This window comes from Sapajus apella, unplaced genomic scaffold (genome assembly GCF_009761245.1).
Source record: "Sapajus apella isolate SASKATOON/1434 unplaced genomic scaffold, GSC_monkey_1.0 scaffold69, whole genome shotgun sequence".
In the NCBI taxonomy this organism is placed as follows: Eukaryota; Metazoa; Chordata; class Mammalia; order Primates; family Cebidae; genus Sapajus; species Sapajus apella.
In genome coordinates, this window is record NW_022437009.1 from 9,111,036 (window position 1) to 9,183,124 (window position 72,089).

Consider the following 72,089-nt stretch of genomic DNA (forward strand, 5'->3'; position numbering starts at 1 on the left):
AAAATGCACCTAACCTCTCCTCCAGTGTTCCAATGGAAGGAGCTAGCTCTGTAGCACTCTTTAAGGTCAGTCCCTCCACCTGTCTCTCTGATTGCTATTTCCTAACTCCTTCTCATTGCGTATCCCTCTTTTTCCTTTATTACCAGTTTCTTCCCTTGACTAGCTCACATAAGTATTTACATATGTTCTGGTTTATCTGACCTTAAAAAAAGAAAGAAAAAGGAAAGATCCTTTGTTTGATTTCATTTATTCCTATAGCTACCTGCCAGTCTTTCTCTTCCTCTTGACAGTTGAAGTTTAAAAAGAGTTGTCTCCTTGATTTTTTTATATCCACTCCTCAGCAGCTTCTTTCCCCTGCCACACTGCTCTTATTAAAGTCATCAGTGACCTTCACAGCACGATTTCCAGTGTACCTTTTTAATCCTCATCCTATTTGGCATCTCAGAAACTTTTAGTAGAATTGCCCAATTTTGTTAAAATCCTCTCTTCTTTTGGCTCACATTGCACCAGAAGCAATGGTTTTCTTCCTGTAACTCAAGAATAATGGGAAGCCACTGCAATGTTTTAAGCAGGGAAAGATCAGTTTTAGTGTGCTGAGTAAATTGAAAGGTAGAAGATATGATTGAAGAAAAAAATCAGTCATTAAGCATTGTAGTATTCTAAGCCAGAGATGATGTTTGCTTCGAGTAGAGTGGTAAGTTGATTTGGAAGGAACCAAACAGATCAAAGGAAATATAGGAGACAGTATCAACAGGATTTTGTGATCATTGAATATAGGGAATAAGAAAGCAGGATTTACCTATTCTCACTTAAGGCATCTAAGGTAAATGAGGTGCTATTTAGCAAAGAAAACCCTGGAGAAGATGGAATTTGGGAGATTAGGATGGGCAGAGTTCTGCTCACTATGTTGAATTTTAGGAACATTTGAGATTCTGAATGAAAATGTTAAAAGGAAATTTGGATGTATAAGTGTAAATCTCACAAAAGCCACACATAGAAATATTTGAAATTGTTGATATGTAAGTGATAATTTAATTGAAGTTATGCATTGAGAACAAAGCAACTAAGGAAATAGAGTACAAAATAGGAAGAGAAGGATTCTTTCTAAGCTTTGGTAAACTCCCAACATTTGAAAGTTGATTCAAAAGTTTGAGTTGGCAAACAAGACTGAGGAGCCACTACAGAGGCTATTGTTACTCTTTTGATTTTTAAAAATCAATTAAAATGTAAGAATGCATAAAAACAGAGTGGACCAGATTAGGCCCAGAGGCTACAGTTTACTGACCCTTTTTTCCTAAGAGCCTGGTGCTTACATTATAACAGATACTTGGTAAATTTTTGTGTAATGAATTAATATTGAATATGTTCTTATCCAGGTCAAATGTGCTTTTCTTGAGGTGCAGGGAGGTAATAAAGGTGTATTTTTCCTCTTAAAGCAAGAATTCATCCTTTTCTTTGGAGCTATTCTCTTGAGAAGTTAACTCTTAATTTATTAAAAGTCACTGTATGATCAGCCTGGGCAACATAGCAAAACCTTACCTCTACAAAAAATAAAAAAAAATAGCTGGGTATGGTGGCATGCACCTGTAGTCCCAGATGCTTGGGAAGCTGAGGTAGAAGGATGGCTTGATCCCAGGAGGTGGAGGTTGCAGTGAACTGAAATTTGCACCGACACTCCAGGCTGGATCACAGAGCCAGGCCCTGTCTCAACAACAACAATAACAACAAAAGGTCAATTTAATATTTTGACCCACTCTCAAGTGTTCAAAAGACTGCTTTACATTTTTATAAGGATATAATAATGTTATTTGAACAGTAGAAAGGAAAACCTGAGTTCCAGCATTTCCATGGATACATAGAATTTTTGATATTGATTTTTATTAATACCTGACAGTTTTAAAAAGATACCTAATTATTATGATTATTTGCCCTTGAACTTTTTATTAATACCTGAGTTTTTTATTAATAAAATAATACCTGAGATATTTATTAATATCTGAGTTTTAAAAACATACCTGCTTATTATCATTATTGTTATTTGCCCTTGAACTTTTTTCTTTATTTGACCTTAGTTATCTAAGACCATGCTAGGTCTGTAGGTTATGGACACTGCACTCATATTGTTAGAATTTAACATGAGAGACAGTCTGTAGATAAGCAAACATACTAATATGTGATAACAATCTATGATATATATCATCAAGGAAGCTAACAAGTCTAATGTTATAGATTAATTATAAAGGAAGGACAGATTAGAGTGGTCAGAAAATGTATCTCTTGAGAAATATCATTTATGCCAAGACTTGAGGTATGTGAAGAGTTGGGTTGGGGGTGGAGTACCTAGGTAGAGTGACTGTATGTGTGATGACCCTGAATCCCATGAAAGCTCAATGTTTCCAGGAGCTGAAAGATGTTTTAGATATAAATAAGGTAAGATATCTTTATTCAAGTCATCTCCAAATAACTAATTATGCAAACAGAGATTAGTATATATTGACTTTTCTTAAGATCAGACAATCTGTACTAAGAAATAATTCAAGGCATGGGGGTCAGAATTGATTCAGTTAAACAAAATTTATTTCAAGTCTGTTCCATGTTGATTGAAAACCATTCAGCTGAAATGACAGTGGTATTATATGTATGGATTGATAGGTGATTGACTGTTGACTACTATATATAATTGCTTTACCAAGGACTATTTAGCACTAAACCTCAAATGTGCTGAAACAGTAATCAGAAGAAAATGATTCCTATGTCAGCAGTTCAGTGAAGTCGGCAGTACAAAAATGTGGCAAACTAGGGTAACACCATGAGAGAGAGCTTAAGCAAAAGAAGAATGGCTGACAGAAGAACTTGTGAGTTATGATAGGAAGAAGACAGAATAGATTGGGGAGGGGGGGAAGACTGAGAGAAATGGAATAAGAGTAAGGGGAGAGGGAATGAGAATCTTCAGTTAGAGTAGAGGAGGAGGACAAGAGGAAAGATCTCAGGGAAAGGGGGAAGGGATGGTGCTAATAGTTTAAGAGGAGCCTACTTTAGTAGCATAATTTTATATAAGGTAAAACCTTAGATATATCTACTTTTAGTCTTAGGAATAAATGTTATTATCGCATAACCATTGCCTAATCATGTAAGAAGCTGACTATATCATTATCTCTTCTACTTCAAAATCTTTGTTTTGCAGTTTTTCACTTTGAAAACTCAAATGGAAAATTATATACTTTAATTATATTTTAATACTTTAAAATAATATTTACAAATACTTATTTTGAAATAAAATGTGTATACCATGTAGTATGTTGTATTTATTTACTCATAATGTTCTTTTAAGTGTTTCAGGCTGCATGTACCAAGTAGTTCAGACGATTGGCTCGGATGGAAAAAATCTTCTGCAATTACTTCCAATTCCTAACTCTTCTGGAAATCTTATACCACTAGTTCAATCTTCAGTCATGTCTGATGCTTTGAAAGGGAATACAGGAAAACCAGTTCAAGTTACTTTTCAGACTCAGATTCCCAGCTCTTCCACAAGTGCATCAGTTCAATTGCCCATTTTTCAGCCAGCCAGTTCTTCAAACTGTTTTCTTACAAGAACAGTAGATACATCAGAAAAAGGTAGAGTTACTTCTGTGGGAACTGAAAATTTTTCTTCATCAATGTCTAAAGTTCAGAGTCATGGTGTGAAAATTGATGGACTCACCATGCAGACATTTGCTGTTCCTCCCTCAACACAAAAAGACTCATCTTTTATTGTAGTTAATACCCAAAGTCTCCCAATGACTGTGAAGTCTCCAGTTTTGCCTTCTGGGCATCATTTACAGATTCCAGCCCATGCTGAAGTGAAATCTGTACCAGCGTCGTCATTGCCTCCTTCAGTGCAGCAAAAGATATTTGCAACTGCCACCACCAGTACCTCAGGAATGGTTGAGGCCTCTCAAATGCCAACTGTTATTTATGTATCTCCTGTAAATACAGTGAAAAATGTAGTCACCAAGAACTTTCAAAACATTTACCCAAAACCTGTTACAGAAATAGCAAAGCCAGTAATACTAAATACCACACAAATTCCAAAGAATGTTGCTACAGAGACACAGTTGAAAGGTGGTCAGCATTCTCAAGCTGCTCCAGTGAAATGGATTTTCCAAGATAAGCTGCAGCCTTGTACGCCATCTCTTGTTCCTGTTAAGTCTTCAAATAATGTGGCTTCAAAGATTTTAAAAACTTTTATAGATAGGAAAAATTTGGGAGATAATACTGTAACTATGCCACCATTGAATACCATCAATCCTAGTGGGACACAATCCAAAAATATGCCTATTAAAGAAAATGCTTTGGTTATGTTTAATGGGAAAGTCTATCTGTTGGCTAAAAAGGGGACAGATGTTCTGCCATCACAAATTGACCAACAGAAATCTGTTTCTCCTGATACTCCACTAAGAAAAGACACGTTACAGATAGTGAGTCCAAGTCCAGTCACAGAAATATCCAGAGAGGTGGTAAATATGGTTTTGGCTAAAAGTAAATCTTCCCAGATGGAGACAAAATCACTTTCCAATACCCAGCTTGCTTCCATGGCCAATCTAAGGGCAGAGAAGAATAAAGTGGAGAAACCATCTCCTACCACAAATCCACATATGAACCAATCCAGTAACTACTTAAAACAGAGTAAGACTTTATTAACAAATCCAATCTTTTCAGATGGATTTAGTACAGGACACAATGCCCCCAAAAAAGGAAGTATCCTCCAGAGCATAGAGAAAATAAGTTCCTCTGTTGATGCAACAACTGTTACTTCACAACAGTGTGTTTTCAGAGACCAAGAACCAAAGGTAATTTTCCCATGTCAGGGTGCTCTTTTTATGTATCTATATAGAAAAGTTTGTTTTCTTAATTCTCAAGGTTATCTTTGATATCTCTTTCCTCCCTGCCAACCCCGTCACACACAGACTATACACATATGACTATTTAATTAAGTCAAAACTTCCATCTGAGCAAATTTGAGAAGGAGTACAATTAATCTTTCTCTTGAATCACTTGGCATGCCAATTCTTTAAAACAATGTAAACAAAAATATCACAGAGTAACAAGGCTTAGGAGAGTTGGAGAAGGATAATGTGAATTCAAAATTTAGTAAAAATGTGTGAGTATATGTATATATACACATATATGTATGTTCATATTTAACTTAGCTTTTTTAGTATATGAAGAGATCAGCGTGCATGTAAAAGAGTTGGTTTTGGGGTTTTGTGTGCGTGTGTGTGTGTGTGTGGTGGTGGTATACCATGGAAAAGGTGAGATAGGGCTAATTGGTACTTTGAGTAATTTGTGGAAATAAGATTTTATCAGCATCTTTGATGGGTTGATTATTATTTTTTGGTAGACAAATTTCCTTTTCCTTTTTATTAGCTCTTTGTGACTCCTCAACTACTCAACATGTCCACATAGTTACCTTTATGTTTGACTTAAGGTTTGTGTGTCTGTGTGCTTACTAGATATTTGTACCCACCATTTTCTTGCTTACTTGGAGGTCTACTTAATAATGTCAGCATTTCTCCCTTTCAGTACAGAATTCATTGAACTCCAGAGATGTGAGGAGGTAAATTCTGATTGTTAAATACGAGACTGATAAAGGCATGTGTGATTTTTCCAGAAGACTACAATTCCTAAATAATGTCATATATGTTATGTTGTCATTAGTCTGTATTCTCATTTCAATTGTTTGAGAATTGACTACTCATTACCTTTCTAGTTCAATAAATTAAATGAGAAATTGCAGGGGTGGAGTATTTTAAGTTTGTACTTACATTCAGTTTTTTGAGTTTGGGTGGTAAGGCAAGGATAATATAAACCAATCCTTTAGGATTTTAAAGCGTGGTATGTTCTTTTATGTAAGATGAAATAATCACTTAGTTGCTTGTTTAATAAAGTAACTTGAATAATTAGCAGTATTGTTTGTATGTTTTCTTTTCCTAATTCCAGATCCATAATGAGATGGCATCAACATCAGAAAAAGTTACCCAAGGAAGAAATGACAAGAAAGATTCTCAAGGAAGAAGTAATAAGGCATCACATCTGAAGAGTGATGCTGAATTTAAAAAGACATTTGGCCTTACTAAAGATTTGAAAGTGTGCCTTACTCGAATTCCTGACCATTTGACCTCTGGAGAAGGTTTTGATTCCTTTAGCAGTTTGGTAAAGAGTGGTACTTACAAAGAGACAGAGTTTATGGTGAAGGAAGGAGAGAGAAAACAGGTAGGTAATACATTTCAGTGTATTCTTCATAAGTAGTACAAGTGATACATGAATATTACATTTCTTGATTTGGTTTTTAGCCTTGTGCATTAGTGTAAATGTTGATTGTTACTGGTTTTGCAAACATATATATTGTACCAAAACGATATTTAAAAGAACCGCATATGTACAGGTAAAAATGCATCCACAGTTAAAGATGTATTTTAATTGTTTTTATTCACCTGTTTTTTTTTCCTTTATGAGAAAATGGCCATAGCTTTTTAACTGGTCATCCTACCTTGAGGATTCTATCTAAAGGAAATAATTCAAATGTGGTGGAAGATATAAGCATGCATATGTTCTTATCTTTTAAGCAACTTATTTAGCTAATAATGATAAATGTCTATAACTTTGCCTACTGTCATTTCACTTACGAATGTCATTAAGACTAGTAAACCTTTCTAATGAAAATCCTCCACATGTGCCTGCTGTGTAAAGAAAACGAACAAACTAAATCAATTATATTTCTCAAGTGCTTCACAAGTGTTATAATATTTCTGTGGTAGATCAGTATGGCTTCTAAACTTGACTTGAGCAAGAAAATGTGAATTAGGCAACTTCTTCTTACTGAATATGATAAGAAATTTTGGTACCACACAGTTAGAAACGTTTCTCTCTGTAGTTGTCCTCTGTAAATTTTGTTAATTGTAATAGCTAAATATTTGTTTCTGCAGATGTTGTTAAATTTGATAGTATACCATGAATTTAGCAATAAAATTTTGTTTTTGTTTTGGAATGTCATTTAACATTGCAGCAGAATTTTGATAAGAAAAGAAAAGCAAAAACTGTTAAGAAGATGGATCACATAAAGAAGAGAAAAACAGAGAATGCTTATAACACAAACATAAATGGAGGAGCTAGTGTCACCATTTCTCCACCCCTAAGCAGTATTTTACCAACTTCAGATGTGTCACAACGTAACACTCTCACAAGTTGCAGCAAAACCAGACAAGAAAAGAGAACTGAGATAGAATACTATACCCATGAGAAGCAAGAGAAAGGCACATTGAATTCAAATGCAGCTTATGAACAAAGTTATTTCTTCAATAAAAACTATACTGAAGATATTTTCCCAGTGACACCACCAGAGTTAGAAGAAACCATTCGAGATGAAAAAATAAGAAGACTTAAGCAGGTGCTGAGGGAGAAGGAAGCAGCTCTTGAAGAAATGCGTAAGAAGATGCATCAAAAATAAAATCTCCTGTACTTAAAGACTTCAATAGAATAGCTGTTTTTAAAAATATACTTTTGCATTAATAAGTTAATTGTAGATGTGTTCTGAAAGTGTCTTTGAATATGAAACTTGTTTTTTCATCAGTTGATTATAGAACTTTAAGGAATACAGAAAAGATTGATTCACATATAACTTGTGAGTAATTTACATGGGGTATCTAAACCTTTGTCTTAGATACCTTTTTTTGGAAGGAGAAATTTTATATTTTTCTATTTTAACTAGAATTCTCCAAGTTTGAATATTTGGGCAGGGTTTTTGTTATTCTTTGTATCTTTACCTAAATTGCTCAGGCATTATTCCATCAGTAGATAATGACTGTGTATTACTGAAATGTTATAATCCAAGAAAGGAAATCAGCTCCAAACTTAGCTTTTCCAGTGGATTTGTGTATGTACTTGCTTGATCTCTTTACCCTTGTGTCACCATTGTTATTTTTTTTTTAATGTCATGAAATAATATGTATTATGGTAACATTACTTAAGCATTCAAACATTTCTCAAGAATGAGCAACATTTGTAACTTTACAATGTAATTTTATATAATCCGAAGTGTAGTTTAGAATTCAGGCTATTCGATGTTTTGTTTGCATATAGTGATGTATTGTTCCCAGGCAAATGCTTTTTTTTTTTTTTTTGAGTATGAACATATGTTACTGAGATTGTGTAAAAAGTAGATCTTGAACAGTTGTCATATTTAATATTTTTTAAACTTTAAAGTGTATTTTCTCTGTCTGGTTAATTTTTGATTTGGGAAAGTTTGGGAGGGGTGTAGGGATGGGGATTAAGAATGGGGAGTTAGCTGAGCACGGTGGTATGTGTTTAGTTCCTGCTACTCAGGAGTCTGAGTGGGAAGATTGCTTGATCCTAGGAGTTTGAGGCCAGCCTGGGCAACACAGTGCGACCCTGTCTAAGAAAGAGAGAGAAAGGAGGAGGTGAATAAGGTTATTAAAAAATGATCAGGCCAAGCGTGGGCTCATGCCTATAATCCCAGCATTTTGGGAAGCTGAGGCGGGCAGATCATCTGAGGTCAGGAGTTTGAGACCAGCCTGGCCAACATGGCAAAACCCTGTCTCTACTAAAAATACAAAAATTAGCCAGGCACAGTGGCAGGCACCTGTAATTCCAGCTACTCAGGAGGCCAAGGCAGGAGAATTGCTTGAACCTGGGAGGTGGAGGTTGCAGTGAACCGAGATCATGCCACTGCACTCCAGCCTGGGCAACAGAGCCAGACTCAGTCTCAATAAATAAACAAATAATCAGCAAATCTCTGGAAGTAAGAGAGGTTAAAGAAAAAAAAAAAATCTGTGCAATGAAAACAAAAGAGAATAGTAAATCAAAATATGAAAAGGAATAAAACAAATACATCAGCTAGACTTCGCTGCTTTTTCTTCTAGTAACAGCTGTTTTGTGATATTCATGTATTGTAAAATCCAGCTTTTTAAAGTATACAGTTCAGTAGTTTTTGTTATATTTACAGAGTTGTACAACTACTAACAAGTAGAGAGCCAGCCCCCATACCCCACCCTTGGGTACTCCGAGTTTGGTGGTGACAAAGGAATGAGAAAAAGATTAAGAATGAAAGTGGGACCAGGGGGTCATCACTTGTAATGGAGGCAGTGAAGGCCCTGAGCTTAGGTTCTCCACAGAGTGGAGTGGTTATGATCACTTTGATCTATAGGGTGGGCAGTGGAGTGATGGGGGGGAGAGGATGACAGGATGGTGGGGTGAATCAGCCAGAACCGAATCAATGAGCTGGAACTGGTGCATCATTCTAAAGATTGATAACAGTGGCAGTTTGGGAGTTTCACAAAACAAGGACGTGGTTATCTATAGATTGCATTCTAGGTGCAGCTGGAGGGAGTGAGTCTCACAAGGAGTAAGCCTACAAGTCTGGTCGCTTGTAATGGGGGGTTTTAAGTCCTTGAGCATTTTGTGTACTCTAAGAGTCAAGGTCACTCTGTACCTGGAACATGAAGGCTTAGGGAAATTTGCCTCCCCAGAGGCCTGACACAGTTTGCAGCAGTTTATTGTTCCCAGTACTTGTAACATTTTATGTAGGCACTCTGAAAGCCCTTCCACCATTTCCCCCAACACTAACACTATAATTTTAGAACATTTTCAAGATATTCAAAACATCCCCCAAACAAACTTTATACCCATTAGCAGTCATTCCCTGTTCCCTCTCCCTCTGCCATAGGCAACCACTAAAAAGTTTTCTGTCTTTATGGAATTGCCTGTTGTGAACACTTCATATATATGGAATCATTCAATAGATTTTCCTTTGTGATTGGTGTCTTTTACTTAGCCTAATGTTTTCAAGATTTATCCATGTTGTAGCATTTATCAATACTTCATTATTTATTGCTGAATAATATTCCATCATGGATATACCACACTTTACCCATTCGTTATGAACATTTGGGTTGTTTCCACTTTTGGCAACTACAAATAATGTTGCTGTGTATATTTGTGTATAAGTTTTTTAAATGAGTATATATTTTCAATTCTCTTGGGTATATACCTAGGCCTGTAATTGCTGGGTCATACAAAAACTGTGTTTTGAAAAGCTGCCAAACTATTCCAGTCAGGTTTTTCTCTCCCTACACTACTTAAACAGATATTGTCAGGGTCACCAGTGACTTCCATATTACTAGATTCAGTGGTCAACTGTCATCTTGATTTATCAGCAGAATGTAATTTCATGAATCATCACTTCCTTTGAAAAATATTTAAACATCATAGAACTGGTGCAAATGTAGAAAATTAGAAAATATAGGCCAGGCACGGTGGCTCACACCTATAATCCCAGCACTTTGAAAAGCTGAGGTGAGCAGATCACCTAAGGTAAGGAGTTTGAGACCAGCCTGGCCAACGTGGCAAAACCCTGTCTCTATCAGAAATACAAAAATTAGCTGAGCATAGTTGTGTGCACCTGTAATCTTGGCTGCTGGGAAGGCCGAGGCAGGACAATCGCTTGAACCTGGCAGATAAGAGGTTGTGAGCTGAGGTCATGCCATTGCACTCCAGCCTAGGCAGCAGAGTGAGACTGTCTCACATACAGAAAGGAAGAAAGGGAGAGCTAAGAGAAGGAAGAAAGAAAAGGAAGGAAGGGAGGGAAGGGCCCGTGAAATATTAAAAATTAAAAATACATCAAGGGAAATATTAAAAATTAGAAATTCATACTTGCATCCAGAGTTTACCACTAATACCTTATATATCCTTTGTTCATTCTGTGTGCCTCATATATACCTATATTTTTTACCAAAATGAGGTCCTTATTTACACTATTCTGAATCTTGGTTTTAAAGTCAAGAATTGACCTGGCATGACTCATACCTGTAATCCTAACACTTTGGAAGTCTGAGGCAAGAGGATCACTTGAGACCAGGAGTTCAAGACCAGGCTGGGCCATGGCAGGAGACCCCATCTCTGCAGAAACTTTAGTCAGTTGTGGTGGCACGTGCCTGTAGTCCCAGCTCCTTGGGAGGCTGAGGCAGGAGGGTCACTTGAGCCTAGGGGGTCAAGGCTGCAGTGGACTGTGGTCATGCTACTGTATTTCAGTCTGGCTGATAGAGTGAGACCCTATCTCAAAAAAAAAATTAAGACAGCAGCTTTTCCTTTCAGTGTTTTCATCTCTAATACTAAAGCTAAATTTACCAATTTGACCTCAAAATATCTTTTACCACTGGTTTTCTAAAGAGTGTTAAATCTAGGTGTATGTGTCTTACCTAGCTGTTAAACCCTGTAGCTTTTAAGTGAGCACAGTTTTGTTTGTAAAAGTTTTAATGATACTGATTTAGAGACCAGCTATTTGTTCTGACTCCTTTTTTCCTTGATACACTTACTTTCAGTTCACTTCTGAAAAACCACACTTCTGCCTCATTGACTACTCATTCTCAGTCTCCTTGCTGATCCCTTCTCTTCTCCCTAATCTCTGCACATTAAAACACCCTGGGCTCAGTCCACGGTTTGCCTCTTTGCTTATATTCACTCTCTTGGTGATCTCATCCAGTTTCATGGCATTAAGTACTATCAATGTGCTGACAACTTGCAGTTTTTTATATTTTATTCCCAGGCTGTCTTGAATTCCAGTTGCCTATTTAATATATCTATTGGATGTCCAAAATGGACATGTCAAACTTATGTTCAAGACAGAAATCTTGCTCTTCCTCAAACTAGCTTCATCCAAAGGTTTTCTCATTTTAGCTGATGACAACCCCATCCTACCAATTGCTCAGGCCAATATCTTAAAGTCATGCTTTATTCCTTGCTCTCACACCTCACACCCAATACAAATTTTGTTGGTTCTGCTTTCAAAATATCCCAAATATGACCATTTATCTCCAGTGCTGTCATCAGCCCTCAATTGGATTATTGGTAACCTCATAAATTATCTTTATTATTTTATTTTTATGCCCCTACTTTTCTCTCAGTTCAACAACCAATGTGGTCTTTTAAAACATAACTTAAGGCGTTCCACATTATCCTTCAATTTTTCTTCATTTCATGGAAAATAAAAACCACTATCTAAGGGCTAGAGATTCAAGGTGAGCAAACTGGATTAAGCACAGCTCTTTAAATTTCTATAATATGCTAAATTCAACTAATATCCTAATAAATATATTGCATCTATCATTTTTTTAAATTTAGCCTACTTTTTTTTTTTTTGCTCCTTATTAAAGCTTTGCTGTTCATGAAAGTCATCAAACACCTATGTATTTTTTTCCGATGTTGTATTTCATGATACTGAAATGTGGCTTGAATCCTTTACAACAGTATTCTCCATACTTTGTCTAATGCTGCTGGTCTCTTAACCTTATTCTGAAATTCAGTCAAATTAGAGTTCTATCTTTTCTGCAAGAGCGCTCTAAAACTGCTGTTGTCAAGATCTGCAGTAAATATCAGATTGCTAAATCTAATAGTCAATTCATAGTCTGTCTCTTACTTGACCTGTCAGTAGCATTTGACACTTTTGATCATTTTGTCTTCATTGCAATTTGTTCTTCACTCTGCTTCAGGGACATGATAATCTTTTGTTTTCCTTGTATCTTGACTGCTTTTTAAAAAAATTATACTTTAAGTTCTGGGGTACATGTGGAGAACACTCAGGTTTGTTACATAGTTATACACATGCCATGGTGGTTTGCTGCATCCCTCACCCAATCATCTACTTAGGTATTTCTCCTAATGCTATCCCTCCCCTATACCCCAATCCCCTGACAGGCCCCAGTGTGTGATGTTCCCCTCCCTGTGTCCATGAGTTCTCATTGTTCAACTCCCACTTATGAGTGAGAACATGTGGTGTTTGGTTTTCTGTTCTTGTGTCAGTTATGATGGTTTTCAGCTGCATCCATGTCCCTGCAAAGGACATGAACAACTCATTCTTTTTTTATGGCTGCATAGTTTTCCATGGTATATATGTGCCACATTTTCTTTATCCAGTCTATCATCAATGGACATTTGGGTTGGTTCCAAGTCTTTGCTATTGTGAACAATGGTGCAGTAACCATACGTGTGCATGTGTCTTTATAATAGAATGATTTATAATCCTTTGGATGTATACCCAGTAATGGGATTGCTGGGTCAAATGGTATTTCTGGTTCTAGATTCTTGAGGAATCACCATACTGTCTTCCACAATGGTTGATCTACATTTACACTCTCACCAACAGTGTAAAAGCATTTGTATTTTTCCACATCCTCTCCAGCATCTGTTGTTTTCTGACTTTTTAATGATTGCCATTGTAACTGGTGTGAGATGGTATCTCAATGTGGTTTTGATTTGCATTTCTCTAATGACTAGTGATAATGAGCTTTTTTTCACATTTGTTGGCTGCATAAATGTTACCTTTGGAGAAGTGTCTGTTCTTATCCTTTGCCCACTCTTTGATGGGGTTGTTTGCTTTTTTCTTGTAAATTTGTTTAAGTTTTTGTGGATTTTGGATATTAGCCCTTTGTCAGATGGGTAAATTGCAAAAATGTTCTCCCATTCTGTAGGTTACCTGTTCACTCTGATTAGATAGTTTCTTTTGCTGTGCAGAAGCTCTTTAGTTTAATTAGATCCCATTTGTCTCTGCAGAAGCTCTTTAGTTTAATTAGATCCCATTTGTCTATTTTGGCTTTTGTTGTCATTGCTTCTGGTGTTTTAGTCATGATGTCCTTCCCCATTCCTATGTCCCGAATGGTATTGCCTAGGTTTTTTTCTAAAGTTTTTATGGTTTTAGGTCTTACCATTAAATCTTTAATCCATCTGGAGTTAATTTGTGTATAAGGTGTAAGGAAGGGATCCAGTTTCAGCTTTCTGAATATGGCTAGCCAGTTTTCCCAACACCATTTATTAAATAGGGAATCCTTTCCCCATTGTTTGTTTTGGTCAGGTTTGTCAAAGATCAGATGGTTGTAGATGTGTGGCATTATTTCTGAGGCCTCTGTTCTGTTCTATTGGTCTATATCTATGTTTTGGTACCAGTACCATGCTGTTTTGATTACTGTATCCTTGTAGTATAGTTTGAAGTCAGGAAGTGTGATGCCTCCACCTTTTTTTTTTTTTTTTTAGGATTGTCTTGGCTATGCAGGCTCATTTTTGGTTCTATGTGAAATTTATGGTGTTTTTTTCCAATTCTGTGAAGAAAGTCAGTGGTAGCTTGATTGGGATAGCATTGAATCTATAAATTACTTTGGGCAGTTTCATGATGTTGATTCTTCCTAACCATTAGCATGGAATGTTTTTCCATTTGTTTGTGTCTTCTCTTATTTCCTTGAGCGGTGGTTTGTAGTTCTCTTTGAAGAGGTCCTTCACATCCCTTGTTAGTTGTATTCCTAGGTATTTTATTCTCTTTGTAGCAATTGTGAATGGGAGTACACTCATGATTTGGCTCTCTGTCTGTTATTAGTGTATAGGAATGCTTGTTATTTTTGCACTTTGATTTTGTATGCTGAGACTTTGCTGAAGTTCTTTATCAGTTTAAGGAGATTTTGGGCTGAGACGATGGGGTCTTCTAAATTTACAATCATGTCATCTCCAAATAGAGATAATTTGACAACCTCTTTTCCTAATGTACGCTTTATTTGTTTTTCTTGCCTGATTGCCCTAGCCAGAACTTCCAATACTGTGTTGAATAGGAGAGGTGAGAGAGGGCATCTTTGTCTTGTGCTGGTTTTCAAAGGGAATGCTTCCATTTTTTGCCCATTCAGTATGATATTGGCTGTGGGTTTGTCATAAATAGCTCTTATTATTTTGAGATATGTTCAATGAATACCTATTTGAGAATTTTTAGCATAAAGGGCTGTTGAATTTTGTTGAAGGCCTTCTCTGCATCTATTGAGATAATCGTGTGGTTTTTGTCTTTGGTTCTGTTTATGTGATGGATTACATTTATTGATTTGCATATGTTGAACCAGCTTTGCATCCCAGGGATGAAGATGACTTGATTGTGTTGGATAAGCATTTTGAGGTGCTGTTGGATTTGGTTTGCCAGTATTTTATTGAGGATTTTTGCATCTATGTTCATTGGACATTGACCTGAAATTTTCTTTTTTAGTTGTGTCTCTGCCAATTTTTGGTAGCAGGATAATGTTGACCTCATAAAATGAGTTAGGGAGGATTCCCTCTTTTTCTATTGTTTAAAATAGTTTCAGAAAAAATGATACCAACTCCTCTTTGTACCTCTGGTAGAATTCAGCTGTGAACCCATCTGGTCCTGGACTTTTTTTGGTTGGTAGGCTATTAATTGTTGCCTCAATTTGAGACCTTATAATTGGTCTATTTAGGCATTTGACTTCTTCCTGTTTTAGTCTTGGGAGGGTGTAAGTGTCCAGGATTTTAGATCTTTCCTGCTTTCTCTTGTTGGCATTTAGTATAAATTTCCCTCTACATACTGCTTTAAATGTGTCCCAGAGATTCTGGTATATTGTGTCTGTTCTCATTGGTTTCAAATAACATTTTTATTCCTGCCTTCATTTCACTATTTATCCAGTAGTCATTCAGGAGCAGGTTGTTCAGTTTCCATGTAGCTGTGTGGTTTTTAGTGAGTTTCTTAATCTGAGTTCTAATTTGATTGCACTGTGGTCTGAGAGATTGTTCGTTATGATTTCCATTCTTTTGCATTTGCTTAGGAGTTATTTCCAATTATGTGAATTTTAGAGTACATGCAATGTGGTACTGTGAAGAATGTATATTCTGTAGATTTGGGGTGGAGAGTTCCGTAGATGTCTATTAGGTCTGCTTGGTCCAGATCTGTGTTCAAGTCCTGGATATCCTTGTTAGTTTTCTCTCATTGATCTGTCTAATATTGACAGTGGAGTGTTAAATTCTCCCACTATTCTTGTGTAGAAGTCTAAGTCTCTTTGTGGGTGTCTAAGAACTTGCTTTATGTATCTGGGTGCTCCTGTATTGGGTGCGTATATATTTAGGATAGTTAGCTCTTGTTGCATTGATCCCTTTACCATTATGTAATGCCCTTCTTTGTCTTTTTTGATCTTTGTTCATTTAAAGTCTGTTTTATCAGAGGCTAGGACTGCAACCCCTGCTTTTTTTTTCCTTTCCATTTACTTAGTAAATATTCCTCCATCCCTTGATTTTGAGCCTATGTGTGTCTTTGCATGTGAGGTAGGTCTCCTGAATATAGCACACCAATGGGTCTTGACTCTATCCAATTTGTCAGTCTTTGTCTTTTAATTGAGGCATTTAGCCATTTACATTTAAGGTTAATATTGTTATGTGTGAATTTCATCCTGCCATTATGATGCTAGCTGGTTATTTTACCTGTTAGTTGATGCAGTTTCTTCATAGCTTCGATGGTCTTTACAATTGGGTATGTTTTTGCAGTGGCTGGTACCAGTTGTTCCTTTCCATGTTTAGTGCTTCCTTCAGGAGTTATTGTAAGGCAGACCTGGTGGTGACAGAATCTCTCAGCAGTTGCTTGTCTGTAAAGGATTTTATTTCTCCTTTGCTTATGAAGCTTAGTCTGGCTGGAAATGAAATTTTGGGTTGAAATTTTTTTTTTTGAGAATGTTGAATATTGGCCCTCACTCTCTTCTGGCCTTAGGGTTTCTGCTGAGAGATCCACTGTGAGTCTGATGGGCTTCCCTTTGTGGGTAACCTGACCTTTCTCTTTGGCTGCCCTTAGCATTTTTTCCTTCATTTCAACCACGGTGAATCTGATGATTATGCGTCTTGGGGTTGCTCTTCTTGAGGAGTATCTTTGCGGTGTTCTCTGTATTTCCTGGATTTGAATGGTGGCCTGGCTTGCTAGGTTGGGGATGTTCTCCTGGACAATGTCCCGAAGGGTGTTTTCCAACTTGGTTTTATTCTCCTCATCACTTTCAGGTACACCAATCAAATGTAGATTTGGTCTTTTCACATAATCCCATGTTTCTTGGAGGCTTTGTTCATATATTTTCACTCTTTTTTCTCTCATTTTGCCTTCTTGCTTTATTTCGCTGAGTTGATCTTCAATCTCTGATATCCTTTCTTTTGCTTGATCAGTTTGGCTATTGAAACTTGTGTGTGCTTCACAAAGTTCTTGTGCTGTGTTTTCAGCTCCTTCAGGTTGTTTATGTTCCTTACACTAGTTATTCTAGTTAGCATTTTGTCTAACCTTTTTTAAAGGTTCTTAGCTTTCTTACATTGGGTTAGAACATGCTACTTTAGCTCTGAGAAGTTTGTTATTATCCACCTCCTGAAGCCTGCTTCTTTTAATTCATCAAACTCATTTGCCATCTAGTTTTGTTCCCTTGCTCGTGAGGAGTTGTGATCCCTTGGAGAAGAAGTGTTCTGTTTTTTGGAATTCTCAGCCTTTTTGTGCTGGTTTCTTCCCATCTTCATGGATTTACCTATTTTCGGTCTTTGAAGTCACTGACCTTGGGATGGGGTCTCTGAGTTGTTGTTGGGGTCTCCTTTTTGTTGATGTTGAAACTATTTCTTTCTGTTTGTTAGTTTTCCTTTTAACAGTCAGGCCCCTCTGCTGCAGGTCTGCTGGAGTTTGCTGGAGGTCCACTTCAGACCCTGCTTGTCTGGGAATCACTGCAGAACAGCAAAGATTACTGCTTATTCCTTCCTCTAGTAGCTTCATCCCTGAAGGTTATCCACCAGATGCCAGCCAGAGCCCTCCTCTATGAGGTGTCTGTCAGCCCCTACTGGGAAGTGTCTCCTAGTCAGAATACATGGGGGTCAGGGAGCCACTTGAGGAGGCAGTCTGTCCCTTATTGGAGCTGGAACACTGTACTGGGAGATCCACTTCTCTCTTCAGAGCTGCCAAGCAGGGACATTTAAGTCTGCTGAGGCTGTACCCACAACCACCCCTTTTCCCAGGTGCTCTGTCCCAGGAAGGTGGGGGCTTTAGTTATAAGTCCCTGATGGGCTGCTGCCTTTTTTCAGAGATGTCCTGCCCAGTCAGGAGGGAGTCTAGTGACACAGTCTGCCTGCAGAGGCCTTGCTGAGCTGCTGTGGGCTCCACATAGTTCGAACTTCCAGTGATTTTATTTATACTGTGAGGTTAAAACCACCTATTCACGCCTCAGCAATGGCAGATGCCACTCCCCACACCTAGTAGCTTGAGGTACCAGGTTGAGCTCAGACTGCTGTGCTGGCTGTGAGAATTTCAAGCCAGTAGATCCTAGCTTGCTGGTCTTTGTGGGGATGGGATGCCTGGAGCCAGATCACTTGGCTCTCTGGCTTCAGCCTCCTTTCTAGCAGAGTGAACAGTTCTGTCTCACTGGTGCTCCAGGCGCCACTGGGGTATGAAAAAAAAACTGCTGGGGCTACCTCGGTGTCTTCCCAAATGACCACCCAATTTTGTGCTGGAAACCCAGGGCCCTGGTGTTGGCACCAGAGGGAGTCTCCTGGTCTGTGGGTTGTGAAGACTGTGGGAAAAGCACACTGTCTGGGCCAGAGTGCAGGGGACAGTCCCTAATGGCTTCCCTTGGCTAGGTGAGGGAGTTCCCTGACCCCTTGCACTTCCTAGGTGAGGTGATGCCGCATCCTACTTTGGCTCACCCTCCTTTGGCTGCACCCACTGTCCAACCAGTCCCAATGAGATGAACCAGGTACCTCCGTTGGAAATGCAGAGATCACCCACCTTCTATGTTGATCTTGCTGCGAGCTGTGCACTGGAGCTGTACTTATTCATTCAGCCATCTTGCTGGCACTCCCCTATACATTATGTTTCTAAGTTAAGTGCAAGCATCCTGGATATTGTAAAAGACTGAGAGCTGTATTATTGAGTCTATTTGATTCTCAAAGCATTTTGAGGCCTTTCATTAGGCATCACCCTGCCCTCCACAACTGCTTCTTCTTAGTCTCTTTGGCTAGTTCCTTTCCTTCTCCATGATCTCTTAATGTTGGAGTTATTTAGAGCTCGATCCTTATGTCTTTTATTTTATATGTATATGATCTTACCTAGTTCTCATGGATCAAAATACCATCTATATTCAGGAACTCCTCTTTGGACTCCAAAGTTGTACATCCAGTTGCCTTCTTGACATTTCTACTTGGAAGTCTAATGGGCATCTCAAAAGCAACACAGGCCAAAATCAGCTTCTGGTTATTAGCCACACAAAATTTGCCTCAACCAAGATCTTCTGGATCTTAGTTAATGATAAATCCAGGCTTACACTTGATCAGGTGGAAATACTTTGGCGTCCTTAATTTTTCTCTTTGTCTTTTGCCCTACAACCAGTCTGTTAGGAAATTATCTTGGTTTACATTCACATTATACCTGGAATCTGGCCATTGCTCACCACTTCTGCTGTGATTACCTTGCATTAGATCTCTCATCTAGATTATTAAATAATCAACTAACTGTCTTTCTGCTTCTATCAGTGTCCCAGAGCTTGTCCTTAGAACAATAGCCACGTGATTTTTTTTTTTTTGAATGAAGGAAGGGGAAAGGACCAAAACTCAATAGAGAAATGAGAAACATACACGAAGAGAAAATTCACCCTAAAAGAAATAAAAATGACCTTAAAACATAGGAAAAATGTTTAAATTCACTCAAAACTAGAGGTATGCAAATTAAAACCACTTAGATACCATTTCTCACTTGCAAGACTCCATGAAATTTAAGAATATGGCAATGCATTCTGTTGGGAAGGCTGTGGGAAAATAGGTACATTCATACATTGCTGATGGGAATGCAAAAGTTAATTAGTTGCAATATTGTTCTTAGTTGCAAAGCATTGGAAGGAACCTAAATTTCCATCCACAGGAGAGTGACTTAATAAACTATAGCATGTCATGCAGGGAAATATTAAATAGATATAAGAAAAGAATGAGGAAGAGCACTATGAATGAATATGGAGTGATTTCCACGATAGACTATCAAGTGAAAAAAGCAAAGCACAGAAGAGTATCCATAGCATGATACCCTTCATGTAGGAAAATCAGGATATAGGAAAATAAATTGTTATCTGCTAATTTGTTCAAAAGAAACACGAGAAAGATAAATCAAAAACTAGTAAGGCTGATTGCCTAAAGGGAAAGAAATAAAGGAGACGAGGTTTTGAGGATGAAGTACAGTACTATTTTTTTGATTATATCTTTCTGTATAGCTCTGAAACTTGGAATCATAATAATGCCTCACGTACCCTTTACATAATCCCAAATGAATAAATGATAAAACCAACCAAGAGGTATGAGGAACCCAAAATGGAATACAAATACTGAAAAATGAAAGTAAACATATTAAGAATGAATAACAACCACACTTAAGCAAATGAGGAAGAAAATAGGTAACTGTAACTATCATGTCTGGGCACAAAAAGGCCAATGAAAAAAACAACAGTGCTTAAGTGCTGTAATCTAGTGCTGTAATCTAGAATTTCTTGCAGGGGTATAAATTAGCAATACTGAAGCTACCTTTACATGTACATTAGAATTGAACAACTAAGTACATATATTGTAGATAATAAAAGCCAAGTTTCTCACTGTTGGAGAAAGACATTATAAAGAAAGGAGGCAGGCTAAAATACACGCTGTAATGTTGGATTGGAATAAGATGTGTCTGTATAAATTCATGTTTTTTAATATAAATGTAGACAGGTAGATTATGAAATATATATGTGACTCTATCCATGGCATAGTATACTTTTATACATTTCCTAAATCTTAAAATGCCTAGAAGCAGTGACACTTCAGAGTAATGAGCACATGTAGCACCAGATCTTTGTATCTGTTTCTTCTTTTTTTACTTTAAATTTTTTTATTTTTTATTTTTGTGAGTACCTTGTAGATATATATATTCATGGAATGTATGAGATATTTTAATGTAGGCATGTAATCTGAAATAATCATCATGGAGAATGGGGTACCCATCCCATCAAGCATTTATTCTTTGTGTTACAAGCAATCCAATTATACTCTTTTAGTTATTTTAAAATGTACAATTAAGTTATTATTGACTATAATCTCCCTATTGTGCTATCAAATAGTAGGTCTTATTCATTCTTTCTATTTTTATGTATTCATTAACCATCCCCACTTCCCCCTAGTTCCCAACTACCCTTCCCAGCCTCTGGTCACTATCCTTCTACTCTCTATCTCCATGAGCTCAATCGTTTTGATTTTTAGATCTCGTAAATAAGTGAGAACATGCAGTGTTTGTGTGTCTGGCTTATTTCACTTAATATAATAACCTCCAGTTTCATCCATGTTGTTGTGAATGTCAGGATATCATTCTTTTTATGTCTGAATAGTACTCCATTGTGTATATGCACCACATTTTATTTATCCATTCATATGTTAATAGACACTTAGATTGCTTCCAAATCTTGCCTATTGTGAACAGTGCAGCAACAAACATGGAAGTTCAGATAACTCTTCAATATACTGATTTCCTTTTTTGGAGGGTACATACCCAGCAGTGGGATTTCTGGATCATATGATAGCTCTATTTTAATTTTTTTCAGGAACCTCCAAATTGTTTTTTTTCCCATTTATTTATTTTATTGCATTTTAGGTTTTGGGGTACATGCGAAGAACATGCAGAATTGTTGCATAGGTACACACGTGGCAGTGTGATTTGCTGCCTTCCTCCCCATCACCTACATCTGGCATTTCTCCCCTTGCTATCTCTCCCCAGCTCCCCACCCCCCACCGTCCCTCCCCTATTTCCCCCCAACTGACCCCTCCCCTCCCTGTGTCCATGTGTTCTCATTGTTCAACACCCGCCTATGAGTGAGAACATGTGGTGTTTGATCTTCTGCTCTTCTGTCAGTTTGCTGAGAATGATGTTTCCAGGTTCATCCATGTCCCTACAAAGGGCCCAAACTCATCGTTTTTGATGGCTGCATAATATTCCATGGTGTATATATGCCACATTTTCCATATCCAGTCTATTGTCGATGGGCATTTGGGTTGGTTCCAGGTCTTTGCTATTATAAACAGTGCTGCAGTGAACATTCGTGTGCAAGTGTCCTTATAGTAGAACGATTTGTAATCCTTTGGATATATACCTAGTAATGGGATTGCTGGGTCAAATGGAATTTCTATTTCTAGGTCCTTGAGGAATCGCCACACTGTCTTCCACAATGATTGAAGTAATTTACACTCCCACCAACAGTGCAAAAGTGTTCCTATTTCTCCACATCCTCTCCAGCATCTGTTGTCTCCAGATTTTTTAATGATCGCCATTCTAATTGGCGTGAGATGGTATCTCAATGTTGTTTTGATTTGTATTTCTCTGATGACCAGCGATGATGAGCATTTTTTCATATGTTTGTTGACCTCATGTATGTCTTCTTTTGTAAAGTGTCTGTTCATATCCTTTGCTCACTTTTGAATGGGCTTGTTTTTTTCTTGTAAATCTGTTTTAGTTCTTTCTAAATTCTGGACATCAGCCCTTTGTCAGATGGGTAAACTGCAAAAATTTTTTCCCATTCTGTTGGTTGCCGTTTCACTCTAATGACTGTTTCTTTTGTTGTGCAGAAGCTGTGGAGTTTGATTAGGTCCCATTTGTCTATTTTGGCTTTTGTTGCCAATGCTTTTGGTGTTTTGGTCATGAAGTCCTCGCCTACACCTATGTCCTGAATGGTTTTGCCTAGATTTTCTTCTAGGGTTTTTATGGTGTTAGGTCTTATGTTTAAGCCTTTAATCCATCTGGAGTTAATTTTAGTGTAAGGTGTCAGGAAGGGGTCCAGTTTCTGCTTTCTGCACATGGCTAGCCAGCTTTCCCAACACCATTTATTGAATAGGGAATCCTTTCCCCATTGCTTGTTTTTGTCTGGTTTGTCAAAGATCAGATGGTTGTAGATATGTTGTGTTGCCTCTGAGACCTCTGTTCTGTTCCATTGGTCTATATCTCTGTTTTGATACCAATAACCATGCTGTTTTGATTACTGTAGCCCTGTAGTATAGTTTGAAGTCTGGTAGTGTGATATCTCCCGCTTTGTTCTTTTTGCTTAGAATTGACTTGGCTCTGCGGGCTCTCTTTCAGTTCCATATGAAGTTTAAGGTGTTTTTTTCCAGTTCTGCAAAGAAGGTCATTGGTAGCTTGATGGGGATAGCATTGAATCTGTAAATTACTTTGGGCAGTATGGCCATTTTCATGATATTGATTCTTCCTAACCATGAACATGGAATGTTTCTCCATCTGTTTGTGTCCTCTCTTATTTCATTGAGCAGTGGCTTGTAGTTCTCCTTGAAGAGGTCCTTTACCTTCCTTGTTAGTTGTATTCCTAGGTATTTTATTCTCTTTGTGGCAATTGTGAACGTAAGTTTGTTCTTGATTTGGCTCTCTTTAAGTCTGTTATTGGTGTATAGGAATGCATGTGATTTTTGCACATTGATTTTGTATCCTGAGACTTTGCTGAAATTGCTTATCACTTTCAGGAGATTTGGGGCTGAGACGATGGGGTCTTCTAGATATACAATCATGTCGTCTGCAAATAGAGACAATTTGACTTCCTCCTTTCCTATTTGAATGCCTTTTATTTTTCTTGCCTGATTTCTCTGGCTAGAACTTCTAATACTATATTGAATGGCAGTGGTGAGAGAGGGCATCCTTGTCTGGTGCCACATTTCAAGGGGAATGCTTCCAGTTTTTGCCCATTCAGTATGATATTGGCTGTTGGTTTGTCATAAATAGCTTTTATTATTTTGAGATACGTTCCATCAATACCTACCTTATTGAGGGTTTTTAGCATAAAGGGCTGCTGAATTTTGTCAAAGGCCTTCTCTGCATCAATTGAGATAATCATGTGGTTTTTGTCTTTGGTTCTGTTTATGTGGTGAATTACGTTTATAGACTTGCGTATGTTGAACCAGCCTTGCATCCCCGGGATGAAGCCTACTTGATCATGGTGGATAAGCTTTTTGATGTGCTGCTGCAATCGGCTTGTCAGTATTTTATTGAAGATTTTTGCATCTATGTTTATCATGGATATTGGCCTGAAGTTTTCTTTTCTTGTTGAGTCTCTGCTGGGTTTTGGGATAAGGATGATGTTGGTCTCATAAAATGATTTGGGAAGAATTCCCTCCTTTTGTATTGTTTGGAATAGTTTCAGAAGGAATGGTACCAGCTCCTCTTTGTATGTCTGGTAGAATTCGGCTGTGAACCCGTCTGGACCTGGGCTTTTTTTGGGTGGTAATCTCTTAATTGCTGCCTCAACTTCAGACCTTGTTATGGGTCTGTTCAGGGTTTCGGCTTCTTCCTGGTTTAGGCTTGGGAGGAGGCAAGTCTCCAGGAATTTATCCATTTCTTCCAGGTTTATTAGTTTGTGTGCATAGAGTTGTTTATAATAATCTCTGATGATGGTTTGAATTTCTGTGGAATCTGTGGTGATATCCCCTTTATCGTTTTTTATTGCATCAATTTGGTTATTCTCTCTTTTCTTTTTTATTAATCTGGCTAGTGGTCTGTCTATTGTGTTGATCTTTTCAAAAAACCAGCTCCTGGATTTATTGATTTTTTGAAGGGTTTTTTGTGTCTCTATCTCCTTCAGTTCTGTTCTGATCTTAGCTATTTCTTGTCTTCTGCTAGACTTTGAGGTTTTTTGATCTTGCTCCTCTAGCTCTTTCAGTTTTGACGATAGGGTGTCAATTTTTGATCTCTCCTTGCTTCTCATGTGGGCGCTTATTACTATATATTTTCCTCTAGAGACTGCTTTAAATGTGTCCCAGAGATTCTGGTCTGTTTTGTGTTCATTCTCGTTGGTTTCAAAGAACATCTTTATATCTGCCTTCATTTCATTGTTTATCCAGTCAACATTCAAGAGCAAGTTGTTCAGTTTCCATGAAGCTGTGTGGTTCTGGGTTAGTTTTTGAATTCTGAGTTCTAACTTGATTGCACTGTGGTCTGAGAGACCGTTTGTTATGATTTCCGTTTTTTGCATTTGCTGAGGACTGATTTACTCCCAATTATGTGGTGAATTTTAGAGTAGGTGTGATGTGGTTCTGAGAAGAATGTATATTCTGTGGATTTGGGGTGGAGAGTTCTGTAAATGTCTATTAGGTTTGCTTGGTCCAGGTCTGAGTTCAAGTCCTGGATATCCTTGTTAATTTTCTGTCTGGTTGATCTGTCTAATATTGACAATGGGGTGTTAAAGTCTCCCACTATTATTGTGTGGTAGTCTAAGTCTCTTTGTAAGTGATTAAGAACTTGCTTTATGTATCTGGTTGCTCCTGTATTGGGTGCATAGACATTTAGGATCGTTAGCTCTTCTTATTGCATTGATCCTTTTACCATTACGTAATGTCCTTCTTTGTCTCTTTTGATCTTTGTTGCTTTAAATTCTAATTTATCAGGGATGAGAACTGCAACTTCTGCTTTTTTTTGCTCTCCATTTCCTTGGCAAATCTTCCTCCATCCCTTTATTTTGAGCCTTTGTGTATCCTTGCATGTGAGATGGGTTTCCTGGATACAGTACACCAATGGGTTTTGGCTTTTTATCCAATTTGCCAGTCTGTGTCTTTAGATTGGGGCATTTAGTCCATTTACATTTAGGGTTAATATTGTTATGTGCAAATTTGATACTGCCATTTTGATTCTAGCTGGGTGTTTTGCCCTTTAGTTGAGCTGGTACTTGTTGTTCCTTTATATGTGTAGAGCCTCTTTCAGGAGCTCTTGTAGAGCTGGCCTGGTGGTGATGAAATCTCTGAGTACTTGCATGTTCACAAAGGATTTTATTTTTCCTTCACTTATGAAGCTTAGTTTGGCTGGATAGGAGATTCTGGGTTGAAAGTTCTTTTCTTTAAGGATGTTGAATATTGGCCCCCACTCTATTCTGGCTTGTAGGGTTTCTGCTGAGAGATCTGCTGTGAGTCTGATGGGCTTCCCTTTGTGGGTAACCCGACCTTTCTCTCTGGCTGCCCTTAGTATTTTCTCCTTCATTTCGACCCTGGTGAATCTGACGATTATGTGCCTTGGGGTTGCTCTTCTTGAGGAATATCTTTGTGGTGTTCTCTGTATTTCCTGGACTTGAATGTTTGCCTGCCTTGATAGGTTGGGGAAGTTTTCCTGGATAAAATCCTGAAGAGTATTTTCCAGCTTGGATTCATTCTCTTTGTCGCATTCAGGTACGCCTATCAAACGTAGATTAGGTCTTTTCACATAGTCTCACATTTCTTGGAGACTTTGTTCATTCCTTCTCACCCTTTTTTCTCCAGTCTTGCCTTCCCGTTTTATTTCATTGAGTTGATCTTCAACCTCTGATATCCTTTCTTCTGCTTGGTCTATTGGGCTGTTGAAACTTGTGCATGCTTCGTGAAGTTCTCGTGTTGCATTTTTCAGCTCCATCAATTCACTTATATTCCTTTCTATTTTGTCCATTCTCGTTAGCATTTTGTCAAATCTTTTTTCAAGGTTCTTAGTTTCTTTGCATTTGGTTAGAACATGTTCTTTAAGTTCACAGAAGTTTCTTACTACCCACCTTCTGAAGTCTGATTCTGTCATTTCATCACACTCATTCTCCCTCCAACCTTGTTCCCTTGCTGGTGAGGAGTTGCGATCCCTTGTAGGAGGAGAGGTGTTCTGGTTTCGGGTGTTTTCATCCTTTTTGCGCTGGTTTCTTCCCATCTTTAAGGATTTATCCACCTGTCGACCTTGTAGTTGCTGGCTTTCAGATTGCATCTCAAATCTTTCAGATTGACGTTCTGTTTGTTGATGATGAGGTTATTTCTGTTTCTTGGTTTTCCTTCTGACAGTCTGGCCCCTCTGCTGTAGGTCTGCTGAGGTTCACTCCAGGCCCTGCTTGCCTGGGGTTCACCTGCAGCAGCTGCTGAACAGTAAGTGTTGTTACCAGTTTTCTTCTTCTGCTATCTTTGTCCCAGGATACCTGCCTAGTGTCAATCTGATCTCTCCTTTATGAGGTGTCTCTTTGGATATATAGGGGTCAGGGAGCTGCTTGAGGAGAAGGTCCCTTCTTTATAGGAGCTCAAATGGTGAGCTGTGAGCTCTGTTGTTCATTCAGAGCTGCTGGGCAGGTACGTTTATGTCTGCTGCAGCAGAACTCACAAACTGCTTTTTGTTCCCAGGTGCTCTGTCCCAGGGATTTAGGGCTTTATTTATGAGTTTCCGTTATGCTGCTGCCTTCTTTTTTTTTTCCTTCAGACCTGCCCTGCCCAGCAAGGAGGCAGCCTAGTCACTGTCGGCCTGTAGAGGCTTTGCTGAGCTGCTGTGGGCTCTGCCCCGCTGCCGAGTGAACTTCCTTGCAGTCCTGTTTATGTGGGTGTAGTTAGAACTGCTTTGGCGATGGTGGCCCGCCTCTGTTGAGGCGGAGTCTCTCTGCTGTGGTGGGTTGTCTTGGCAACGGCGGGCTGCCTCAGCATTGGCCGACTACCTCCGTCCTGGCGGGCTGCCACGGTAATGTTGGACGCCCCTCCCCCACAGAGCTGGACCGTCCCGGGTTCAGCTGCGCTTGCTGTGAAAGTCTCAATCCAGAGTTTCTGGTTGCTGTTCTTTTGTGGGGGTGAGACCAGCGAGCCTGATCGCCTGGCTCCCTGCCTCAGAGCCTTTTTTATGTTTGTGTTCCAGTCGCCTGTTGAAGAGGCGCCGGGGTCTGTTTGTTTTCCCCTGTGGCCAGTCACTGTGCTGGCTTAAAAGCGGCACTGAGGTTTGTGGCGCTTTTTTTTTTTTTCACCCTGGAATCTACTGTTCTGGTTCCCTGCTCAGGCCCCTTTTTAAACAGACAAATGGGCGACTTCCCTTGGCTCCAATCGCCAGCCAAAAGGGCTCCCGGACCGGAGTATTTTGTACGGAGAACCACGGCTCCGGGGCGCCGACAAAGCACCCGCGCGGGGCAAAGCCATGGTGCTGGCCGGCACAGCCGCGCTGGCTGAAACAGCCACGCTGGCGACCTGTGGAGTTCCTCCGCCTGGGAATTTCCTAGTCTGTGGGCAATAAAAATGCAGCGTCCACTCACCCTCTGCGCTTTCACTGGGAGCTGCAATCCTGAGCTGTTCCTAAATGGCCATCTTGGATCCTCAACCCCCAAACTGTTCTCAATGTGGTTGTACTAATGTACATTCCCACCAACAATGTAGGAGAGTTCCCTTTTCTCCACATCCTTTGTTATTGTCTGTCTTTTGGATAAAAACCATTTTAACTGGGGTGAGATAATATCTCACTGTAGTTTTGACTTGCATTCTCTGATGATCAATGATGTTGAGCACTTTTTCATATGCCTGTTTGCTATTTGTATGTCTTCTTTTGAGAAATGTGTATTCAAATCTTTTGCTCATTTTTTGATCAGATTTTTTTTTTCTGTTGAGTTGTTGGATCTCCTTTTATATTCTGGTTTTTAATCCCTTGTCAGATGAGTAGTTTGCAAATACTTTGTCCCATTCTGGGGATTGTCTCTTCACTTTGTTGATTGTTTCCTTTGCTGTGCAGAAGCCTTTTAACTTGATGTGATCCCATTTGTCCATTTTTGCTTTGGTTGTCTGTGTTTAATGTGGGGTATTACTCAATAATTTTTTTGCCCAGACAAATGTCCTGGAGATTTTCATCAATTTTTCATATTAGTTTCATAGTTTGAGGTCTTAGATTGAATCCTTTATTCCGCTTTGATTTTACTTTTGTATATGGTAAGAAATAGGAATCTAGTTTCATTATTTTGCATGTAGATATCCAGTTTCCCAGGACTATTTACTAAAGAGACTGTCTTGTTCCAGTGCATGTTTTGACACCGTTGTCAAAAATGAGTTAACTGTAAATATGTGGATTTGTTTCTGTGTTCTCTGTTCTGTGCCATGGGTCTTGTGTCTGGTTTTATACCAGTACCATGCTGTTTTGGTTAGTATAGCTCTGTGCTATAATTTAAAGTCAGGTAATATGATTCCTCCAGTTTTGTTCTTTTTTGCTTAAGATAGCTTTGGCTCTTCTGAGTCTTTTGTGGTTCCATATTATGTTTTGGGATAGTTTTTTTTTTTCTATTTCTGTAATGAATGTCATTGGTACTTTGATAGGCATTACATTGAATCTATAGATTGCTTTGGGTAGTTTGGATATTTTAGCAATATTGATTCTTTTGCTCCATGAATGTGGAATTTTTTTTTTTTTTGGTGTTCTTTTCAATTTCTTTCGTTGGTGTTTTATAGTTTTTATTATAGAGACCTTTCACTTCTTTGGTTAATGCCTAGATATTTAATTTTATTTGTAGCTATTGTAAATGAGATTACTGTTTTCAGTTCTTTTTTAGATTGTTCACTGTTCACATATAGAAATGCTACTGATTTTTATTTTTATATGTTAATTTTGTATCCCAGAACTTTACTGATTTTTAAAAATTAGTTCGAATAGTTTTTTGGTGGAGTCTTTAAGATTTTTGACTATAAGATTATATCATCTGCAAAATAATTTGACTTCTTCCTGTCCAATCTGTATGTCTTTTATTTATTTCTCTTGTCTGATTGCTCTAGCTAGGACTTCCAGCACTATGCTGAATAACTGTAGTGAAAGTGGGCATCTTTATCATGTTCCAAGTCTTAAAGGAAAGGCTTTCAGTTATTCCTCATTCAGTATGAGACTAGCTATGGGACTGTCATATATGGCTTTTTAAAATGTTAAGGTATGTTTCTTCTATCCTAAGTTTTTTGAGGGTTTTATCATGAAGGGATGTTGAATTTTATCAAACATTTTTCAGTATCAATTGAAATGAGATCATTTTTATCTTTCATTCTGTTGATATGATGTGTCACATTGATTGATCTGCATATGTTGTACCACCTTTGCATCCCAGAGATAAATCCCACTTGGTCATGATGAATGTATTGCTGGATTTGGCTTGTTAATATTTTGTTGAATATTTCTAATGTATCGTTGGATTTGGCTTGTTGGTATTTTGTTGAATATTTTTGTATCAGTATTCATCAGAGATATTGGCCGGTAGTTTTCATTTTTCATGTGTCTTTGTCTGGTTTTGGTATCAGGGAAATACTGACCTCATAGAATGAGTTTGGAAGTATTCCTTTCTCCTTAATTTTTTAGAATAGATTGAGTGGGATTGGTATTAGTTCTTCTTTCGATGCTTGATAGAATTCAGCAGTGGGGCCACTGGGTATTGGGCTTTTCTTTACTGGGAGAATTTTTATTATGACTTCCATCTTATTTTTTATTGGTCTTTTCAGGCTTTGGATTTCTTCATGATTCAATCTTAGAATGTTGTATATGTCTAGGAATTTGTTCATTTTCTCAAGTGTTCTAATTTATTGGCATGTAGTGGGTCATAGTAGCCTCTAATAATCCTTTGAATTTCAACAGTATCAGTTGTAATGCTCCTTTTTCATTTCTGATTTTATTAATTTGTGTCTCCTTTTTTTCTTCTTAGTCTGGCTAAAGGGTTGTCAATTTCATTTAACTTTTCAAGAAAACCCAACATTTTGTTTCATTGATCTTTCGTATTTTCTCTATTTCAATTTCATTTATATTTCTGCTCTTTATTATTTATTTTCTTCTACTAATTTTGGGTGATGTTTGCTTTTGCTTTTTTATTCTTTAAGATGCAGTGTTAGATTGTTTATTTGAATTCTTCCTCTCTTTGATGTAGGCATTATAGCTGTAAACTACACTCTTAGTACTGTTTTTATTGTATCCTGTAAGTTTTAGTGTGTTGTGTTTCCATTATCACTTGTTTCAAGAAATTTTTCAATTTCCTTTTTAGTTTCTTCATCAACCCACTGGTCATTCAGGAGCATATTGTTTAATTTACACATATTTGTATAGTTTTCAAGGTTCTTGTTATTAATTTCTAGTTTTATTCCATTGTGATCAGAGAAGATGCTTGATATTATTTCAATTTTTTGAATGTTTTGAGATTTGTTTTGTTTGGTCAGTAGTGCAAATTAGGTCTGATATTTCTTTGTTGGTTTTCTGCCTGAAAGATATGTCCAGTGCTGAAAGGGAGTGCTGAAGTCTCCAGCCATTATTGTATTAGGGTCTGTCCCTCACCTTAGCTCTAGTAATATTTGGTTTATGTATCTGGGTGCTCCAGGCATGCATATTTAAACTTATTATATCCTCTTGCTGAATTGACCTCTTTACCATTATAGAGTAACCTTCATTGTCTTTTCTGAGAGTTTTTGTCTTATAATATATTTTGTGTAAGTATAGCTACTCATGCTCTTTTTGGGTTTCCATTGGCATGTAACATCTTTTTTCATCTCTTTATTTGCAGTCTATATGTGTCTCTTAGTTTCATTGTGCTTCTTGTAGGCAACAGATTAATGAGTCTTGTTTTTTCATTCACTCAGCCATTCTCTGTCTTTTGATTGGAGAATTTAGTCCATTTACATTCAATGTTATTATTGATGAGTAAGAACTTATTCTGGGCATTTTGTTATTTGTTTTCTGGTTGTTTCATGTTCTTTTCCTTCTTTCTTTCCTCCTGTCTTCCTTTAGTGAAGGTAGTTTTCTCTAGTGTTATAATTTAGTTTCTTGCTTTTTATTTTTTTGTGTATTCATTGTATGTTTTTTGTTTGAGATTATGATGAAGCTTGCAAATACCATCTTATAAACCATTATTTCAACCTGATAACTATTTAATACTATTTGTGTAAACCAAGAATCAAAAACAAAGCTAATAAAAAATCTATGCCTTTATCCTTTCACTTTTTCACTTTTTCTTCCATGTATATCTTATTGCACTGTCTGTGTCATGAAAAGTTACTGTTATTTGTGATTGGTTCATTGGTTAGTCTTTCTCTTTAGAATAAAAGTAGTTTACATACCACAGTTACAGTGTTAAAATATTCTGTGTTTTTTCTGTGAACCATTACCAGTGTGTGTTGTACTCTTAGGTGATTGCTTATTGCTTGTTAATGTCCTTTTCTTTCTGACTGAAGTACTCCCTTTAGCATTTCTTGTAGAATAGGTCTAGTGTTGAAGAAAGCCCTCAGCTTTTGTTTGTCTGGGAAAGTCTTTATTTCACCTTCATGTTTGAAGAACATTTTTTCTGAATATATTATTCTAAGGTAAAAGTTTTTTCCTTCATTATGTTACGTATGTCATGCCACTCTCTCTTGGCCTGTAAGGTTTCCACTGGGAAGCCTGCTGCCAGACATACTGGAGCTCCATTGTATGTTATTTATTTATTTATTTATTTATTTATTTATTTATTTATTTATTTTTCTCTTGCTGCTTTTAGAAACATTTCTTTGTCCTTGATCTTTGGGAGTTTGATTATTAAATGCCTTGAGGTATTCTTTGGATTAAATCTGCTTGGGGTTCTATAATCTTCTTGCACATGGATATTGATATATCTACGGTTTGGGAAGTTCTCGATTATTATCCCTTTGAATAGGCTATTTCTATCTCTCTCTCTACCTCCTCTTTAAGACCAAGAACTCTTAAATTTGTCCTTCTGAGGCTATTTTCTAGATCCTGTAGGCATACTTTATTGTTTTTTATCTCCTCTGACTGTATTTTCAAATAACCTGTTTTTAAGCTCACAAATTCTTTCTTCTGCTTGATCAATTCTGCTATTCAAAAACTCTGATGCATTCTTTGGTATGCCAATTGCACTTTTTAGCTCCAGAATTTCTGCTGAAAAAAATGTAATTCTTTTAAATTATTTCAATTTCTTTGCTAAATATATCTGATCAAATTCTGAATTCCTTCTTTGTGTTATCTTGATTTTCTGTGAGTTTCCTCAACACAGCTATTTTGAATTTTCTGTCTGAAAGGACACATATCTCTGTTTCTTCAGGATTGGTCCTTAGTGCCTTATTTAGTTCATTTGGTGAGGTCATGTTTTCCTGGATGGTGTTCATGCTAGTAGATATTCTTTGGTGTCTGGGCATAGAAGAGTTAGGTATTTTCTGTAGTCTTCACTGGCTGGGCTTATTTGTACTTGTCCTTTTTGGGAAGGTTCTTCAGATATCCTAAAGGACTTAAGTGTTGTCATCTAAGCTGTATCTGTTTTATGGGGTACCCCAAGCCCAGTAATGCCGTGGTTCTTGCAGACTTACAGAGGTACTGCCTTGATGGTCTTGGACAACATTCAGAATTCTCTGGATTACTAGGCAGAAACCCCTGTTCTCTTTCCTCATTTTCTTCCAAACAAGCAGAGTCTCTCTCTCTGTCTTCAGCCACCTAAAGCTGGGGATGAAGTGACACAAGAACCTATGTGGCCACCACACTATGACAGTGCTGTGTCATACCTGAAGGTAGCATAGCACTGACTCTCACCCAAGAGCTGCTGTAACTACTCCCTGGCTGTTTCCTATGTTCACCAAAGGCCGTGGGCCTCTACAATCATCAGGTGGCAAAGCCAGCCAGGCCCGCATCCTTCCCTTTAGGGTGGAAAGTTCCCTCAGGACCTGCATAGGTCCGGAGGTGCCATCTGGGAGTCAGGGATTAGGGATTAGGGTAAAAAGCTTAGACATCTACCTTTTCTTCTATTATACTGTGACTGAGCTAGCAATCAAACCACAAGACATTGTTTCCTACTCTTCCTTCCCCTTTCCCAAGGCAGAGGAGCCTCATGCTGTAGCCACTGCCACCACAGGCCATGGAGAGTACTGCTGGAGGACCTCCAACTTTTCCTTAAGGCCCAAGGGCTCATCAGTTCGCCCAGGCTAGGTCTAGAGATGCCATTCAAGAGTAAAACCCTGGAATCAGGGAACCAAAGAGCATGCTTGATGCTTGATTCTCCTGTTGCCACACTGGTACCTAAGGTGCAAGACAGAGTCTCCTTTACTTTTCTTTCTGCTTTTCTCAAGCAGAAAGAGTTTCATCCAATAGCCACCATAGCTGGTAATATGCTGAGTCTCACCTGAAGCTAGCAAGTCTCCTTCTCATCCAGGGTGTGTTTAGAAATGTCATCCAGGAGCTAGGGCCTGGAACAAGGGCCTCTGGGCTCTGACCTGTGCCCTATCCTTCTGTGGCTGAGCTGGTATACAAAATATAAGACAAAATCCCTCCTACTAGTCCCTTTCCTCTCCTCAGGTAGAAGGAAGGGGTCTCTTTTGGAGCTGTGATCTGTGCACTCTGTGGTTAGGGGAGAGGTTATACCAGCACTCCCTTAGCCACCCCAGCTGGTGTCTCCATAGGTCACATGTCCCCCAAGTCCACTGTCTCCAGGCCCAGTTCAGCACTAGGACTCACCTATGAGTTGTAGTTTGTATAACCTGGATTGCCTTTCAAGTTTACTAAGCAACGAAGAATACTGTAGCCTTTCATAGTGAGGTTTGCATTAACTCAAGTTTCAACCTCTGGGATGGATGAAAATCCCGTCTGGCTAGGGCTGGTTTAAGTTCTGCCTCCATGGGTCGGCATCAGCCGAGTTTGGTTTCCTTTTCTTCTCCAATAGAAAAACACTGAGTTCAGCGCCCCCACAATTGCTGTGCTCTCCCTCCCCAGCACCCAGAGATGCCCTCCATACAACCTGGCCTCCATACCACCTGACTGCTGCTGGGGCAGTGGGGGAGGGGTGGTGTCAGCGATTCAAGGCTGTTTTTTTCTGCTTTTCAAGGCCTCTTTCAGCAGTACAGAGTTAAAACCAAGTACTGAGTGCTCACCTGATTTTTGGTTCTTGTGAAGGTGTTCTTTCTGTGTAGATAGTTGCTAAATTAGTGACCTTGTGGGGGCAGTGGGGACTATTGGTGAAGCCTTCTATTTTGCCATCTTGCTGTGCCTCAAGATCTTGGCTTCTAAACACTATTTTTAACATAAGAAAACAGAGCTTTTTGGAGAAGCTGATTCCAGAACTGAACAAGGAAAATATAAGATGAGCCTAGAACATCTTTTGAAATCAGAAGGTAAGAAAATATTTTGTAACAAATGGGGGCTTATGAAAGAAACAGAGGAGCCAACCTAAAGAAGTTACTAATGACCAAAGTTGGCATAATTTGAACAGTAAAATAAATAGTATTTAACCCATAGAATCAAATATTCCTATCAGTCTATATCAATACAAGACTGAAGCATTGCCAACTATGCCAAGAGGAAAACTTTTTAATCTATGCCAATATAAAAATCAAATACATAAATGAGGGGAGAAGTTCTTCATTACAGTAGAATTCCAATTAATAAATGTTGATGGAAAGAGAAAACAGCGAATCATCATTACAAATGTCCTAGCAATAACAGCTGCAGACAAGATTCACCAACAGATGCTTAAATGAGTGGGCAAAAGTTTGAGGAGAAATAGGATTTACATAGTCTCCAAAGAAGATATTTATTAACTATAAACAGAAAGATAGCGACTTTATAGCAGAGAAACAGCAGATACCAACCTAAATGATCAAGGTAAACATCAATAATAAGACACATCAACAAATACCTTAAATATGAAATACCTTTTCCTATTCATCTTAATATAATGCATAGGAAAAGGCTTCTTTACATATTGTGGTAGTATTGCCAAAAATACAAAGCCTTTCTGTTATGGGGTGAATGTTTTTGTCTCCTCTAACATGAATATATTGAAGCCTTAACCCCCAGTATTGCTGTATTTGGAGATGAGGCCTTTAGGAACGTAGTTAAGGTTATAATTACTTGCCATCATAAAGGTGGGACCTTGATCCAATAGTGTAATGTTAGAGTCCGTATAAGAAAGGACATCAAAGAGCTCATTTTCTAACTCTCCACCCCTCCATGCATGCACACAAAGGAAAGGCCATGTAAGGACACAATGAGAAAGTAGGCATCTGCAAGCCAGGAAAAGAACCCTCATCAAAAACTGAATCAGCTAACCTCTTGATCCTAGCTTTCAAAACTGTGAGAAATAAATTTATGTTGTTTAAACCATCCAATCTGTGTTTTGTGGTTACGGTAGCTTGAGCAGACTATTCCACTTTCCAATCATGAGAAAAATGCTGTATCAAATAAGCCCAACTTAAGGGACATTCTACAAAATTGCTGATTAGCAATCTTCCAAGTGTCAGGTCATGAAAGATAAGGAAAAAATTGAAGAACTGTTGCAGACTGAAAGTGACTAAGGAGGAAAACAAAAACTAAGTACAATATATGACTCTGGATAGGATGCCAGATGCAAAGGAACACATATTAAAAAATGTGTGAAAATCAAATAAGGACTGTAGTTTAGTTAATAATATCACACCAAAAGTTAATTTCCTTTTTTTCAAAAAACTTTTATTTTTGGTTCAGAGATACATGTGCAGCTTTGTTATATAGGTAAATTGTGTCCTGTGAGTTTGATGTACAGAGTATTTTGTTATCCAGGTGCTAAGGCTATTACCTAATAGTTATTTTTTTCTGTTCCTTTCCTTCCTCCCACCCTCTGCCCCCGGTAGGCCCCAGTATCTGTTGTTTCCTCTTTGTCTCCATGTGTTCTCATCATTTAGCTCCCATTTCTAAGTGAGAACATGTGGTATTTGGTTTTCTGTTCTTGTATTAGTTTGCTAAGGATAATAGCCTCTAGCTCCATCCATGTTTCTCAAAAAACATTATCTCATTTTTTGCAACCTATGCTTCTGACAAGGGTCTAATATCCAGCACCTACAAGGAACTTAAACAAATTTACAAGAGAAAAAGCCATTAAAAAGTAGGCAAAGGACATCATGAACAGATACTTTTCAAAAGAAGACATTCATGCGGCCGACAAGCACACATGAAAAAAGCTCAATATCGCTGAGCAGTAGAGAAATGCAAATTAAAACCACAGTGAGGTACCATCTTATATCAGTCAAAATACTATTAATAAAATGTCAAAAAGTAACAGACACTGGTGAGGCTGTGGAGAAAAGGCAATGCTTATACACTGTTGGTGAAAGTGTAAATTAGTTCAACTCTTGTGGATAGCAGTATGGTGATTCCTCAAAGAGCTAAAACCAGAACTACCATTTGACCCAGCAATTCCATTATTGGGTACATACCTAAAGGAATAGAAATCATTCTATCATGAAGACATATGCATAGGTATGTTCATTGTAGCACTATTCACAATAGCAAAGACATGGAAGCAACCTAAATGCTCATCGTTGACGGACTGGATAAATGAAACGTGGTATGTATACACCGTGGAACACTAGGCAGCCATAAACAATTTCCTGCTTTGCTGTTGAGCGTTTACATTAGGAAAGTGGAGTGAGGGATATAAGGAAACTCTGTACTACATTTGCAATTTTTATGAAAGTATAAAATTAGATGAAAATAAAAAGGTTTAAAACAAAGTCTTAAAAACATAAATCACAGCAAATCACTCCCCTATTCAGAACTCTCTAGTGGTGTTTTATCTCACTCAAAGTAGGTGGCAAATTCTACACAATGACCTAAAAGCCCCACATTAATTGTCCCCATCTGTCTTCCCTAACCTCATCTCCTACTAGTCCTGTATCACTACCGAACTTCAGCAAACTAGCTGCTCACTAGTTGTTAAATAGAGCAGGCATATTCCCTGGTCAGGCCTTTGCATTGGTTTTTTTCCCTCACACTCTCTGGAAAAGTTCCTGTTCTAGCTAGCTTCATGGCCTGCTTCCTGTCCCCACCACTTTGTTTAATATTATAAACACTAGTTTCTTAGAATCTCATATTCTAACATTTTTTTCCTATAGCACTTATCATTGTGGATATTCTAAATAGTTTACTTATTTCTTTTATTGTTTGTTGATATACACTAGAGTTTAAGATACACAAGGGGAGAGACATTTGACTATTTTGTTCACTGATGAATTAACACTGAACATAAATGGAGAAGGAATAAATAGTCACATGAAGGCTGTTTCACCTTCAGTCTCATTCTAGTTTCAAGAGCAGGAAGAAGGAAATAATAAAGGAAGAAATGTGTTAGGAAAGCAAAACCTCTTTTCATGTGTCGTTGAATCACTGGCCAAAACTGTGTTACATAGCCACCTCTAATTGCAGTGAAGCCTAGGAATGTGACTATTCAACAAAATTTAGTTTTTGTTGGTAAGAAAGAAAAGGAGCAAATTACCAATAGCTACTGATAATATCATTATATCTAGACACATTGTAACACAAGGGTTAGGTTATTAAGACCAAGAATGAATACAAAAACTATTCAGACCCACCCCAACAAAACTAGTGTTACTTAAAAGATAGCCAAAACCTGCCAGGAATTTTTACTTTTGTTTTAATAATATTGAGGGAAAGCAGCACTTTTACAGAGTTCTGAGGGAAAAAATGTAAATCAAGGATTTTCTACGTATGCAAGTCTTGAATCTTGAATGACGTACAAGATGGAAGAAGAGATATTTTCAAGTATTCAAGAGTTCAGAAAATATACTGCTCATCTTTTCTTCTTAAATAAAATTTCCTAAATATGTACTATAACAACTGCTTATTATGTATTCTTTAAGGAAACTATTTCTACCTCTGATGGTTTTGAAATACATCAGCCTGGCTAGGCTGAACTACATTTTCTGTATATTTCTGGTTAGGGTGGACTACAAGAGACATTACTGTAAAAAACTTGGAAGGCAAAAGTGAAGCAGCAGCCATTTCGTAGCTGACCCCTATTGTCTCTGATCTACTGACTCATCTCATTGGCAAGCAGCAGTGGCCACATGTGCAACTGCTTCAGCTTCTCTTACTCCTTGGCCAGGTAATTGTTTAGCTCTGTAACAAAGAGTTCTGGCTACTGGAGGACACCCATACCATTAATGTCAGACACTAAGAAACAGCATAAGTTTCAATATGTCCTCGTGAGCTTCAGGTTGTTCCTCTGTGTTCCAGCATGTTCTTGCTTGCTCACACTACACTTATCTTTTTTTATTCCTGACTTCCCATATTGTGGATTCCAAGTCCTAGGATCAGGTGGAAAGATAATAGCTCCTCACAAGGAGGCAAGAAGTTCAGATCCCTGGAGCAAGTTACCTTACACATACATACAGATTCACACAAATACCCTACATTTAGTGATTCTGCTTGATTCTGATTGATTGAATCAGAACTATACACTATCCTGAATTTACAAAGAAATTCTCCCATAATTCTGAGTTTTTAGAATTTTGCCTTTCAAAGACTGGTCTTTAATTCACCTCATATTGATTTTATATGTTTAGTGTGAATGAGGAGTCCAGTTTCATTTCTTTCCATTTGGATGACCATTGTCCTGACATTCTTAATTGAAAAATCTATCTTTTCTCACCTGGTCTGTAGTGCCAACTTTATTATATAGCAAGTGTCCAAATATGTCTGGGTTTATTTTCTAGTCTTTCCCTTAGGCTCCATTGGTTTATCTATTTCTCAGTGCACACATATGTCTTTATTACAGTAGCTTTAACATAAATCTTGGCAGATACCCTATTTATTCTTTTTCCTCGAGTATCTTGACATTCTTGATCCTTTGTACTTTTAAACAAATTTTAAAATTATCTTGTCAAATTCCACAATTCCATCTGTTGGTTATGTATTGGGGTTGAATGGAATCAATAGATTAATGTGGAGGTAATTGACATGTATACAATACAATGTTGAGAGATGCAATCTCTAAGCCTGGTACATTTCTTCATCTATTTGTGTCCTTGGTAATGTCTTTCTAAGTTTTTTTTTTTTTAATTTTCAGAAATAACTTTTTATTTATTTCTTTTAGTTTTTTTTTTTAAATTTATTTTATTGCATTTTAGGTTTTGGGGTGCATGTGAAGAACATGCAAGATTGTTGCATAGGTGCACACGTGGCAGTGTGATTTGCTGCCTTCCTCCCCATCACCTATATCTGGCATTTCTCCTCATGCTGTCTCTCCCCAACTCCCCACCCCACACTGACCCTCCCCTGTTTCCCCCCAACAGACCCAAGTGTGTAGTGCTCCCCTCCCTGTGTCCATGTGTTCTCATTGTTCAACACCCGCCTATGAGTGAGAACATGCAGTGTTTGATCTTCTGCTCTTGTGTCAGTTTGCTGAGAATGATGCTTTCCAGGTTCATCTATGTCCCTACAAAGGACACAAACTCATCATTTTTGATGGCTGCATAATATTCCATGGTGTATATGTGCCACATTTTCCCTGTCCAGCCTATCGTCGATGGGCATTTGGGTTGGTTCCAGGTCTTTGCTATTGTAAACAGTGCTGCAATGAACATTCGTGTGCACGTGTCCTTATAATAGAACTTTCAACTCTAATATTTTCTTTAAAAGGTCTTGTTCAACTTTTTTGAGATTTATTTTTAATTTCTTAATCTTTTGATATATTAAAAATAGTAATTAAAATATATTTAGTGTAAAGTATAATATATAACTCTAAAAGTGCTTAGTATAACTATAATATATATATATTAATGTGTTATTTTTCATTCAATATTCTAAAGATTTTTCCATCAGTTCCTTTCCCTTGCCATGTGATATGTTATTGTATGAAGTTACCACAATTTCCATTTTATTGTTGATAGACAATAGGGCTTTTTAGCTCCTATTCCATTGGTCTAACTGTCCACCCTTGTGCCAATATTGTCTTGTGATGATTACTCTAGCCTTGTTATGTCTTCATACTTGATAGGTCAAGTCTCTTACCTTATACTTCACCGAGAGTATGTTGGCCATTTCCAGTTCTTTGAATTTCCATATAAATTTTAGAATTGTTGTCTTACACATACACGATAATGTGCTTTTGATTATGATCATATTTAAAACTATAAATCAATTTTGGGAAAAATCACATTTTTACCAATCTTTTCCATCTATCATATTTATCTCTTTATTTAGGTCTATCTTAATTTCTCTCAGCAAAATTTTGTGGTTTTCTCCATAGAATTCTTACAGATTTGTTATTAGATTTATTCTCTGATTTGCTTGATTAAAAAATATTTTTATAATATCTGACTTCAATTTCATTTTCTACCTGATTATTGTTAGCATATCAAAATATAATTTATATTTATATGTTGACTGTATCCAAAGCCTTGCTAAACTCGCTCATTCTACATAATTCATCTAATTAGAAGATTAGATAAACTAATTCTAACAGACTGGTTTATCTGCATATGCTCTGGATTTTCTACATATGCAATACATATTATATGTAATGAATGATGCTTTTGTTTATCCTCTTCTCATCCTTTTATCTTATCTCTTTTCCTTGCTTTACTTGCTTGCTCTAGAATCTCTAGCATGATACTAAATTATTATTTTCTTCTCAATATCAGAGATAAATGTTTCAACATTTCCCCATGAAGAATGATGTTTGTTGTATGTTTCTTGTAAATACTCTCTTTTACTGTGTATTGGTCAGGGTTCTACAGAGAAACAGAACCAATAGAGTGTGTATATGTATATGTGTGTGTCGGGGAGAGAGAGAGAGAGAGAGAAAGAGAGAGATAGGGAGATTTTAAGAAATTGTCCTCTGTGACTGTGGAGCCTGGCATATCCAAAATCTGCAGAGTAGGCTGACAAGTTGCAGACTGAAGAAAAAATTTCAGTTTGAGCCCAAAGGCAGTCTGATGGCAAAATTCCCTCTTTGGAGAAGATCAGTTTTGTTTTTTTTCTTTCTTAAGGCCTTCGACTGATTGGATAAGGCTCACCAACATCCTAGAGGGAAATCTGCTTTACCTAAAACTACTGAGTTAAGTGTTAATCCCATTTTTAAAAAACCTTCACATAAACATCAAGAATTATGTTTAACCAAAATATCTGTGTACTGTAACCTAGCCAGGTTGGCACATAAAATTAATCATCATTGTAGATTTTAAAAGTTTCCTTATACTACTAGTTCATTAAAAGGTGTTTGTTTTAATAATTAGTGAATGTTAAAGATTGCTATGAAATGCTTTCTGGGTACCTGTTGAGACAATCATGTGTTTTTCTCTTTTATTTGGTTAATATGATGAATTATATTGGTTTTCTAATGCATTCCTAAAATAAACTTAACTTGATCATAATCTTTTATCCATTATTCTAGGATAAATTCTGCTAATATTTTGTTTATAATTTTTTGCATCTATGTTCATGACTGAGAATGGCTGTAATTTTTCTTTCTCATAATGTTCTTTTTAAGTTTTGGTATTAAATTAGGCTTTGTGTCCTCATCCAAATCTCATTTTGAATTGCAATCCCCATAATCACCATAATTGTCACAAGTCAAAGAAGAGATCCGGTGGAGGTAATTGAGTCATGCGGGCAGTTTCCCTCATGCTGTTCTCATGATAGTGAGATCTCACTAGATCTGATGGTTTTACAAGGGGCTCTGTCCACTTCACTTGGCACTTCTTTATGCCGCCTTGTGAAGAAGGCACATTGTTTCTTCTTTGCCTTCTGCCATGATTGTAAATTGCCTGAGGCCTTCCTGGCCATGTGGAATTGGGAGTCAGTTAAACCTTTTTCCTTTATAAATTACCCAGTCTCCGGCAGTTCTTTAAAGCCGTATGAAAATGGACTAATAGAGAAGCCTGGAGAATATTCTCTTTTTTTTTTTTTACAGTATGGAGGTTTTTGAGTAAGATGATTACAGTAATTTCTTTTTTAATATTTTGTAGAACTCACCAGTGAAGCCATTTGGGACTAGATTTTCTTTAGGATAATTTTTTGATTGTTGATCCAATTTTGTAAATGGCTATTGGACTAGTCATGTTTTTTGCTTGCAATATTTTGGTAAATTATTTTCCTTTTTTTTATTTTTAATTTTTTAATTTTTAGACAGAGTCTCATTCTGTCACCCAGGCTGGAGTGCAATGGCATGATCTTGGCTCACTGCAACCTCCATCTCCTGGGTTCAAGTATTCTCCTGCCTTTGCCTCCTGAGTAGCTGGGATTACAGGCACGTGCCACCACACCTGGGTTTCACCATGTTGATCAGGCTGGTCTCTTGATCTCACAAACTCCTGACCTCATGATCCTCCCGCCGTGGCCTCCCAAAGTGCTGAGATTACAGGTGTGAGCCACAGCACCCAGGCAGTAAATTATTTTCCTAAGAATTTTTCTGCTTCAACTAATTTTTAATGTATTGCCATAAAGTTATCCACAATACTTTATTCTTGTTTAATGTTTCTAAAATCTCTCTGATATCTCCTTTTCATTCTTTGTATTTGTAATGTGACTTTTCCTTTTTTCTACAACAATCTTACCAGAAGTTTTCATTTTTTGCCAGATTTTTGAAACATCTTGTTTCTAGTTTTATTGATCCTATCTACTACATGTTGTTACATATCTTTAATTCCTGTATTAATTTTATTATTTATTTTGTGCTACTTCTTCCAGATTATTTTTGCCATTCTGTTTTTACTTCCTAGATGAATGCTCAGCTCTTTAATATTCAATCTTTTTTGTCTTCTAATATATGAATCTAGAAAACAAATGTCACTCTGGCACTTGTTTAACTGCATCTCTTACATTTTATTTGTCTGAAAAATTTTTTGTCACTATCTCTCGATATTTTCTCTGAGTTTCAGTTTAAACATTTTCTAATTGCCATTGTTTATTTCTGTAATTCATGGCTACTTAGGAGTGTATTTCTTATTTTTCAAATATATATTTTCTTATTATTTTTGTTATTGATTTCTAACGAAATTGCACTGTGATAAAAAATATCATATGATTTTTATCTTTTGACTTTTTTGAGACTTGATTTATGACCCTTGCACATGATCAGATTTGGTAAATGTTCATTTATGTGGTAGAATAATACTGCCCCTTCCCCAGGGATATTGATGTCCAAATACCTGGAACCTATGAATATTTTTTCTTACATGGTAAAAGGAACTTTGTTGATATGGTAAATTAGAGTTTTGTTGTTGTTTTTGAGACGGAGTCTTGCTCTATCGTAGAGGCTGGAGAGCAGTGGCTGATCTTGGCTCCGTTTCTCCTGCCTTAGCTTCCTGAGTAGCTGGGACTACAGGCATGCGCCACCACCTGGCTAATTTTTGTATTTTTAGTAGAGACGGGGTTTCACCATGCTAGCCAGACTGGTCTCAAACTCCTGACCTCAGGCAATCTGCTCTCCTTGGCCTCCCAAAGTGTTGATATTACAGGGGTTAAGCCACTGCACCTGGCCAAGTTAGAGTTCTTGAGGTGAGGAAGTTATCCTGGATTATCCAGGTCCAATGTAATCACAAGAGGAAGAGGAGGAGAGGTTTGACTATGGAGGAGATAAGACAATGTTACAATGGAAGCAGAGTTTGGAGTGATATGGCCAGGAGCTAAGGAATGCCACAGCCTCTAGAAGATGAAAGAGGCAAAGAATAGATTCTCCCTTAAAGCATGCAGAAGGAACAGAAACGCCGAGACTTTAACTCCTTAAAACTCATTTTGGGCATCTGATATCCAGAACTAGGAGAGAACAAATCTGTGTTGTTTTAAGCCACTAAATTGTGGCAATTTGTTACAGGAGCAATAGAAAACAACTACAAAGTGTGTTTATTGGATAATAATTTGTATTATTCAGATTGGATGGGTTCGTTAGGACAATTTTATTAATCACTTTTCCTAAATCTTCTCCATCATTACTGATTTTTTAATATCTACTTATTCTATTTACCTGTCTTTGTTTTGTGCTGCTATAACAGAGTATCTGAAACTGGATAATTTCTAGAAACAGAAGTTTATTTCCCCACAGTTCTGGAGGCCGGGAAGTCCATGATCAAAGCCCCAGCATGTGGTGAGGGCCTTCTTGCTGCTTCATAACGTTGCAGAAGGCACATGATATGAGAGAGGGAAGAAGGCCGAACTCATCCTTTATAAGGAACCCACTCTCACAATAATGATTTCACTTCTTCAGTAATGACATTAATTAATTCATGAGGGCAGAACCCTCAAACACTAATCATCTCTTAAAGGTACTATCTCTCTACGTATACACCATGGAATACTATGCAGCCATAAAAAAGAACAAGATCGTATCTTTTGTGGGAACATGGGTGGAGCTAGAAGTTTATCCTTATCCTTAGCAAACTAACACAGAAACACAAACCAAATACCACATGTTCTCATTTATAAGTGGGAGCTAAATGATGACAACTCATGAGCATAAAGAAGGGAACAACAGATACTGGGATCTACATGATACTGTAGGTGGGAGGAGGGGGAGGAGCAGAAAAGATAACTATTGAGTATTGAACTTAATACCTGGGTGATGAAACAATCTGTATGACAAACCCCCGTAACACAAGTTCACCTATGTAACAAACCTTCACATATACCCCTGAACCTAAAATAAAAGATTTCTTTAAAAAAAAAAAAAAGTTACCACCTCTCATCACTGTTCCTTGAGTCTTAAGTTTCCAAAACATGAACTTTAGGAGGCACGTTAACCATAGCACTACCACTGAAAACAGTTTGCTAGAAATATTCCACTGTAATTATCTCCTTATCTATCTCTCTCTATGGTTCCGTCAGTCACCTCTGTATATTTTGAGACTACGCAATTTGGCATATGAAATTTTTTAATTGCTATTTTTTTGTTGACTTGAAGTGATCCTTCACTTATAATAATGTTATTTTCCTTAAACTATTATTTTACCTGATTTTAATAAAGCTTTTTTGCTACATTAATTAAATTTTGTTTTTATTCAATTTTGTTATTTTTTAAAAAGTTGGACCTTTAATTCTTTTACATTTCATGTTCCTATTGAAGTATTTGGATTCACATTTGCCATTTATTTTTTATTATTAGTCCCACCAACGGAAAAGTCTTTTCTTTATATTTTTGACTGAATATGCATTCCTTTTTAATCATTTCATTTTTAAATCTCTGTTAGTTTAAAAGTTATTCATGCTATTTCTGTACTTTCAGTGGTAACCCAAACATTGAAAACATGCACATTTAACTCCCAAATTCTTAATTAAAAGCTTTACTCACCTACCAGATGATACAAAGCTTTTAGAACACTTTATAAACACACCTCATAATTCAACGGTTATTGTGTGGGAATTTGAGTAGAACTTTTAAGTATATTTTATGCTTCATAAACATTATTATGGTTTTAGAAAGTCATGTTCATTATATTTGCCCACTTTTTTCCCTCTCTTCATTTATTCTTGGATCTTAGACATTCTCCTTAGGACTACTTTCCATTTGCTTGAAGTATATCTTTTAGAATTTCTTTTTTTAAATATAATTTATTTATTTATGAAAGAGTCCAAGAATTGTTTCCTCTCAGTGAAGAAGTGTGTTTGGATAGCCTTTATTTTCTTTTAAAACCCTGACTCAACTCTGAGTAATGTGGTGATTCGAAGACCTGGGTTAAGTCTAGTTATTTGGATATGTGGGTTTAATTGTTTCCGCTCCTGAAGAAGATACACTGGATCCGAGTAGAAGCCATACATGGTTGGTGGGATGTACTAAGCCTTCATTTCAACTAGATTTTGATGGTCATAAATTATCCCATTTGTCTCAAATTGTTTTCATTTCACTTCAACTTTTTAAATTAATAAACTTTATCAGAGGAGTTTTAGGTTCACAGTAAAATTGAGTGGAAAGTATGAATTTTCTATACCCTTTTTCCCACCCCATGAACAGCTTCTTCCACTATCAACATCCCCCATCATAGTGGTATATGTGTTAAAGTCAATGAACTTGCGCTAACACATCATTGTTACCCAGAGTCCAGAGTTTAAGGTTCACTCTCCGTGTTGTAGTTCTGTGGGTTTTGACAAATGTTATAATGACACATGTCTACCATTGAAGTACTATAGGGAATAATTTCACTGCCATAAAAAATCATTTGTGCTCTGCCTATTTATTTCTCCCTCCCCACGAACCCCTGGTAACTACTGATCCTTTTATTGTCTCCATTCTTTTCCAGAATGTCTTATAGCTGAAATTATACATTATACAGCCTTTCAGATTGGTTTCTTTCACTTAGTAATATGCATATAGGGTTCCTTCGTGTCTTTTTGTATTGGTAGTTAATTTTTTTAGCATTGAATAATATTCTATTGTTTTGATATACTACAGTTTGTCCATTCATCTACTGAAGAACATCTTAGTTACTCTCAAGTTTTGGCTATTAATAAAAAAGTTGTAAACATCCATGTGCAGGTTTCTGTATGAACATAAGTTTTCAACTCTTTTGGTTAAACACCAAAGGGTCATGTGGTAAGAGCATGCTCAGTTTTGTAGGAAACTGCAAGACTATATTCCAAAGTGAATGTACTTTTTCATTCCCACCAGCCACTAGTGAATCAGAGAGAGTTCTGGCTGTTCCGCATCCTCACAAGCATTTGGCGGTGTTTGCATTTTGGATTTTGGCCATTCTAATAGATACGTGTTATATTTCATTGTCTTAGTTTGCAATTTCCTAATGACATATGATGTTGAACATCTTTTTATATGCTTATTTGTCATCTGTATATCTTCGTTGATGACATGCCTGTTCAGATCTTTTGCCTATTTTTTTTATTAGGTAGCTCATTTTCTTATTGTTCCATTTTAAGAGTTCTTTGTATATTTTGGATAACACTCCTTTGTCAGATGTGCTTGCAAATATTTTCTCCTAGTCTGTGGCGTGTATTCTAATTCTCTTTTTATTATTTTCATTTTGATAGACATTTTCATTGAGCATAGAATTCTAGTTTGGCAGTTATTTTTCTTTAGCTTTGAAGTTATCATACTATTGATTTTAGCCTCCAGAAAAGTTTAGCCAATTTATTATTTTTTGAAGATAATCTTTTTCTGTTTGGATATTGTATTAGTCAGCGTTCCCTAGAGGGACATAACTAATAAGATAGATAGATAGATATGAAGGGGAGTTTATTAAGTATTAACTTACACAATCCCAAGTTTCTGTAATAGGTTGTCTGCAAGCTTGAGGAGCCGGGAGAGCCAGTCTTGAGTCTCAAAACTGAAGAACTTTAGAGTATGATGTTTGAGGGCAGGAAGCATCTAGCACAGAAGAAAGATGTAGGTTGGGAAGCTAGGCCAGTCTAGCCTTTTCACGTTTTTCTGCCTGCTTTATATTCGAAGGCAGCTGATTAGATGGTGAACACCAGATTGGGTGGGTCTGCCTTCCCCAGCCCACTGACTCCAATGTTAATCTCCATTGGCAACACGCTCACAGACATACCTTCAATCCATCCTTCAATCCAATCAAGTTGACACTCAGTATTAACCATCACAGATGTTTTAAAGATTTTTCTCATTGACTTTGGTTTTCTAGTTTCACTATGCTGTGCAGTTGTATAGATTTCCTTTTTATTTATTCAGCTTTACTATTTCCTTAATATGTTTGTATATATCTTTTATTTGTTCTGAAAAATTCTCAGACATTTTTGCTGTTATTTTTGCTATTCTTATCCTTTTCTACCTCTACAACTCTGATTAAACATTTGTTAAATATTTTTGTTGACATTTTCAATTTTTTTTAATTTTTCAAAAATTTTCACTTCTCAATATGATTTTTGATTAAATTCTTAACATAAAAAGATATAATCCATACTTGTACCTTTTCTACAGATGACAATGCACTTTCTGAATAATAACACTGTTCTATTTTCTAGTTCACTAATTTTCCATTCTACTGTATCCAATCAGTTTTAAAATGAATTCATTGAGATTTTAATTGTATTTATTTTATTTTTAATTTCTAGAAGTTATACTAGTCCTATCTTATATATTCTGTTGACACTTTCCTGATTTCTGTAGGTATTCTTAAGTCTGTGATTTACTTCTTTGAATATGGTAACACAGTTATTTTAAAATCTGCATTTGGTAATTCCAATATCTGAAGTTTGTGCAGGTCTATTTATGCTCGTTTGTTTTGCTGTTTCTCACTTATGGTGCCATATTTATCGTATGCCTTTTTGTTGTTGGCTGATAGCTGTGATCAACCCTGGAAAATTAGCTTTGTGAACAGAAGGTCTCAGAAGTTCCTTCTGAGAGAATAGCTTTATGTTTACTTCGTCAGGTACTTGTAGTTACCACTCATAAGAAACCATCTCAAAGTAAATGTACAGCCAGAGATTTCTTGGCTGACCTAAGCTATGTTTAACTCAGGTGTAAACTGGAGGGCCAGCCTGTGGCCCCCTCTTCTTATGTCCAGTTTTGTATTTCCTAATTATTATGCTCTGTTTCCTGGCAGAAACTCCCTCCAACAAGGTGGAAAGAGTGGTTTTTCTTCTGGTTGGCTCTTAATCTGAGTGTGTAGTTGTTTGGTGTCCCAGTGTAATGTTGGGAGAAGATCTCCTGTAAGACTCTTTGCCTGCGGAAGTTCCTTCTCTGACTTCTGTGCCATGAAGGCTCTGAACCAAAGCCCAAATGTGTGAGGTCTCCAAATGCTCAATACATTTTTGTGTACTGATATTTTGCCTGTCTTTCTCATAAAATTGGCCTTGGCGTTTTCTCACTGTCTCTTCAACTTGTCAGTTCTTCTAAGGTGATTTTACAAATCTTTTATCCTGCATTTCTATTATTTTCTGTGGGATAGTTGATCCAAATAACTTCATCACAATCATTGGAAAACTAAATCTCCTGCATTTTTTTCTTTCATTTTATAGTTCATTGTCATTTATACACAACATTTAACTAATCTTGGGGTTTGATATTTCTTTATCAACTATGATACATTTTAAATATTTTGTCTATTACTTATAATGGATTAATTATAAACTATAAAATCATTATCATTAATTATAAACTATAAAATCATTAATTATAAACTATAAAATCATTATTACTTATTACTATAAGTAATAACAATATTATTTCTCCCTTTCCATTCTCATTTTTTTCCTCTCTTACTACACTGCCTAGAATCTTCAGGACAATGTTGAGTATTAGTGACAGCACACAATCTTATCTTGACACCAGTCGCAAAGGGAATTGTTCAGTGCCTCATCATTAAGCAAAGTGTTTGTTGCAGGGTTTATTATTTATTTTGGTTTTGTATGTACATGTATTTATGTTTGTGTAGTGGACGGGAGGTAGGTGTTTTTAGATACTTTTCATAAATTTAAGAAAGCCCATTTTTAATAATTTTGTCAAAATAAAAGTTTTTATATTTTAAATTTCATTCAGTGCATTTTGATATATTAAAATAATCATATATATAATCTATCAATGAATTAAATCATATTTATTGATTTTTAAAATTAATGTATTAAATTTTTGAGACAAAATTATTTGATCATAGAACATCATTTATATGTTGCTGGACAAATTCTGTTAGTATTTTGTTTAGGATTTGTATATTATGAATAAGATTGTGCTATGATTTTCCTCTCTCATATTGTTCTTTACAAGTTATAGACCTCAAACTAGTTCTAGTCTCTTAATTCCATTGCCTCTTAGCTGATCTAATTTTTCTACAGCACATATAACTTTATAACATACTATAGAGTTCAACTATTTACTACATCTATTTTTTTATGTTGACTTCTCCCCAACCCTCCTCCCCAAAATAGAAGCTTCTTAAGGGCAGGGATTCTTGTTCCGTGCATTGATGTATCTCAAGCACCCAAGTTCTTGGCAAATCATAAACTTTGAGTAAATATTTTAAATAAATGAGTTGAAGACAGAGATTGTGGTACAAATTACCCTATGCTCCTAATTGTAGTCAATTTTTGCAAATGTTTCATGTGCACTTGAATATACAAATACGCATGTAATTTGTTACATAAAATTTTACTTACACAATTGTGGGAGCTGGTTATACAATCTCTGAAAAGATATTGCCTTCCTGTCTGATGTTAGAGCTGGAAGTTTGCAGGGTAAGCAACTGGGAAGGAAAGATGGATGTAAATTGGGAGAGAGTAGGGACAAGTAGGAACCAGCTAATTTGAGTTGGAATCTATGAGGACAGACTGGAGCCCATGTCAGTTCTCACTGCTCCAATAATGGATAATATAGATGTCCTGCCGGAGAAACTTTGTCCTGATGCTAAACATAACCCGGTCTCAGGAGTAGGAGAGCCTGAAGGAGGATCCAGGAGAAGAAACAATTGCAGGACTGGCTGCTGCCACACCCACAAAGTGAGCCAGCAAATACGGTGAGTCTGCCTTGCACTTGCTAGTGTGAAAAAACATGACTGCAGTTTCACTACCATCCTCCAAATCTCATGTGAAAAGATGTCTTATGGCACAGCCTAACAAGGAAACATAATTCAGTTTAGATAAGTTGAACAAAGTCACAGCAGGAGTTTACAAATTTAAAGTTTTATTTTTTTTCCTTATGAGCTGACAGTTTTATCATTATAAAGTGACCCTCTTCATTTCTATAAATGCTATTTGCCTTGAGGTCTATCTAATACAGCTTCACTGGCTTTCATTTGATTAGTACCTGCACGACATATTTTACAAACTTTCACTTTCAATGTCAGTACCTTTATGTTTTAGGTCTATCTCTTATAAACAGCAAATAGTGGAATTTATTTTTCAAATAGACAGTTTGGGGCAAGTTTTGTCTTTTTTACTTGTACATTTAGAATATTTACATTACCTACAATTACTAAGAAGTTAGTGTTGACTCTTCTTATTTTTATTACTTTCTATTTTCCAATCTTTTTAATATTTCTATTTTGCTATCATTTTATACTTCTTTGACTGAATTAGGTTTTATTATTTATCATTTTTGAGTTTTATATGTTGCTTCTCTGCATTTACTGATTAGTTCATGGAACCATGCATATTTAATGTTAGTTGATATAATGTGTTATTTGACCCTACGAGTCTAACGTTGATCAATATGTTCATCGTCTTTCCAACAATGAAATTACCTTTAAGCACTTTGACTTCATTGGCCACCTTGCACGTGTCTACAACACTCTTAACTTTGCAAGACATTATTATCATGTTTATAAAGTCAAAATATATTTAGATTATTTATAAATTTATCATTTTACCAGGGTCGCCATTTTTTTCTGGTTTCAGACTTTTCATCTGGGATTACTTTCTGCTTAAAGTACATACTTTAGAATTTCCTTTAGTGAGTCAAGAAAATTTCCTTTACCTGCTCTTGATAAACACATTCAGTTCTTTTTTGAAAGTCTACATTTCACATACATGCTAAAAGATGTTTTCCATTATGTATAAAATGTTACATTGACATTTATTTTCTCCTACCACATAAAAGATATGCAACAGTCATCAGAGATGTGCTGTTGTCAATCAGACATCTACTATTAGCTGTTGAAAAGACAGCTGACAATCTGTTGCTTTTTAAAAGTTAATTTGTCTTTTTAATGTCACAGCTTTTATTATTATTTTTTGTGTGTGACATCACATGCAAAGAATGAGTAAGACATATATAGCACTTGAACAAGTAGTGATACAAGAATCACTGGCCTTGTGTACAACACCCAGATCAAGAATGAAATATTACTGGCATCCCAAAAGTTCCGTGCATATTCCTTCACAATCATCACTTGCTCTCCTCCTCCGTGGATAGTCACTGTTCTGACTTTATGTTAGTGACTTTCTTCCTCTACTTTGTGCTTTTGCTGTTGGTGAAGGCATCTCTAAATAATGTTGTTTTGTACATTTTTGAACATAAATATTTTTATGGTTTTTTGTTTAATATTTTATTTGTAGGATTCATCTGTGTCGTTAGAAATATTTGTAGCTTATTTTTACTACGTACTATCATTCCTTATGTGGTTGTACCATAACTTTTTTGTCCATTCTAAGTTTATGGTCATGTGCATTATTTCTAGTCATGGGTAGTTAAAAATAATGCTGCTATTGACATTCTTATATATTTTTTGGTGCACATAAACATGCATCTATATTGAGTATATACTTAGGAATGGAATTGTTAGGTCATCAATTATATTATATAATGGCACATTGTTGTGAAAAGTTGGTGTAACATGAAACATTTCCACCAGCAGTTAATCAGCTTTCCTGAGGCTCCATATCCTTAGTAAGAGTTGCATTATTGATCTTTTAATTATTTTCTAATATGATCAGTATATATATATGTGTGTGCGTGTGTGTGTGTGTGTGTGTGTGTTGAGATGAAGCCTCACTCTGTCGCCTAGGCTGGACGGCAATGGCACGATCTCAGCTCCCTGCAACCTTCGCCTCCTGGGATCAAGCGACAGCCTCTTGAGTCGCTGGGATTACAGGCAACCGCCACCACGCCCACCTAATTTTTGTAGTTTTTAGTAGAGACAGGGTTTCACCATGTTGGTCAGGCTGGTCTTGAGCTCCTGACCTCAGATTATCCACATGCCTCAGGCTCTCAATTTGATCAGTATTTTATTGTGGTTTTTGTTTGCATTATCATAGTGGCTGATGAATTTAATCAACTTTATATATTTATTAGCTATTTAGATTTCTTCTTTTTTGAATCAATTCTTCGTGCCGTTTGCGACTTTTCCTTTTAAGTTATCTGTCTTTTTCTCATGTATTTGTAGGAGTTGTCCCTTTTTTATGTTCATTTTAGGTTCAGGGGATACATGCTCAGGTTTGTTACATGGGTAGATTGTGTGTTGCTGGGGTTTGGTGTACAAACAATTTTATCACACAGGAAGTGAGCATAGTACTCATTAGGTATTGTTTTCATCCTCACCCTCCTGTAACCCTTCACCCTCAAGTAACCATTGTGTCTGTTGTTCCTCTCTATGTCCATGTGTACTTAATGATTAGCTCCCATAAAAGAAGTGAGAACATGCAATGTTTGATTTGCTGATCCTGCATTAACTTGCTTAGGATAATGGCCTCCAGAAGCATCCATGTTGCTGCAAAGGACACAATTCTGTTATTTTTTATGGTTGTATTGTATTCCATGGTGTATATGTACCACCATATACAGGTGAGAGTGGGCATCCTTGTCTTGTGCTGGTTCTCAAGGGAAATGCTTCCAGCTTTTGTCCATTAGTATGATGTTGGCTGTGGGTTTGTCATAGATAGTTCTTAATATTTTGCGGTATATTCCCTCATTGCCTAGTTTTTTGAGGGCTTTTAATATGAAGCGGTGTCAATTTTTATCAAAAGCCTTTTATGCATCTCTTGAGATGTTTATGTGTTTTTGTTTTTAGTTCTGTTTATGTGACGAATCACATTTATTGATTCATGTATGTTGAACAAAACCTTATATGCCAGGGATAAAGCCCACTTGATTGTTTGGTAGATTACCTTTTTGATTTGCTGCTGGATTCAATTTGCTAGTATTTTGTTGAGGATTTTGTTTTTATGTTCATCAGGCATATTGTCCTTAAGTTTTCTTTTTTTATTTGTGTCTTTGCCAGGTTTTGGTATGAGAATGATGCTGGCCTTGGAGAATGAGTTAGAAAACAGTCCCTCCTCCTCAATATTTTTGAATAATTTTAGTAGAATTGGTACCATGTCTTCTTTATACATCTGGAAGAATTCAGCTGCAAATCTATCTGGTCCAGGGCTTCTTCTAGTTAGTAAGGATTTTTTAAAAAATAACTCATTTAATTTTGAAACTCATAAATTGATCTGTTCAGGATTTCAGTTTCTTCCTACTTCAGTCTTGGGAGGTTTTATGTTTCTAAGAATTCATCAATTTCTTCTAGGCTTTCCACTTTGTGTGCGTAGAAGTGTTCATAATAGTCTCTGAGTTTCCTCCCCCTCCCCCTCGTGGGGTTGAGAGTAGTGTAACCTTTGTCATTTCTTATTGTGTTTGCTTGTATCTTCATTTTCTTATTCATTAATCTATAGTGATCTATTGATCTTGTTTATTCTTTTGATGGACCAACTCTTGGCTTCATTGATGTTTTGTATGGATTTTCACATCTCAATTTCATTTATTTCAGCTCTGATTTTGGTTATTGCTTTCCTTTTGCTAGTTTTAGGGCTGGTTTATTCCTATTTTTCTAGTTTCTCTAGGTGTGATCTTAGGTTGTTAATTTGAGACCTTTCTAACATCTTGATGTAGGCATTTAGCACTATTAACCTTCCTCTTATCGCTGCTTTAAACTGTATCCCAGAGATTCTGGTATGTTGTATTTTTGTTTTCATTCATTTCAAATAACTTTTTCAATTTTTGCCTTAATTTGATTAGTTACCCAAAAGTTATTCAGGAACAGGTTAATTTCCATGTAATTACGTGATTTTGAGAAAGCTTCTTGGTATTTATTTATATTTTTATTGCACTGTGGTCTTAGAGAGTGTGGTTGGTATGATTTTAGGGTGTTCATTTGTTTGTTTGAAACAGAGTCTCGCTCTGTTGCCCAGGCTGGAGTGCAATGGCACAATCTCAGCTCACTGCAACCTCCGCCTCCCAGATTCAGACAATTCTCCTGCCTCATCCTCCCAAGTAACTGGGATTACAGGAGTGTGCCACCATGCCCGGCTAATTTTTTGTAGTTTAGTAGAGATGAGGTTTCACCATGTTGGCCAGCCTGGTCTCAGGTGATTTATCCTGATCAACTCCTGACCTCAGGTGATCTACCTGCTTTGGCATCCCAAAGTGCTGGGATTACAGGCATTAGTCACTGTGCCCTGCTCAGGGCTTTTTTGTTTGTTTGTTTTGAAAATTGCTTTAAGGCTGGGTGTGTGGTTGATCTCAGAATATGTGCCACCTGTAGATGAGCAGAATGAATATTCTGCTGTCAGGTGGAGCTTTCTGTCAATGTCTGTTAGGTCTGTTTTTTTTCAAGTGTTAAGTTTATATTCCAGGTATCTCTGTTAGTTTTCTGCCTGGATGATCCGTGACACTGTCAGTGGAGTGCTGAAGTCTCCCACTAATATTGTGTGGTTACCCAAGTCTCTTGGTAGGTCTCTAAAAATGTGTTTTATGACTCTAGATGCTCCAATGTTGGGTGCATGCATATTTAGGATAGTTAAGTCTTGTTGAATTGAACTCTTTATCATTACATAATATCCTTTTTGATTGTTGTTGGTTTAAAGTCTGTTTTGTCTAATATAAGAATAGCTACCCCTGCTCTTTTTTGTTTTCTGTTTGCTTGATAGATCTTTCTCCATCCCTTTACTTTGAGCCTATGTGTGTCATTGCATTGCATATGAGATGAATCCTTTTCTTTTTAAATTTAACTTTGGGCTCTGGGGTACATGTGCACATCCTGCATCCTGCAGGATTGTTGCGTAGGTATATACATGCCATGGTGGTTTGCTGCCTTCATCCCCCGCACTGCGTCACCTACATCAGGCATTTCTCCCTGTGTTATCCCTCCCCAACCTCCCTGCCCCACTACTGTCCCTCACTTCCCCTCCCCTTCACCTCCCACCCCTGCCACCTAGCCCAGTGAGTGTTGTTCTCTTCCCTGTGCCCAAGTGTTCTCATTGTTCATCACCCTCCTATGAGTGAAAACATATGGTGTTTGGTTTTCTGTTTTTGTGTCCATTTGCTGAGAATGATGGTTTCTACATTCATCCATTTCTCTACAAAGGACATGAGCTTGTCCTTTTTTTATGGCTGCATAGTATTATAGTATTCCATGTTGTATATATGCCACATTTTCTTTGTCCAGTCTATCATTGATGGGCATTTGGGTTGGTTCCATGTCTTTGCTGTTGTAAATATTGCCACAACAGACATACATGTGCATGTGTCTTTATAATAGAACAATTTATAATCCTTTGGGTATATACCCAGTAATGGGATTGCTGGGTCAAATGGAATTTCTATTTCTAGATCCTTGAGGAATCATGACACTGTCTTCCATAATGGTTGAACTAATTTATACTCCCACCAACAGTTTAAGAGTGTTCCTTTTTCTCCACATCTTCTCCAGCATCTGTTGTCTCCAGATTTTTTAATGATCACCATTCTAACTGGTATGAGATGGTATCTCAATGTGATTTTGATTTGCATTTCTCTAATGACCAATGATGATGAGCAGTTTTTCATGTTTGTTGTCCTCATTTTTTCATGTTTGCAGCCCTTTGTCAGATGGGTAGATTGCAAAAATTTTTTCCCATTCTGTTGGTTACCAGTCCACTCTAATGATAGTTTCTTTTGCTGTGCAGAAGCTCTTAAGTTTAATTAGATCCCATTTGTCTTTTTTGGCTTTTGTTGCCAATGCTTTTGTTGTTTTCGTCATGAAGTCCTTGCCTGTGCCTATGTCCTGAGTGGTCTTCTTTTGAAAAGAATCTGTTCCTATCCTTCACCCACTTTTGAATGGGTTTGTTTTTTTCTTGTAAATCTGCTTTAGTTCTTTATAGATTCTGGATATTAGCCCTTTGTCAGATGGGTAGATTGCAAAAATTCTTCCCATTCTGTTTGTTGCTGGTTCACTCTAATGATTGTTTCTGTTGCTGTGAAGAAGCTCTTAAGTTTAATTAGATCCCATTTGTCGATTTTCGCTTTTGTTGCTGTTGCTTTTGGTGTTTTATCATTAAGTCCTTGCCTATGCCTATGTCCTGAATGGTTTTGCCTAGGTTTTCTTTTAGGGTTGTTATGGTTTTCATTCTTATGTTTAAATCTTTAATCCATCTGGAGTTAATTGAATCTTTTGAGGACATTATAGAGTTGTGTCTTGCTTCTTTATTCAACTTGCTACTCTGTGCCTTTTAAGTGGGGTGTTTAGCCCATTTACATTCAAAGTTAATATTAATATTTGAGAATTTTATTCTGTCATCATGCTGTTAGCTGGTTGTTATGTAGGCTTGATTCCCTTATAGTGGCAGTAAGCTATGTATTTAAGTGTGTTTTTGTGATGACAGGTATTAGGCTTTCATTTCCACATTTAGCACTCCCTTACTGACCCCTTGTAAGGCAGATCTGATGGTAATGAATTTTCTTCACATTTGCTTGCCAGAAATGGATTTTATTTCTCTTTTGCTTAAGAAGCTTTGTTTGGCTAGATATGAAGTTCCTGGTTGGTTTTTTTTTTTTTTCTCTTTAATAATGCTGAGTATAGGCCCCAATCTTTTCTACTTTGTAAGGTTTCTGCTAAGAGGTCCACTGTTAGCCTTTGCACATGACCTGTCCCTTCTCTCTAGTTGCCTTTAAGATTTTTGCTTTCACATTGACTTTGGAGAATCTGATGACTATGTGGCTTGGGAATGGTCGTCTTCCATAATATCTTATGGAGGTTCTCTGAATTTCCTGCATTTGTATGTTGACCTCTCTAGAGATGCTGGGAAAATTTTCATGGACAAAATCCTAAATATATTTTCAAAGTTACTTGCTCTCTCTCCATCTCTTTCAAGAATCCAATGAGTTTGGTCTCTTTTACCTAATTCCATATTTCTTACAGGTTTTGTTCATTTTCCTAACATTCACTTTTCTTTATTTTTATCTGCTTGTGTTGATTCAAAAGAGTGGTCTTTGAGTTCTGAGAGTCTTCCTTTAGCTTGGTCTATTCTGTTATTAATGCTTCCAATTGTGTTATGAAGTTCATGTGCTAATTTTTCATTTCAGAAGTTCAGTTTGGTTCTCTCTTAAAATGAATATGTAATCTCTCAACTTTTGAAATATTTTGCTGTTTTCTATAGATTGGGCTTCAATCTTCTTTATCTCAGTGAGCTTCCTTTCCATCAAGATTCTGAATTCTATGTTATTTCAGTCATTTCAGTCTGGTTAAGAAACATGGCTGGGAGCTGGTATGAGCATTTGGAGGTATGAAGATGCTCTTGCTTTTAGAGTTGCTGCAGTTATTGCACTGGTACTTTGTCATCTGTGTAGGCTGATGTTCCTTTAATCTTTGAAGTTATTGTCTTTTGAATGGGGCTTGTTGCTTTTATAGTCTTCATCATCATTCCCAGCCTCCCCAAAGCTTTCTGTTTGTCTTTTACATCTGAATATTTAATTCACTTGAAGTTGATTTATGAATTGTTGTGATCTGAGATAGGAATAAAAACTTTTTATATAGAATTTCTGTTTTCCCAGGAACATTTGTTGAAAAGACCCATCTTCTATCATCTCTCTGAAAGGTCACTGTGATATAAATGAAGCATCATACTAGCATTTTGAAAGATAAGCAAGTTGGACACTAGTTAAAGCAGTAAATACAAATTGTATTCAGTAATAACTATTGTAATAGGGGAGAGAACCAAGTGTTATCTGAGTTCAACTCTGTTGAAATAAAAGGCAAGAGATTTTTTAGTATCTGGAGTATGCTAAAGGAAAGGTGCTGAAGAATGGTTAAGTGGGTTGGTTTGTGTGACTAGGCCATTTGGGTTTACTAATTGGCACTTAAGTGGAAGAGAAACAAACTTCTCCCTGGGCTGGTGTGCAGAGCCTCAATCTCAGCTCACTGCAACCTCCACCTCCTGGGTTCAGGAAGTTCCCTGCCTCAGCCTCCTGAGTAGCTGGAATTACAGGCACCTGCCACCACAACTGGCTAATTTTTTGGATTTTTAGTAGAGACAGGGTTTTGCTATCATGGCCAGGTTGGTCTTGAACTCCTGACCTCAGATGATCCACTCGCCTTGGTCTCCCAAAATGCTAGGATTACAGGCATGAGCCACGACGCCCAGCTCAAATCTTAATCACAGGAGGTAATGGTGGAAGTTGGAACAAGATGCCCACCAAAATTAAGTCCTTGCCCTCCCACAGGGACTGACAGTAAATTATCTCCTTTAATATTTGCATTTCTAAAATCTTTGAGAAGAAAATTCTGGTAGGGCATTTACATCCTAAAGGGTAGCAAAACATATATAATTTCAAGCCTTCTAAAGTCAGTATTTTAGGAGGAGGCTCAGAGATCTATTTACCTATCACCAGGTTTTGGCTGGAACAAACAGTAAATCATCCCATCATTTTTGAGCTTTCTTACAGCTTAAAAGGGGATTGGGCTAGTTTCCAAGACACGACCTTAAGCTGCTAGAAGCCATGCTAGATTATGGTCAGGTCTCTTAGTGCAGGTGTTTGGACGGAGTTGTTACATGCTCAGAGTTCTTTTGTACTTCTCAGCATGGGGCCTCTTTAAAGAACTCTCTAATATATTCTACTAGTCTGTTTATCCATCCCTGAGACAACATAAACTATTATAATTTCCATACTGTTATAATAACTTTACAATATATATCAATATTATTAAAGTAAGTTCTTCAACTTGGTGTTTTTTCTTTTAGAGCATCTCAGTTGTTTTGACCTTTTGTATTTACATGTAAATTTTAGAATCAGGTGGTTCAAGTTCCATTAAAAAAATCTGTTGGAATTTTTGTTGGGATTGCATTGAATCTATAACCCAATTTGGAAAGAATGGACACATATAAAATATAAGTCTTCCAGTTGGTGAGTATGATAGTTTCCTTTGGGTATACATCTTCAGGTTAGATCTCTCTTCTTTAGAATTCCAATCAAATTAGAATTTTTTTGTGTGTAAACATCTGGAACATCTTTTTCAGGTTTATCTTTTTTTGTGTGATCATAAATGTTCTCTCTCTCTCTCTCTCTCTCTGTCTCTCTTTCACACACACACACACACACACACACACACACACACACGCACGCACACTAAAGGATCTCACCCTGTCACCCAGGCTGGAGTGCAGTGGTACCATCATGGCTCACTGCAGCCTTGAGCTCCTGGGCTCAAGTGATCCTCCTTCCACACTGTCCTGAATAGTTGGAACTACAGGCATGAGCCACCACATTTGACTAATTCTTTAATTTTTCTTTTTTGGAAGATATGGGGTCTTGCCATGTTGACTAAGCTGGTTTTAAATGCCTGTCCTCAAGCAATCCTCTGCCTCAACCTCTCAAAGTGCTGGCATTACAGGCATGAGCCACCATGTCTGGTCTGTTATCTCTCTTTTATTTTATGTTTCTGGTAAGTAGAAATACAGTTGGCTTTAGTATATTGATTTTATATTCAATAACATTGCCAAAATCTCTTACTAATTTTTACAGTTTATCTGTAAATGTTTATATTTTATCTGGTTGTTTTGTGGTCTCCTGTTCCTTCTTTCTTTCCTTCCTGCCTTCCTTTAGTGAAGATGATTTTTCTCTGGTGATATGATTTAGTTTCTTGCTTTTTATTCTTTGTATATCCATTGTATGTTTTTGCATAAAACTTGCAAATACTATCCTCTATCCCATTATTTTAACCTGATAACAACTTAAAACTGTATGCATTTATAAAAAGCAAAAAGAAAACTAATAAAAACTCTGTGCCTTAACTTCGTCCTTCTGCTCTTTAACTTTTTGTTGTTTTTATTTATATCTTGTCATACTGTCTACGTCTTAAAAGTTATTATAGTTTTTATTTTTGATTGGTTCATTGTTTAGTCTTCTTACTTAGGATAAGAATAGTTTGCATATCACAGTTACAGTATTATGATATTCTCTGTTTTTCTGTGTACTTACTATTATTACCAGTGAGCTTTGTACTTTCATGTGATTCCTTATTGCTCATTAATGTCCCTTTCTTCCTGATTGAAGTACTCCCTTTAGCATTTCTTGTAGGACAGATCTGGTGTAGATGAAATTCCTCAGCTTTTGTTTGTCTGGGAAAGTCTTTATGTTGCCTTCATTTCTGAAGGATGTTTTCACTGGTTATATTATTCTAGGGTAAGTTTTTCTCCTTCAGCACTTTAAATATGTCATGCCACTCTCTCTTGGCTTATAAAGTTTCCACTGAAAAGTCTGCTGCCAGATGTTTTGGAGCACCATTGTATGTTATTTGTTTCTTTTCTCTTGCTGATTTTAGAATCCTTTCTTTGTCCTTGATCTTTGGGAGTTTGATTATTAAATGCCTTGAGGTAGTCTTCTTTGGATTAAGTCAGCTTGGTGCTCTATAATCTTCTTATACTTGAATATTGATATCTTTCTCTAGATTTGAGGAATTCCTGATATTATCCCTTTGAATAGACTTTCTACTCCTATCTCTTTCTCTACCTCCTCTTTAAGGCCAATAACTCTTAAATGAGGTTATTTTCTAGACCCTGTAGTCATGCTTCATTGTTTTCTATTCTTTTTTAAATCTCCTGACTGTATTTTCAAATACCCTGTCTTCAGGCTCACCAATTCTGTCTTCTTCCTGATGAAGTCTGCCACTAAAAGACTCTGATGTACTCTTTAATATGCCAATTACATTTTTCAGCTCCAGAATTTCTCTTTGATTTTTTAAAATTATTTTAATGTATTCATTAAATTTATCTGATAGGATTCAAAATTTCTTCTCTGTTACCCTGAATTTGTCTTTCCTGAAAACAGCTATTTTGAATTCTCTGTCTGAAAGGTTGCATATCTGTTTCCCCAGGATTGGTCCCTGGTGCTTATTTAGTTTTTTTTGGTGAGGTCATGTTTTCCTGGATGGTGTTGATTCTGATAGACGTACTTCAGTGTCTGAGAATTGAAGTTAGGGATTTATTGTCATCTTCACTGTCTGGGCTTGTTGTACCTGTCCTTTTTGGGAAGGCTTTTCAGATATTCAAAATGACTTGAGTGTTGTAATCTAAGCTGTATCTGCTTCAGGGGCACTCCAAGACCAGTGATGCTGTGGTTCTTATGGACTCATAGAGGTACTGCCTTGATGGCCTTGATAAAATCTGGGAGAATTCTCTGGATTACCAGGCAGAGAATCTTGTTCTCTTCCCTCACTTTCTCCCAAACTAAGGGATTCTCTCTCTCTCTGTTCTGAGCCACCTAAACCTGGGGGTAGTGACACAAGCACCCCTGTGGCCACCACCACTATGACTGTGCTAGGTCATACCCAAAGGCAGCACAGCACTGGGCCTTGCCCGAGGCCTGCTGTAACAACTCCCTGACTACTGCTTATGTTCATTTAATGCCCTGGGGCTCTACAATCAGCAGATGGCAAAGCCAGCCAGGCCCGCATCCTTCTTTACAGAGTGCCAAGTTCATCTAGACCCTGGGTGGTTCCAGAGGTGCTGTCTGGGAGTCAGGGACTATGTTGAAAAACCTTAGAAGTCTAGCTGGTATTCTATCATACTGTGGCTGAGCTGGCACTCAAACCACAACACTCAGTCCTCCTCACTCTTCCCTCCCATTTCCAAAGGCAGAGGAGCCTCATCCTGTAGCCACCACCACCACAAGCCACAGGGAGTACAGCCAGACTACTGCTGATGTTCCTCTAAGTCTAAGTACTCATAAGGCAGCTTATGGTGAATACTGCCTGGCCTGGGACTCACCCTTCAGTACAGTGGGCTCGCTTCTGGCCCAGAGCAGTTCCAGAGACACTGTTCAAGAGTGGAGTCCAGAAATCAAAGACCTCAGGAGCCTACTTGGTGCTCTACTCTCTTGTGGCTATGCTGGTACCTAAGATGCAGGACAAAGTCCCCTTTACTTTTCCTTATGCTTTTCTCAAGTAGGAATTTCAGCCAGTAGTCACTACAGCTAGTAATGTGCCGAGTCCTACCTGAAGCCAGCAAGTCTCAGAGGGTCACCCAAAGCCCTCAACATAGGTCTTGGGTATCACTGCTCGTTATTCACAGCCTGAGGGCTTTTCACTTAGCAGGTGATGAATCCTGCCAGGCCAGGACTGGGTTCTCTTCAAGGCAGTGAGTTCTCTTCTGGCCCAGAGGTTGTTTAGAAATGTCATCCAAAAAGCTAAGGCCTGAAACAGGGGTCTCACAGCTCTGACTGGTGTCCTATCTGCTGTGGCTGACCTGGTATCCAAGATGCAAAACAAGTCCTCCTTTCTTCCCTCTCCTCTCCTTAAGCAGAAGGAAGGCGTCTCTTTTGGAGCTGTGAGCTGTGCAGCCTGGGGTTAGTGGAGGGGTGATGCCAGCACACCCTTAGCCACAGCAGCTGGTGTCTTAGTAGATCACATGCCCCTTCCAGTCCACTGTCTCCGGGCGTGGTTCAACACTAGGACTCACCTAAGATTTGCAGTCCTTATGGCCTAGACTGCCTTTCCATTTACTTAGAGACATATAGCACTGTAGCCCTTGGTGATAAAGTTTGCAGGAACTCAGGTTTCGACGATTGAAACTGGCAATTTTTCTCTGGTTAGGGCTGATTTAAATGCTCCCTCTATGGGCAGGCATTAGCAGGGCTTTGTCCAGTTTCTTTTCTGCTCTAATGGGAGGGCACTGAATTCAGTGACTCACAATTGCTATGTTCTCCCTCCCCCAGCACCCAGAGACACTCTCCGCACCATGCTACTGCTGCTGGGGGTGGCATTAGAGACCTCAGAACAGTTTTATTCACCTCTTCAGTGCAACTTTCAATGATACAACATAAACAGCAGGTATCATGAAGACTCACCTGATTTTCGGTTCTTACTAAGGTGCCTTTTTTTGTGTTAGATAATTGTCAAATTGGCGTCCTTGGGTGGGGAGGGGAAATTGGGGTATTCTATTCCACCATCTCACTCTAATTCTATCTTTTTTTTCTTAAGGAATAAATTATTAAAACTTCTATAAAATCAGTGGTCATTTATATTTTCCACATACGTACCTCTTCTTTTCTCTTTGATCCTTCTTGTATTTCAGACCTTCCATATGAGATCACTTTTTAACGCCTGAAATTTATTCCTTAGAATTCTTTCTTCCTTTCTGTCTGTATTTCTTTCTTTTTTCAGTGATTGATTTGATTTGATCTCTGTAAGCAAGTGGGAGCATGCTAATTAAGGGATGTTTCTTGGCTTTGTTCACAAAGCCTAATTATGAGAGGTTTACATGTACCCATTTAAAAGGTAAATCTAAGCATGCTTCTCTTAAGATGCACTATGTTCTGTATTCTTTTGCTGAGTAAAACAAAACGAGAATGGCAAGAGGAAGGCTAGAGAGCTAAGAGTGGGTCACCTCATGTAGGGCTTGACAGCTATAATAAAGAAAAAATCTAGACTTTATCCTAAGAATAACAGAGTCATTGAAGAGTTTCAAGCATAAAAATTATTATATTTATGTTTTAGAAATATTACTTTGGCTGCTTATGTGCAGAATAGTGTAGATCGGGGCCAATGGTGAATACTAGGAGAGCAGATAGAAGACTATTGAAGGAATACAGGCAAGAAATGAAATAGGGAGAATGAATGCATTTGATATTTGGTAGTGAATCATTAGAGCTTCATGAATGACTGTGCCTTGTTTTTGGGAGTAAAGGACAGGCTAGAGTTAAGGACAAATCTTAGATTCCTGGCTAGGAAAACAATGTGGGTGATGTTATCACTCACTGATATGGGGAACAAGGAAGAGAAGCGGTTTTGGAAGATAGAAAGGTAAGTTTCATTTTGTGCATGTTTGACGTGAGATACTTTTGAAACTTGTGATACTTAAGAGAATGTCTCATCACGGATGGTGGTTCACGCCTATAATCCCAGCACTTTGGGAGGCCGAGGCAGGTGGATCATCTGAGGTCAGGAGCTTGAGACGAGCCTGGCCAACATGGGGAAACCCCATCTCTACTGAAAATACAAAGATTAGTTGGGTATGGTATTCTGTGCCTGTAATCCCAGTTATTCAGGAGACTGAGGCAGGAGAATTGCTTGAACTAGGGAAGCAGAGGTTACAGTGAGCCAAGATCAGGCCCCTGCACTTCTGCCTGGGCAACAGAGTGAGACTTCATCTGAAAAGAGAGAGGGAGAGACAGAGTCTCCTTTGCTACTTCTTTGTCTTGGAAAAATGCAAAAGTGGTACGTTTTTCTATAGACTGCTACTGAAATGACCAATTTTCTGAAAGGGAGAGGGAAGATGATACACAAAATTTTAAGAACATAAAGCAGTTTTTCTCTACCCCTTTCTCTGACTTCTCTACATTTGGTTCCGTATTAGATATGGTCATATATTCTGCTTTACAAAGTGTGGTTATATGTAGACAATTCAATTTGTCTTACAGATAATTCAATTTAGCTTCTTTTTTTGACCAAAGAACAAGATATGGTTGGCAACCTCTTAGATGACCTCCAATGATCTCTATCCCTTATAGATTACACGCTTGTCTATAATCTTGTGTGTGTATGTGTGTGTGTGTGTGAGCTGAACATTTCAACTCACCTTTAAAAAACACTATATGGCAGAACTGATGTGATGGCACATCTGAGGTTATAGAAAAAAAAAACAACTGTGGCTTCTGTTTTGGGTGCTGAATCTCATGATCTTTCTTGGATGTCTTCATATGGGGGGAGGCCAGCTTCTATGTCATAAGGAAGCCATGTGGAAAGGCACAAATGGCAAATATCTGAGGCTTGCCAACAGCCAAATGAGAGAGCTTGAAAACAGATCCACTTCTAGTTGAGCCTTCAGATGACTGCAGCCCAAACTGACATGTTGATTGCAGCTATGTGAGAGACTGTGAACCAGAATCACCCAGCGAAGCCACTCCTAGATTCCTGACCCACAAAGACCATGAGATAATAAATGTTTGTTGTCCTCAGCCACTAAATTTTGAAGTAATTGGTTATGCAGCAGTAGATGGTTAATACACCTGGTTTGGTGTATTAATCAGGGTAATCAAGCTGGGTTATAGAAGGAGTGTTTGATATGTAGGAATGTTGTGATTGAGATAATAAGCTGTTTTATTTATTGAAAAGTAAAATAGTACATTAACAAAATCTTATCTGATAGAGAGATAATACCAGAAGTCTTCTTACTGTGATTATCAGCTAAGTGACTGGTTGAAGTCAGGATATAAATCACTGGATAGTTTTTTTTTTGTTGTTTTTTTTTTTGTTTGTTTGTTTGTTTGTTTTTTCTGGAAAGACTTAGAAAACATCAATAAGGCACTCTGTTAAAGAAATTGAAATGAGATCTTGCCCTTTGGAGAAAGGGCAAGATAATTCCTGTAGCCACAGCTCTCAGTCAGACAGAAACAGAGTTTTGACAATGGTGTTCCAGTGAGCCTGGCCCCAGAGCTCTCTTCAACTTGTCTCTTCCTTGACTTTGAGGAGAAGACTGGGCATGATTTAGAGGCTGGAGACTAACTGGACAATGGGAAGATGCAAAAATTCATGTCCTGGGCTCACCCTTTGACCTTGGGCCTTCCAGTTTCTCTTTGCCTCCCATGTCTAGAAAATGCTCAGATACTAGTCTCGCCACGTTGACAGACATGGCTGCTGCCATTAGTGGGTGAAAGATTGTTTTGCTGCCTGAGATGGGATGTGCCTGGCCAATGCCCTCTTCTCTGATTTTTTGACAGGGACCTAAAAAGGGACAAGATGGGAGGAGGACAATCCAGCAGGAGATCATTTAGGGCTTCATGCTATAAACGGTTTTGCATTTCCAGAGATGAAACAAGTCTCTCCAACACAGGGAAATTGCAGATCATAGCCCTAGGCTCTGGCTGGTTTTATCAATCTGGCAGTTCAGGGTCAGTGCAAAGGACATCCCCAACACCTGTGAAAAGAGTTGGGAAAATATGAAGTCTTCATAAGAAAAGTCATTTTCTTCACAACTCCTGGGATTGGCCCCTGAGAAAAGGAATGTTTCCCTCACACTGAAACCACCCTTCCCAGCATTACTTTTAAGTCTCTCTCAGGACTTCTCTCCTTTAGTTAAAGAATAGCAGTGGGGACAGAAATGGGGTCAGTGATGACAAGATAATAGGCTGTAAAGTATTGGACCATGTTTGTCTTCTGAGGAAGTCACAGAAGCCCTGCTGCTAGGGTCGTCATATTCTGCTCACTGAACACTGTGCAATGAGTTATCTCTCTCCATGCTCTGTGCCTCCTTCGTTTTCAAGCAGAGGAAAATCATTTTATCTCAGCTTCCTGATTGGGTTTTAACTAATCTATGATATACCCAACACTTGGGTAGAAAAATGGTAGAAATATCACATTATTTTAATTTTTTTTTATTAAAAAGGACAAAAAACGACCTTCAATTTACCCATCACTTGTCAAACTGAGCACAGAAACAGAGAAAATTGATTATAATTTTCGTCATCAATCCCTTAGCATGCAAGGTCAGTTTTTCAAATAAAATTCTTATCAATTCATCTTTTTCAGACCAGCTGAGGGAGGGATCAAAGTGGGATTCTCCTTGGTGGCCTTTTGTTTGACTGTGAATCATGTGAATCACTCATATCTCTGAGGAATAAATTGACCAGAGAGATGTTCTTATAGCACAATTTCTATATACCTTGAACCAAATTATTCATTACATTATTTTCTACTTGGTTGTGGAACTCAGATGCTAGTAAAAATAGCTAACATTTATTGTGTACATACTGTGTACCCGGTACAATTCTGAAACCTTACCTGACTTAACTCATGTAATCCTCACAACAACCCTGTGGTTAAGCTCTTACCTCGATCACACATACACAGATGGTAATGATTCCGATATACAGGAAATTGGAGTGAAACCACAGTTTGGCTTTCGCATAGCAACCCTAGAAAAAATTTCAGTTACAAATGATACTCTCTACAATTCTGCCATATCAAGAGGATTACTTGGAAGATACAGCGGTTTGCATTTTACGTTTCATAATACAAAGATACTTAGGTATCATATTTTCATTTTCTTTGCATAAATGAAGAAACAGGCATAAAGTGGGAAATATTAAACTAGAGACTTTTCTGCTGTTGTTATCATTACAGTGGTACTTAATATAGAAGTCCTAGATCCTTACCCACTGAGTTAAACTAACTTCTAAGAGGCAGGTCAGTAACTGATGTCCTACTGTCTTTCAACACTCAGTGCTGACCTGAGATTAACAAATGGGAATAGAGGGTATGCAATCCTAAAATTGGTTTGCATTTCACTTTCTGCTTCAACAGTTAATAAATCCATTATAGCCCTACCAGGCACCAGGGCAGCTGTTGGTCAGTGGGTGTCCTAGTCTTTCTCCACAAACCTGAAAAATTCTAGAGATTTCCAGACACCTTCAGGGGCAGGTAACATGAGGAGACAAGACCTCAGGGATTTGGTTTAGTTGGAAGATGGTTTTGGCTTCTTCTCAGAGCCTGTTCTGGATGTCCAAATTAATTAGGTTGTTTCAGCAGTTCCACTAACTCCCTCTCACACAACTCCTTACTCATTCACTTATGATTCACTTCCCTAAGGGGCTGAATTCTGCCATCTTCAAGAGAAAGAGGGAGAGGAAGAAACTTTTCTATCTCAATCCTATAAATTTCACTTTTAACCATAAGGATACCTACTTCTTGCTTAAGAAATATCTAGACACAGCCCTCTTTCACTTTCACACAAACTATTCCCCTCTAATGTAATAGTCTAGTGTAGCAAGATCAATCACAGTGTCTCTAGTGTAAATGAGTCTGTTCCTATGTTGTTCTGACTTTTCTAATTACCAGAGGTTGTCACCCTGGCCTCTCTTTTATTAAAGGTGCCCTGCTTCTGGATAGAAGGTCTAGATCCTCTATGACCACAGTTTCCAATTTAAACATTTAAACCAAGATGTCAATAACAGAAACATTGCCAACAAAATTACCTCCACTTTTGGATCTGAGGGGCATGATGCTGGTGGGCCACTGGTCCAATCACGCGTGCCATTTATACCACAACACTGCAGCTAAAAGCCAAACCCCCAAAACAATGATGGTTAGAAAGTTAACAGTGAAAAAAAAGCTGTGGACCTTAGAGGAAAAGGTGGCCCTTCAGATCTGACTCTATAGCGGAAGTTCAGAATTGGCCTGTTTACTATGGTCTCCTTGAAACAAAGTGCTTTCTAATCTGTTATACCATTTCATTCACATAAGACCCCTTGTGGAGTAGAGACCCCTGTGCTTAATCTGGTCACATTTTACAGATCAAGAGTAAGGCACCCAGGGACTGCATAATGGAGGGATTAGGCTGACTACCCTTGGACCCACCAAGAGCTTAAGTCTTAAGATCACAGAAAGTGAGACCATCAGACATATGTACCTGCTTACATGATACAACAGGAAATGATAGCTATGGCAATCTTATCACAAAACAAAAACCCATCACACTTCTAAGATGGGGCTTATGCAGCCAGAGACTCCCCGATACCAAAATACTTGAGGAAGCAACTAGCCAGACCTAGAGAGTGAAGAAGTCTATAGAACAAATAGCCAAATTTCTTTGCACAAAGAGCAAGAGCAAAGAGGGGTACTACAGATTAAAAAAAGAAATAGAGAGACATGTCATTCAAATATAAACACATAGGCTTTGTTAAGATCTTGATTTGAACAAATCAATTAAAAATTTTTGAGAAAATTAGGGAAATTTAATTATAGACTTTATGGGTGGTATTAAGTAAAATTTTAGGTGTATTAAAAAGAAGTTCTTTTATATTTAGTGGGTGAAATGATATATTGTCTAGTATTTACTTTAACATATAGGGAATTAGATGAGATGACACTGGCAAAATGTTAACTATTGAAGAGTTGGGACATTCATTTTTCTGTTTTTCTCTTTACGTTTGTATATTTCTAAAAATTATATAATAAAAAGTTTTCTAAACTGAATTGAAAACATAAAGAATTGGAAATCTAAAGAAGTTAAATGACTTCCCCAAGGCCACCCAATTCTCGTCTCGAGGCTCTAATTCCTGTGCCATTTCTTCTACTCCATACCAAGCTGCCATGCGGTCATAGTGGTATTGTTTTGAGACAACAGAGATTATACTGGTGCAAGGCTCCATCTTCATCTCCCAACACATCAGCTCAGGAACACAGAGCTTGTATATGCTGTATATATCTATATTCGTGTTTGTGGGTAGAAATGGCACATGGCGAATGGGGTGTTGGTAGGCCAGGTAACAAGCCTGATTTGGGCAACTCAAGAATTCAATGGCAATTTCTTGTATTATACAATACTGTTTTCAGTAAAATTTTGGAAAATACATAAACTAATCCAGTTTGCTGTGTCTGAGTCTTCTTCACATCCTAGTAGAACTTAGATAATACACCTATTCGCATTAGAAAAGGATGAAAGAGAGAAATGTAGATAACTTTGTACTAATCAGACTAATTCCTGGGCTCCCCTGTGTGTGATAGCCAAGGCATTATTCTGGACCTCAGGGATGTGGACCTTAGATTCTGAAACTTCCAGAAAAAAGAACTAGCCCCCAGGGATTTAGGCTTGAAAATAAAGTCTGGGCTGATCTGAAGAGGATTCCACCTTTACTCACAAATGACTGGATGGAATCCCACGCTGCCTTGGTGCTATTGTCCAAGTGGTAATGGTCGATGCTGTCGGTCAGACCCTGAGCCACATACTCATTCAGCTGGGCAGGCACATTCCAGTAGAGGAGACATGGTAAAAAGCAGGTGAGTTCAAGAACTAAGGAATTTCCAGTATAGGCTAGTGGTTGTACTTGCTCTTCCCTTCCAACGGGTCCCCTCAGAACTAAGGGTGAGGAGAGGGTATTTATCTATGGGCAAACATCCTGAGATCCTGAGCGTGAGGTGGCATTGAAGGAAGAAGTATTTAGTAGGCTTGCTTCCTTCCAGAGCTCTGGCTTTACAAGAGAGAAAAAGGGGCAATTAAAGCACGGGCTATCCTTAGGCACTGAGGCAGACATTCTCTCCTGCCAAATACACAGACGAAAGCAAGCAGAGGAAGACACACGTGTTTTACTGCTCCTTCCAGGCATCCCTCAAGACACCACTCAGGCACAATCTCTTTCATAAAATTTTTTCTCCCCCCAATGACTATTACTCTCTCTTTCCTCTATCCTTCCACTTCATTTCTATCTCTATTATAGGACTTATTTTGTACCAACTTCTCCACTGCATACTCCCCACTTTCAGTATTAAGGCAATAAGCTATGCCCTTTATAACTTACCTTCTGTTCATATACAAAGAGCAGGATGGCCAAGATCACCTCAGCAAGGAGGATAATCAGCAGCAAGATGAAGAACTGGGACAAAGCAGAGACATTTTCACACACTGATCTCTATTCTCCCACTCCCACTCAGCCCTGGGAGCGTCCAGGGGCATTTGCACACGTGCGAGATGTTCCTGTTCTGCCTCCTTAGGCCATGGTAAGCCTTCTTTTGTTTTGCGGAAATATGTGTTCTTTTTCTACAATTAGACTCTAGAGGGCAGATCAACTGTCTTCTTTGTTCTCTCCTACCTGCTGTGCCTATCAGAGCACTATACGCATAACACACACACAACACCATCTGTTGAGTAAGTTAAGCAATTTTGACATCTGCCTATTGAAGCAGTTAAGCAAAAGGTCAGTAAACTAAATCATCTGGAGCCTGGTCCTTTCTACAAGATCAGGGACACTTCTGGCTGGAGGACTGCTGGTAGTGGCTAAAAGGAGCCCTGTACAGTAGGGAGAAAGAAGGACTCTAGCCATGAGTCTAACTCATATTTGTTTCCAGCTTTAGATCCTTACTCCCTTTATGCTAATAACACACAATAGAAAAAATTTTCGCTTATTCCTTCTCCTTCACCTTTTTTACCCCAACATTAATTTTGACTGCTTAAAACATTTACTGCATGTCCATTATCTTCCATCTCTGCCATTAGTCTGAGAACTGAGAAGAGGAACGGTTTTTTTTTTTTTTTTTCCTTATTCCTTCTCTTGGCTTCAGTTTAAGACTTAACCCATAATGGAGAAAAAGATGAC

The 72,089-nt window shown here is 37.6% G+C and overlaps 2 protein-coding genes and 2 long non-coding RNA genes across 7 annotated transcripts in view; 2 read left to right on the forward strand and 2 right to left on the reverse strand.

Moving 5' to 3' along the window:
* The window catches only part of LRIF1 (ligand dependent nuclear receptor interacting factor 1), a 16,076-nt gene extending 7,831 nt beyond the window's left edge, over window positions 1-8,245 (forward strand). Inside the window, exons 2-4 of one of the 3 annotated variants that reach the window (XM_032249788.1) lie at window positions 3,332-4,829; window positions 5,980-6,252; window positions 7,046-8,245. In XM_032249788.1, the coding sequence (XP_032105679.1) occupies window positions 3,332-4,829; window positions 5,980-6,252; window positions 7,046-7,486 (2,212 nt within the window). In that variant the 3' untranslated portion in view covers window positions 7,487-8,245. The remainder of the gene's footprint in view (window positions 1-3,331; window positions 4,830-5,979; window positions 6,253-7,045) is intronic. The other 2 variants (XM_032249789.1, XM_032249790.1) reach the window with 2 other exon arrangements.
* Window positions 8,246-27,941: 19,696 nt separating this feature from the next.
* On the reverse strand, window positions 27,942-40,150 carry LOC116531128. Its single transcript, XR_004260283.1, has 3 exons — window positions 40,138-40,150; window positions 37,563-37,568; window positions 27,942-28,022 (listed from the first exon to the last, which is right to left on the reverse strand). It is a non-coding gene; the product is annotated as an uncharacterized LOC116531128 (long non-coding RNA).
* A 24,915-nt stretch (window positions 40,151-65,065) lies between these two features.
* LOC116531131 lies at window positions 65,066-66,591 on the forward strand. Its single transcript, XR_004260284.1, has 2 exons — window positions 65,066-66,237; window positions 66,284-66,591. It is a non-coding gene; the product is annotated as an uncharacterized LOC116531131 (long non-coding RNA).
* CD53 (CD53 molecule) overlaps window positions 66,079-72,089 on the reverse strand; it is a 29,191-nt gene continuing 23,180 nt past the window's right edge. The window contains exons 6-10 of one of the 2 annotated variants that reach the window (XM_032249792.1): window positions 71,295-71,369; window positions 70,638-70,733; window positions 68,973-69,053; window positions 67,830-67,913; window positions 66,079-66,916 (exon numbers count right to left, since the gene is read on the reverse strand). In XM_032249792.1, coding sequence (XP_032105683.1) covers window positions 66,845-66,916; window positions 67,830-67,913; window positions 68,973-69,053; window positions 70,638-70,733; window positions 71,295-71,369 — 408 coding nt within the window. In that variant the 3' untranslated portion in view covers window positions 66,079-66,844. The remainder of the gene's footprint in view (window positions 66,917-67,829; window positions 67,914-68,972; window positions 69,054-70,637; window positions 70,734-71,294; window positions 71,370-72,089) is intronic. The other variant, XM_032249791.1, reaches the window with a different exon arrangement.